The sequence below is a fragment of the Gobius niger genome (genome assembly GCF_951799975.1).
Source record: "Gobius niger genome assembly, chromosome: 9".
NCBI lineage: Eukaryota > Metazoa > Chordata > Actinopteri > Gobiiformes > Gobiidae > Gobius > Gobius niger.
The window spans coordinates 17,924,748-17,995,605 of NC_136860.1; the positions used below are offsets into that span (position 1 = coordinate 17,924,748).

The following is a 70,858-nucleotide window of genomic DNA, read 5'->3' on the forward strand; positions in this document are numbered from 1 at the left end:
ACGTGATCCAAGTATAGTTGCACGAAATTAAAGATGTCCTATGTTGTAAGGCGAATACAACAATAGGAGCACTTCGACGTCTGTGCAGTAATATCTTCACTTTACTTGCGATGTGCTGGAGCACGCAGTGGTCACACTCTCCCATCATCAATACAAGATCTTGGAGAAAATGAATGGTGGTCCAACCAAATATTAGAGACTTTGTGTTTCTACAGTGCATCAGTGCATCACCAACCTTGTATAAGATCACTACTGAAAAATGTGACATTGAGAACAGTACCTCAGCTTTATTGTCATGCTTTTAAAACACAACTTGGCCAACGATTGCAGTACTGGAAACACAATATGAGGGAAAATAATGTGAAGTTTGACACTCGCCTTGTATATTGCAATGATTATATATATAAACGAAAATATGGAAGACCTCAGTGATTTAGTAATATTTCGTGACTTCTTGCATTACAGATATTGCAGCTTGTACTGTAATAAATCTTATTGTGCTGCCTTTATTGCAATGCAGGCATATAGACGCTAATAAAGACACAAAATTATGGAAAATATGACGCGTTTAACAGCTTCGATTGGTCTGTTGGTCTGCAAGGAAGTCACAGTGCCATTGCAAGATCACGGTAATAACAGTCTTCTTAAATATAATGAAAGGCTGTCACAGTCCACATTTTGTCTTCTAAGGGAACAGATGTATTTCTTCCTCTTCTAATTCTCAATGTACACTTTGCACACTGTTTATCTGTATAAATAAATAAGCAGCAGCTTTCCTTCCCCTTGTGCACATTCGCCTTGTTTACACTTCCATCTCAGAACCGGTTTAGGCTCCACGTTTTTGCCACCTAGCCCGCCTCTCCATATCTCCTCAGTCAATTAAGATCGTGAGTAGCTGTCCCTGAAGCGGTGTAGACAGCCTAAATGAAAAGGCAGTGGATGTGAAATATGAATCATTAGAATACAAGGACGCGTTGGAGGGAAGGATGAGGAGGCGAGGGAGGGGTCCGCCAAAGAGATAAGAAAAGAGGCAGAGGAAGAATGAGAGAGCAGATAATAAAAGATTAACGTCACGCCTCTCACTCAAGAGTGGTGGAATTTAAAAAGAAAAACCTTGCAGATCAAATTATTTACCCTTTGTCCACAGCAGCCGTGAGTAGGATGGGGAGATGCGGACAAGTCAAGTGCGTAAGAAACTGGATGAAAAAAATGTGGGGAGATGGCACTTAGACCTTTGTCGGTGTCTGTGATGGTGTTGCTGACACCCAAACAAATGCACTGCCTGCCTGTGTATGTTAGTGGGAAGAAAGTGAAAGAAAGAAAGAAAGAAAGAAAGAAAGAAAGAAAGAAAGAAAGAAAGAAAGAAAGAAAGAAAGAAAGAAAGAAAGAAAGAAAGAAAGAAAGAAAGAAAGAAAGAAAGAAAGAAAGAGAGAAAGAGAGAAAGATGGAGAGAAAGTGCGGGCAGATGTCTGCATTCACTCTGTGGGAGGCTCAAGGCTGTTTGCCGAGGACAGAGAGACAGAGGAGGGATAGAAAGAGGCGCAGACAGACAAGAGAGGCAAGGATTAGATGAAACCTGTTTGCCTTTGATTCGTGGCTAATTTGCAGTGAGATAAAGAGAACAAACCACCTACGCAGCGCCACACACGAGCCGCATATAGCCTCCGCGGTCTCTGAAGACTTCTCTGACACACACAGCCATCTCCAGTTCAAGCTGTTGTGCCCTTCTTCTTCCCTATGACATTGACATTTCTCCACACGCTAACCCCTGCTTGACTTCAAACCCGCGTCTATTTTTAATTCAGGGGGGTTGGGGGGGGGGGACTCTTAACCACAGTGCTATCAGCCTTCTTCTTTTCTTGCGCATCTTGAATTGAGAGCATTATGCCCTCTAACACTCCAGAATACCAGCAGAGCGCGTTGCCTCAGAAACACATTGACTAAACATACACACAGCAGAGGCAGCATGCAGGCGAGGAGAGGCGAGGCGCAAAGTCCTTCCTCATTAGCCCTGATTCCCCCTGAGTGACATCTTTAACAAAAGGATGCAGCCACTGCCGCCATGGCAACAGCCTCCTCCATCTCGATGCGGCGGCGGCGCTGCTTTAGACTGTTTACATGATGGGATCTCTCTGCCTTCTTTGCCTGCACTCAATCTTCCTCTTTCAGCTCCCATCGCTCTCTCCCCTGCCTGTTTATCACCACATTTGTCTCCCCCCGGTCTTCCTCCCATTGCAGTTTTCTCCCCCATTTTTAGGGGTTTAACACGCAAGTTGCATATCATGTTTTATAGGCTATACATTTTACCAAGAAGCATTAAAGAGAGCAACTGAAGAGGGTGGCTTACACAAAAAGGGCAGAAAAGAGGCATAATTATGTGTCCATTGGTTTTCATTACGAGACGCCTTTAAATGAAGCATTAGTAAGGATCATTGACTTATTTCCTTCAAAAAGGAGTGTATAGTCCTGCGCAGTTACAGTGTGCGTGGGTGTCAACACTCAGTGTCTCCACTGACACTGCCCGTCTCTGCATGAGACCAGCACAAAGTCTGGCCACAGAAATGACCCCTTGACCTATATAAAAAAAAACGTAATCCTAATAATTACAAACAACCAAATAAAATGCTGGCAAAGACCCTTAAGGCTACGAAGAATCGCTGATTTAAAATGAATATTGCTTTTTTTTGCTGGTCAGTTCTCAAAGCTGTAACTAGATTATTTTCCAAGCATATGCTAAACTGTTTTATTGTGGTTAAAATCTAGCGTTTCATTACGTAGTGACACAAACAGCAGGCTGGATTGTCACAAAGTGGTGAAATCAACGGTCAGACCTCCACCAAGGCTGTACTGTGATAATCCACAAACTGATGCTTTTGAGACCTCTTAGATCTAGAGTCTAATTACAAAATTGCTATGTTGGTTTTATAACAAAATTGCTTTAAACAATTGTTTAAGAATCCTTCATAACCAGGAACATGAATAATCCTCTACCCATTAATACACTTATATTTTTTTTAGGTAAGTGAAAGTTTCTTGAAAAAAGTGCCAGCTTGTTTTGAGAACATTTTGAGACTTTTACATTGAGAAATGCATGTTTTCCAATCCCAGTCTGTATTCTGTTTCAGTCTTAGTGGAACACAGGTCTAAGCTCCAACCTTTAGCTGAACCTCGATGTTGTGAGCTTTAAGTAAGTGCTTTATGTGTCATTGTACAAGCGAAATCGTACAGTGAAATTGACTGAGCTTATTACTGTTTTACGGAAAATCATCTGAATGCCTTAATAGACATCATCAAAACAAATCCACAAACCAGCCAGTTTCATTCTGTGCCTTTACAATGCGCTTCCAAGTGCTTCTCCCAGTCATACTCTGGAAGTGCCCTTGGGCAAGACATTCTTACGTGCGAAAGCCCTTTTTGATGTGTGGTGAAATGAATGAATATAAACGTGATGAAAATTGGTGTTCTGTGTGACGATTGCCACTGATAAGTTCCTATGCCCGACATCAATGTTAGACTAAAGAGCACTTGACACAGTATGTCACAATGAGGACTATCATTACATATCACCTGCCTGCGCCCCAGAAAGCGATATATATCTGAACAAAGAGGAAAAGAGAAAGGTGCCTACAAGTGGAGTGTGTGTATTTGATTAAACGTGTTGGAGAAAGGGCTTTCAGGAGACTGTGATATCTAGGCCATGGGAGTCCAGAGCAGCCGGTGTGTCTGGTGTCACAGCAAATCAACTGTCAGCTGTACGCCACCTGCCCGCCCACAGCACCCCCGCACCCCACACACACACATATACACTCATAGCCCCGCGCATACACCCAAAGTCTGAGGAGGGCACTAAGAATAGCATAGGCCCACAGTGCTGCCGCTTCTCTCTCCTCTCCACCTGCCACCTTCACAGTCTCGGCCTTGGTGTTTTTGTGGCCACCAACGTGAAGAAGTTTTGATTATTTACCACAAATCTTTGAAAATTGTTTTGTAATAAATAAATGGCTAAAAGGCCTCTGTGTATGTAGCGCATGGGACCTTATAAATATGCAAAATGGAGCAATTTTGCTACACAGCGCAAAATTTGAGGCGGCGAAAATGCTGTGATATTGTTTTGCGGGTGCTGTTGTATTTATCACGGCTGCACAAAGCTGCACAAAATATTTGTACTTTTGAGAAGCAGGTGTAAACTTAGTATCAGTAGAATACAGTTTGGCCAATGCAGCGTCAAAAAATGTTTTCAACTGTTTGCATCTGGCTCATTTACAAAGATAAAATAATACTTGGGTTGTTTTGACGGTGTATAAAGAAAGTACACGTACACAGCTCGTGTTCCACTGTTCACCTGTTCCTTTCATCCCCGGGCGTCTCCAATGTGTGTGAAATGTGTGTTCATGCCGTCCCGTAGCTTTTCCTTTTTTTTTTCTCGTCGATGAAAACCTCATAATCTTCGGCCCCACATTCATCAGCGCTGGTTTGCTGCTTGTTTTGCAGCCTATGGCCTGGGCCTGTGCACTCAGTGAGCACCTGAGAGATGCTCCTAGATCCTGCGGCAATTTACCACTGAATGAGCGTGCCGGGCATGAGTGTTTTGTTTTTCTCCTGTGCCCAAACATGTATTGTCAGCATGGTGTGAACATGGATAACATATTTGAAGGAGACAAACTTCAAATCACAGGCTATGAGCTATTTCTCTGAAGCCAAATGTTCAGACAAGAGGACTGAGTTGCTCTAATACTTGCAATTTAGCACCTGTCTTAGTAAATCAGGCCCATAGTTACCACATTACATACTTTGTTATTTTATTTTATTAGTTTATTTGGTCAGGACAGTGCATGTTGATGTCTCATGCATGTAAACACGCCACACCGGATTGTAGCCTGAAGCTTATTTAATGATAATATGATGTTAACCCGAGTGTGATTGTGTATTGTGATTACTTTTTTGTTGTTTTTTCACTCTTTGAAATTATTTAACGACAGTGGCGCCGTTGGTAGAGCATGATGTCTCATGTTCGGAAGGTCGGGGGTTCGAATCCCAGCTCCAGAAGGTGCACAGTGTCCTTGGGCAAGACATCCCACCCGCCAGTACCTTCCAGTGCCTGCGTACATTGGTGTATGAATAAGAGCGTGAATGGGTGACAGGCTCCTTGCTATTTAAGTTCAGACCATTTTTACCATTTTATTTCTGTAGTGTGTTCAATCTAAAAGTGTTGCAAACATTCCATGGCTTTTATATTGACACTTTGTATAGTTTGGGCTGCGTTCACGTGACACAAATTCTAAAAATCTAAAGAGTCTACAGCTTAAAACTAAGGTGAGGCGGTGGGCAGCTGAGAATTCTATGGTGTTAACTATGATAACAAAAAAATATATAATAAAAACATTTCTTGGTTTTTACGAAATAAGACACAAGAACAAGTTTGTCAATTCACATGTCATTGAAATTGTGTTACTCTCATTCTCTTGGTGCACATCAAAGTTGTGAATAGAGGGGAAAAGGGCAACAATGATCTTCTCAGGTGCTCTCACTATGCGGTGGAGGCTCTGACGGCAGGATGCAGTAATGGCATCGTACCATGTCCCTGTGTAGAATGTGCACATGATGGGGGATTCTGGCTCTTCTCAATTTGCAGAGAAAGCTGAGACGCTGATGTAATTTCTTGACCAGTAATGTACTGTTTGTGAACCAGGATAGGATCTCAGTGATGTGCACGCCTGCAGGAACTAGGTGCTGGTTACCCTCTACTGCTCTGTTGATTGTCAGAGGAGCATGCTGGATGTGCGCTCTTCTAACAATCTCCTTTGTGTTTTCTACATTTAGAGAGAGATTGTTCTGCGTGCACCTTGTGACCAGGCTGCTCACTTCACTCCTGTAGTTTGTCTCATCTCCACTGCCGATGAAGAGGTTTGAGCTGTGCTTTGGTGTGCAGTCATGGGTCAGAGTAAACAGGAGGGAGCACAGCACACAAGCTTGGGGGGAGCCCATGTTCAGTCATGGTTCTGGAGGTGTTGCTGCTGAGTCCGACACATAATACTGCATGTGGTAAGAAAGTCCAGCTGCCAGTTGCACAGTGAGGAGTTTATGGTGAATATCTCTGTAACAGGGCCGATCCACATGAAATAAAAACTGGCAAGAAGTTCAGTGTCTTCTCTGTAAGCACTTTAGCATGAAGTCCAATTAGCTTCTGATGATTTTGGCCAGTTGAAGTTCTTTCAGCCAAAAGATTAACGCCACAGGTTTGCGGATCCAATCCATTAGAGATACTGATCAGGATCAACATTTGTGGATCGGCTGTTTGAATATTTCTTTAAAAAATGGCACTTCTTCCATACAGTTTCATACAGTTATCATAATGTAGAAGAGTAGCTCTAAACCTTTTCACACCAAGTGCACCTCATAAAATATAACCATTAGTACCACTAAGTCAAGATCAAATCTGAACTCAACCTGGTCTAAAAAGGCTCTAAACCAGACCTAAAATTATGTCTATTATTATCTAAACTGGGTGCGGCACGTTAGTGCAGCGGTTCGAGCTTGGGTTTCACAGATGAAGGTCCCGGGTTTGATTCCCAACTGGACAATCAATCAATCAATCAATCAATCAATCAATCAATCAATCAATCAATCAATCAATCAATCAATCAATCAATCAATCAATCAATCAATATCACAACAGGAGTTGCCTCACAGGGCTGCACTAAACATTAAGGAAATGAAACAGAACAGTAAATAAGACAATATAAAGTTCAGGCGAATGAAGTGTCCAGGCAAACCTAAAGTCCAAATAAGTGTCAGCAGCAGGTGGTGACGAGCGGCGTGGGTGTCCCCCGTCCTTAGACTCTCCAGCACAGCGAGGAAAAACTCAGAAACCCAGTGGGGGAAAAGAGAAACCTCAGGGAGAACCACAGAGGGAGAGATCCACTCCCATGGACGGACAGACTATAGAGACCCAGGGCCGATCAGAGTCCCTCAGCAGAGGCCGAGATCGAAGAACGTCCAGTCCTTGTTGGAGCTTCAGTTCTTCTTGTCCAATCCCTGTAGGCGGGGTTCCTCCATTCAGCGGGGTTCCTCTGTTCGATCTGAGACAGGCACTCCCACCATGTGAAGAGTAATGAACAGACTTCCGATTAAAAGAAATATTGTATTATAATAAGACAAAGTCTGCAGTAAGAAGTACTAGAGGATGGTGCCCAGTGTCCTGTACTTCCCACTGCAGTGTTTCTCCTAAGGCTTTACTTCAGGCTGTGGGTCAGAGCTTTACGTAACTGACCTGATCACAAGCTAATTTGAAGAGGTAGGTTTTGAGCCTAGTCTTAAATGTAGAGACTGTGTCTGCTTCTTTAACGTGAGCTTGGAGCTAAAGGCTCTGCCTCCGACAGGGATTTTGAAGACTTGAGGAATCACTAGCCCTGAGTTTTGAGAGCGGAGGGCTCTGGTTGGCCGATATGGAGCATCTTGGAGATAGATTGGAGCCAATCTCTCTATGGCTTTAAAAGTGAGCAGGATTTTAAATTTGATTCTAAACTCAACAGGAAGCCAGTGGAGAGACTTTAGCACATGTGTGTGATGTGATGTGCTCTCTTCTCTTTGTCCACGTTAACAATCTTGCAGCTGCATTTTGAACTAATTGAAAACTTCTCAGGGAACTTTTTGGACACGCTGCTCGCAGGCAGTTACAGTAGTCCTCCAGCCTTTATGAAACAAATGCATGAATAAGTTTCTATGCATCGCTCTTAGGTAAGATGTTTTGTATTTTAGCAATGTTGCTGTTTTTTTTTTTTAATTAAAAGCCCTACAACGGTTTACATCATAAGAATGGAGAAAGGAGAGGGAGAGTGTACATGTTGATCTCAATTCTTTACAGGGATGACTTTATAGCACACTTCACATAATGTAAACACAACTATCTAGTAGTTATGATCAGAAAGGCTTTATGAGTAACTTATTGTCATATTACAGTAACAAAAACCATTATGAAATATGTTGGCTGACAAAATGAACATTTACTGTAGGTCTCCGTGATGCGTCTCGCACATTCTCAAGAGCTGATCTCACCAATTCCTGCCTCCTGCCAATGAGTCACTTGCAGAAGACTGTAGGTATAGGCGTTCTCATGTTGAGCCACTGAGGTTGTTCAGCTTTATTGACAGACTGAATATCAGAAGTAGAATTTAATATGAGGCCAGCTGGGTGTGGACAGTGTAACCGGCCTTGGGTCTAAAAAGATTTCACATGGGTCTAATGTGTGTAAGCTGTTATTGAAAGTTATAATAGTTGGAAACATCAATAGGTTTTAATTTAATTCAAATTAAGGAAAAGGTATCTGATCTTATCTAATTAAATCAAGGCTAAAACACTAAGTGACAAGTAAGAATTTAAAAAAAGACTTCCCACAGTGGCCAAAGTAAAAGGTTGTATCAAGTTTTTGATACATCAATTTTCACTAAGAACTTTTAATGCAATGCACAAAATACATCTTGATTGTGTGAATCTTCATTAATTATATGGGGAGGTCCAACCATTGCTGTAATTTAGTTTTGTATTGAGTGAGTAATCAGTAATATTCCTTGTCATATGATCTACAAATATGAATTCCCAGGTATCGGAAGCCCTCCAACACCATTTAAATGGAACAAGGAAAAGTGTGCACTTTCATATTGAGAGTGCCTCACCCTCAGAGTAATTCATTTCATAGCCATGATACGGCTGGGATATAAATACTAATAAATCATCTGCACAAAGTACAAGTTTGACGTCCTCCATGCCAATTTAGATGCCAGTGATGTGCTTCTCCATCTTCAGGTATATTAATTTTGCTTCAGTGTTAGGTCAGATGAAATTCTTGACACAACCTTCATGCTCATTTGGACGTGGACAAGGATTAGCTCATCTTTTGGGACTGCAGTTGGCATGACAACTCTTCCAGGTGACATGGTGGCACAGCAGTACCTCGGTAGAGGTCTTGTTTCTCTTTGACTGCTAATCTATTGATCGTTTTCCAACCCCCTTCATAAAACTCCACGGAGATTGAGAATAGATGTTTAACCAGTATATCTATATGCGTTTGTGTGGGCATGTGTGCGGAGAGCCATGGGACTGCCTGGTTACACACTGCTGTCTGTGGCCTCCTCTTCCCCATGAATACTAATGTGCTCCAAACCCCAGAGATCAGGCCTGGCTCTTTCCCTCTCTCTCCGTGTGTCCCTCCATCCGTTCCTCCCGCCCTTCTCTCTTACCTTTCAACTTTTGTCTCCTTTTATCTGCGCCGCCCGGTTTTGCCGTCTTACCCGCCCACTTCTCTCAGCCGTCCCCTCCCTCCCGCTTCTTCTTACCTCATCTAGATTTCATCATCACCTCGCTTGGCTAAAAAATAAAAAAAAATCTCCCCCGTTCGTCTCCTTGTTCTGTCCCCTTGCTCCTCAAAGGGGGACATGTAAATGAGGTCACGAGCACATCAAGAACAGCATCACTTAGGTAGAAGGTGCGTAGGTGTGCGGCTAAGACAATACAAGCCACCATTCGAGCCGCATTTCGGTTCTATTAATGAGCCGTCTTCTCATTCTCAGCCCTGCTTCAATTACATAAACACTCTCACCCCAATACATTTTGACATCCTGGAAATTATTCACGGCCTAATTCATTCAAAATTGCATGCCGTTTCTTGGCTGCTTCATTTTTTATTTTTCTAACCACAAGCCATGGAAACAGACGCTGAGCGGGAGTGAAAGGACCAGAGGAGCCTTCTCTTCCTTGTGCAAATGTGGCAGACTGTTGTAGAACACAGCCACTAAATTTAGAGCTTTGGGAAAATAGAATCGGAACAGAACAGCCTATAGTCTTATTTAGTCAAGCTCTGCGTTGTTAGTTGCGTTTTTACTTTAATTGCACTGGTTGTTGTAACAATAAATGTCGGGTCCTAGGGAATAAACCTCTGTGCCCCAAAAGAATCTTGAATGAAGAGTATGAGTAAAGAAAAAAGAAGAATCAACGTTCTACAGATGCAGAGATGCAGAGAGATGACTGTCGACAGCCTCTTCAACCACCATCACCAACAACACATTTACACATGCAATGGGTGGATGAAGTGTCTACCCCAAGGACACGAGAATAGTATAATCTGACAGGACTGGGATTCAAACCTCCAACCTTCCAGTGATGACCCCATTACAACTGTCACTGCCGAACCATGAGAGTGAGGGTTCATGGTTTGGCAGATGAAGGTGGTTACAGTAATGAATATTTTCAGAACTATGACGGGTTTCAATTTTATTTGTGTTTTAGTAGTATCTTCACTTTACTACGCGGACGTCGAAGTGCTCTTAAAGGAATAGGCCTTTTTACATACTGAGATATGTTCTTACCTTAGCTTTGACGAGTTCTTTAGGACCTGTCTGATCTTCCCCCGTGCCTTCAATCACGTAAACACAGCGCAGACGGCGTTAGCATTTAGCCTCTTCCCCTCTCCACTATAGCTCCAAAACAGGTCAAGATAGAAGCTACCAAGCTCTTCCACGTTTTCCCTATTTAAATATGGTTACGTGAAGTGTTCCACTACAAAGTATAATTTCACAAAATTAAACAATGTGGATTTTCTAAGCGGATAAAAGGGGGAACTGTATTGTAAGGCGCAATAATACCAGGAGTAGTTCGATATCCGTGCAGTAATCTTCACTTTACTGCGCAGTAATCTTCACTTTACTGTGTGGATGCCAAACTACTCCTGGTATTATTACGCCTTACAATATAGTTCCCCCTTTTATCCGCTTAGAAAATCCACATTGTTTAATTTTGTGTAATTATACTTTGTAGTGGAACACTTCACATAACCATATTTAAATAGGGAAAACGTGGAAGAGCTTGGTAGCTTCTATCTTGACCTGTTTTGGAGCTATAGTGGAGAGAGGGAGAGGCTAAATGCTAACGCCGTCTGCGCTGTGTTTACGTGACTGAAGGCACGGGGGAAGACCAGACAGGTCCTAAAGAACTCGTCAAAGCTAAGGTAAGAACATATCTCAGTATGTAAAAACGGTGGCCTGTTCCTTTAAGGTGTTATAACGCCTATTATGTTTAATTTTGTGTAACTAGACTTGGATCATGTAAGTACTCACGTAACTGTATTTAAATAGGGAAACCATCTAACTTCTAGCTGCACCCCCATTTGGCCCCATAGAGGAGAGGAGGAGAGGCTAAATGCTAACAACATCATTGGTCTTTGTGCGTGACTGAGCGCACGCACTAAGACCAGATAGCTACGTATCAACTCGTCTAAACTTGGGTAAGAACATCTTAGTATGGAAAAACGGTGGACTGTTCCTTTAACAATCATTTGATTCACTCTCTATCAAACAATAAACAATAGCCTATCTGTTGGCACATTAGAACTGCAGAAGTCACCAAACGTTATGGTGGTCACAAGTTTAATATGACATAATAGCTATCGAAACATATATTCTTTCTGTAGCTGAGTTTTCCTTAATTATATCCATATTATTATTATTGGCCATAATGAGCATTAGTAATATTGTTGTCTGAAGAATGCACATAAATAGTAGACCTATTACCATGCATCAGAGGACAGGCCAGAGATGCATAGCAGTGCACTATCCAAAAGTACTGGGGAGTAGGGAAGAAAGTGGGAGGAGTTGGGCAGTGATTGAGGAGTCTATTTGGAAAGTTGTTCAACTTTTGGAGGAACAGAAGCGAGTGGCTTGTCTCCCTTTTATAAATAACTCTAGAGTTCATTTAACTTGTTTAAGTGTCTGCTCTGATTGTGTATGCAAACAGCCCTGCGCAGATTTGTGTGTGTGTGTGAGAGCGTGCGTTTGTTTGTCCAGGGGCAGCAGCACTTGGGGAATAATGAAATCAGAGAAGAGGAATCCGAATCCTACAAGAATCCATCTCAGTCTGCATTCCTCCTGGTGTGGAGCAACAGGCTACTGAGACTGACCACACCACACTCCAGACAATGCCAACAGCCCCTACTGGAGAGCACAGACAGATCATCAGAACACGTATATACACAGAGACAGATGTTGGGAAGGTGTACGTGTTTGCAAACGGCCTACACTGGACAGATATGAGCATCTGCACATTTCACACCGCAGGACCATTTCAGGTTTCATCATCTTTTCCTTTTTTTTGGGGGGGGGGACTTTCTTTCTCCTGAGAGAGCCAGGGAGGGGGGTAGGGGTGTCTTATTCCCTCTCTTTTGTTGCCGCTGCCAGGGAGCGAGGCTGAGAGTGAGCGCATATCCATACAGACTACACGCCACGGTCCCATTCACACCCACAGCCACATAGATACAGCATCAAAGCGCCGACAACGAAGAAGGATTACTTGAGTCACACACAAGCACGCACACACTGTGCCTAGCTCCTCAACCCGGGGCTCTGTGCTCCTCTGGTGGCTGCGCGCACGCACTCACACCCCTCTCGCTTCTGCGCACTTGGTACGGCCCAAGCATTCCTGCCAAGTAGCTTTCACACATGGAGGGGAAGCTTGTCTCGAGCAATTGCTGACAAGCTACAAACAAGACAGCCACCCCTCTCGTCCCGTCTTCTACTCGCAGCCTGGGCGCAGGGTGTGCAGCGCTCCTTCGCCCCCCCTCCCGCACCCCACACCCCCCATCGGCCCCACACCCCCTGCTCGCCCTCACATCCACACTGTCCGCTCCTTCTCACCCCATACACCACATCCCTTTCTCTCGCCTCCTCTCTCTCCTCTTGCCTCTGAGAATGTGGGGGCCCCTCGGCATAAATTGTCAGCTGTTCCTGGGCGTACTCTCCATGGCTCCCTATACACACATAAGCCCACATAGGCAGTTGCTGGTGGGACAAGGGTAACCCAAGTAAACCCATGAGTCTGAAAAAGTATACCAAGGCTCCCGAATACTGCAGCGGCGTGAAAAGCGCTGAGGGTTGAACTCTATAATAAGCTGCAACAGATACTGGGGCCTAATGGTATTGTGGGGCAACATCAATACTTTCTAATTACTACTTTGGCTATAGCAAGCTCCTTCGCAGAGACGAACGGTATACGTGTGCCTTATTGTCTCACTCACCGTTTTATTAGGATATAGAGAATTTATTCAAAGCAAGTAGCTCGAGGGGTCCGTCCACGACGACCTTGTGATCTCCACAACTGTAATTATCATCCTCCTACCAATGTTCTATTGGCCTAACCATGCCTATGACGCATGTGTCAGGGGATAATTATGAGTAATCGGTGTAATTATAACGAAAAAAGGCAGTTGCTTTGCATCCTCACAATATGGTTATCTTAACCAGACTAATGCGTGTGTGGACAGTCATAGGTATGGTGTGAGGTGACTGGAACCATTTTGCACTCAATTGTTACAGCTGTGGTTATCCACCAGTGAAGGCTGCCATCTAGTGTCAGCTGTTCGCATAGCATCCCCCACCAACTGTGGCTACAGCACCTCTCATCCTGCCTGTTCTGAAAACAATGAAAACAACAACGACAGCAACTTAATAAGTGACGTTAATGGCAACAATTAATACTGAGCTTTATTCTTTACTCACAAATAACAGTGCCCTCAAGAAATATTGTCGTCCCTAATTAAGCAAATGAAAAAATGTGGAGAGAAAAAAAATGTTCAGGAAAAAAAGAGTTTAAATCATATTTAATGTTTCCTAAGAAATATAAGAAATATTACCATATTCATATGAAGAACCACTTTATTTTAAAACATGTGTTATTGAGACAGGCCCAATAATATTGTGTGTGTGTGTGCGTGTCGGTGTGTGTCAGTGTGTGTCTGTGTCTGTGCCTGTGCCTGTGCCTGTGTCTGTGTCTGTGTCTGTGTCTGTGTCTGTGTATACACCTATATATTCTCTTTAATCTTCTACAACATTCTTTTGTCATATTCTCCTGGGGCGCCAAAATTACTTCAGGGCGGGCACTGTATACACTTATAAAGCCACAACTGCCCTGAGGCTTACAGAAAGGTCCCAGTCCTTGTCTAATTTGTGTCGTATGTCTTGCCTAAAGAGACGATGACAATATTAATTGGTCAGCATTGCATTTGAACTGCCAACCTTCTGGGAGACCATCACTCCTAGACCTGAGCCATGTTACCAACTTTGCACTACAACAATAGTTTCCACAGTTACTCCATCCAACTAGGATATGTATCGTCATATTTCTCAAAATCATCTTTGGAGCAAGTATACACATGCTGCAGGGCTGGATTTGACTGACTTTTCCTATCTCTGATATTTTAAAAACATCATCAGGGAATCTTTGTGTTAAAGGTTATAGGGTAGGAATTGGAATATTAATATTAGAATCTGTCATCTGAGCAGCTCTTGCTCCAGGTCTCTTTTAAAACAGTGTGTAAAATGGTGTGAGGTTTTAGATCTATTTCATGAAGTTACAATATTTGTGGTTTTCAGTCTCAGTTACCCAACCAAGTTATAGCCTACAGGTGACTTGATGTACAGTATCACTGATCTCAGCATGAAGCGAGTCAAACTTGAACTGTTTGAACCTACAGTATTTGACAAGTGCAGAGGCAAAAGTTTTTGTTTTTTCATTTTTTGCATCATGGCAATGTGTAAACAAGCAGCAACTTCTCTCCCTCCCCCTGAGGTGTTTTTTGTCTTTTTCTGCGAACTGCATTTGTAACTTTTGTGTTCCACATTGTTTCACTGGATACTTTTGTAAATCTTTTCAGATTTAAAAAAAAAAAAGGAAACAAACAGCTTGCTTATGAGCTAAAGACATTTGACACCTACACATTTCTTATTCTGAAACACTGATGAGTCCCCTCACCGGCAGCACAGTGGAGGCGTCACAAGAGGCACCACAAGGAACAAAAAGGGGTCAGAGGAGGAGAAGATGGTGAAAGACTGTTGCGGAGCAGAGGGAGCTGCGCAGGAGGAAGAGGAAGGAGGAGGAGCTGACCAGTGCAGAACACCATGCTCTGAAACAGGGACAAACCCAGGAGGCGCTGCACCGTTTCAGAGGAGCACTGAAGGCAGTAATCCAGTTTCCCCTACCTCCTAAAACATGCTGGTCAAGTTGGCCCACAATGGCGTCGCGCTCAGTCACAGCAGCTCAGGACTCACCAAACACCTGAATACAATTTAATTGTATGATAACAAATAAGCACTTACTTACTTACTTACTTACTTACTTACTTACTTACTTACTTACTTACTTACTTACTTACTTACTTACTTACTTACTTACTTACTTACTTGTTTTGAAAAGTATATTTTTTAAAGAAGATAAATCCTAAGTCAAAGACAAGTTCAAGTGAAGTTCCTATTCTGGCTATGAAGTGTGTTGCCTCCTATTCCATGCTTTATAAATAAAACAAGCCAAGGCGAAAATATGATTCCTAAAAAGTCAACTTAAAATCTGATCATCAGGTAACCAAAACACCTCAGGTTTAGTGGAATCTACTTACTCAAACAAAAGATTTTGCAAATCAAAATATTGTGGACAATATAAAACAAAATGAAACTCATCCTCCACTACTGAAGTCACACTGGGAACAAAGTCTGTCCTCTTTAGGGAGGCCTTTGAACCGTCCCACCTCCTCTTCCAGAGCTAGGGTCCCAGTTCTCAATTGGGCACAGAGAGATCTTCATTGTCTGGACAAGTTTAAATAATACATATTAAAATCTACATTTAAAAATCAATACATTACAATACATTAAAGGGAATAAAATGGCCCTTTATATTAGTTATCATGTACATGACCAAAATAAAGCCTGTTCTCAAACACTGTGACACTATAGGCGACTGTCTCAGAAATGTATGCAGACTGCTCTAAACCTCAGGTACATTCAAATTCAGCTTCACCATGTTTAGTCCTGACTCTGGGAAACCTGCAGGAGACCACTCCCTGAGTATCTCAGTGCCCGGGATGGTTCATTTGGCTCTAACATGTCGGAAATTTACTTGTACTTGTACCATGGTGAAACTTGAGAAGCAGAGCTCTGTTTTAAAGTATTCTCTGAGAGACAGGAAGCCAGTGTAGAACCCAGAGCACTGGACTAATATGGTAATTATTCCTAGCTCTGGTCAGGACTTGAGCAGCAGCATTTTTCATATGTTGCAACTGCCTTACAGCTTGTTGCTAGAGCCAGTGAGCAGGAAGTTACAGCGGTCTAACCTGCTAGAAATGGAGGCGTGGATTAGTCTCTCCAAGTCTGGTTTAAGTAAGTGCTTTTATTGTCATTGTATAAGCATACAATGAAATAATGTTCAGGTGTTAGGCACAGAATATTTGACCTTGGCTTTGAATCAGAATTGTTTTTATTGCCATGGTCAGTGAACAGGTTCACAAAGTAGGAATTTTCTTTGGAGCAATCGCAATCGAACAGCATGAGTGGCTGGAGCAGGTTGTTAGGTTCATGAGGGGAAAAAACTGAGTGAAAGCTGTCATCGTATAAAGCTCATATTTTCTTACCTGCATTTTTATGTAGATTCCCATATACATTCTGCTGTTGTAAGTATAATGCTGTCACACAGAGTGTATTCATATTTTATATTTATGACCATTTTTTGGAAAGCATCAAGTTTTTCAAATCCAAGTCATAATCCAAGTCACCCCTTACAGGTCACTTCAGTTTCATATCAAATGGTCTATTAAAATTCCAGAGTAACATCAGTGTACTAATAGACTACTTATCAGGTCCTGTTGAAAATATTTCATTTAAGAGTTTAGATCTTAGCCAGAGTAAACACAAAGGAAATAATAATAACAATAACACATTTGTGGGCCCCTTTTGGAATTCTCAAGGTCACTTTACAGACAGCATAAAAAACAGTATTAAAAAAACACTAAAGAATATAACACAAGAACCATTAAACCATTACAAAAAATACAAAAGGACATGTTTAGGAGTGGAATAGAAGGGAGATAGGAATATGATAATTGAAATATAGGGGTCTATGAGGGATGGGCGCGTCTGAACAGATCAGTTTCCTTTTTAAAGATTTGAATGCGGTGATGGAGTCTATTGTACGGATGTCTTGAGAGAGATGATTCCAGAGTCTGAGGGCAGAGCGGCCGAAGGCTCTGAGGCCCATGGTGGACATTTAGGCTGGAGGAATAGAGGAGAGGAGCAGAGCGGAGGGAACAGGAGGGTGTGCAGGTCTGAAGGAGGTCTGACCGGTATAGAGGTGCGAGGTTGTGGAGGGGGGGGGGGGTATTCAATGCGGAAAGAGACCGGGTTTACCAGTGAAGCTGTTTTGAGAATAGGAGCAACGTGATGGGTGAATGAAGATTTGGTGATGACGTGTGAAGCTGCGTTCTGAACCATTTGGAGTTTATGGAGAGACTTGTTTGGTCGGGGAGAGAAGTGAGTGACTGTAGTGTAGGCGGGATGTGACCATGGCATGAACCAGTGATGCTGTACAGTTTGGGGTGAGATATGGACGTAGAGGGTTGATATTGCGGAGGTGGAAGCAGGCGGACCAGGTGATGTTGTGTATGTGTGAAAGAGAGGGTGCTGGCGAGGATGACACCCGGATTCCTAGCCTGAGGGGAAGAGTCTGGGGAAGTTATCAACAGTGATGGAATAATTACAGGATTTTGAGATTGTATTTTTGGAGCCCACTTGTAGGAATTCTGTTTTATTACAGCTGAGTTTGCATAAATTGTGGGAAAATCAGATTTTAATGTCGTCATGGTACTCAGGAAGGACTGAAGGGGGGAGCATGTTGTGGGCTTGGAGGAAAGGCAATTCAAGAACAAGTAGTGAAATAGCAACATCTACAGCGAAAAAACAAGTAGTTCTACAGAACAGACGTACAAAAAATGTGAATAGTGTAGTGCTCTTTCACATGTTTCTCTTCTTTCAAAAAACTGCTTGTTGATTGAAATGATTCAAGAACATTTTGCATTTCCATTCGGGAAAAGTCACTCATATGAATCAGAAGCAAAAAAGCTGTATTTGATGAAAAAAGGAGTTACATAGAGACTCCAAAATCAAAGTTTAATAGAATACAATATGCTTTATTTGTCTCAATAATAAAAACACTATAATATTGCAGAAGATTGATTTGATTCTGATGTTAACAAGCTGAAATCATTCATAAAAACGACATTCCAAAAGTAATGTAAAAGGTAAAATTTTATTATATTTTAACAGATAGCAGGAGCAAGATAAATTTTCTAAAATCATTTTCTCAAAAACATCTCTTCATGTGCACACATTGCATTTATTCAGTAGAAGGGGGAATTGAGGCAGAAGAGCCTCATCTTTGATTAAAGTGAAAAGGGAGAACAATATAATGTCTGTAATGTCAGAAATTCACATTTTAAAAATGAGACACATTTCCCTTTTACAAAAATGGCAGCCTTGGAAAAGACAGTGGACTAAAATGGGTCTACAAATTACACATGCAGTGTTGTTGCCATGCCTCTCACAAATCCACCTCAACTCATGGACGAATGGCTCGAGCAGTTCAATACAATGACGGAACGAGATTGGGAAATTGAATTGGAGCACACCAAACGGACAGCGACCAACACGCCGAGAACAGGCTCAAATCTAACTACTCCTGATTTCAAGTGTACCTACCCACCTTTGCATCACTTCAAGTATACACACCCTGCACTCCTGCCTTCAGTTCATTACCACTTCTTAGGTTTACAACATAAGCTATGACTTAAGTGCACTCAAAGTTCATCTATACATACAAAAATAAGGATAACAATACGTAGCAGTAATAGTTATAACAATCACTTTACATTTAATTCTATACACAACCATGAGGCTGTATCACCGTGGCATCTCAATCCCAACCCCCTGAGTGTATTGTTCAAGTTTAACCTTCTGACGCTACGGAAATGCAAACAACACAGCCTTTGTTTGGTTATTTAAATAACATTAGGAATCATTGACAGCAGCAATGATTAGAATAAAAGTTAAGATTATGCCTTTCCACAGACCATTGTGCTTGTGTGACAGACGCATTATGTACATGCAGCAGGTCCATCTAGTGCCTTCCTCTCCACAATGTCGCCCATAGTCGTCATCCTGGAAAAAAAAACTGACATTTATATTGAGACACATGTGCAAGTTGGAAACAAACAAATGGTCTAAATGTACCTTCAGTAGTGCTCATTTTGTTGAGACATGTCAAGTCAGCCACAGGAACCAGCAGCAATGCAGCTCCGACATTTGTACAACTTGGGGTCATGAGTTCGGATGTGGTTACGGACATTCCTCAATCTAAAGAACGTTTTACTGCAGAGCTGCGCAACACAGAGCAACAAAGGTTAGATTCTCGACAGCGACTTTGCCACAGCACTGTAAAACGGTAAATGTGGCTGATCATCACAGTGAATAATATGTCGTTTTCTATCTTATTTGAAGTAAAGTTTCTTACCGGACATAGCCAATGTTTGCCTTCCACGTGCCGCAGCCGATGCATCATGAGAGAGTCGCAGTCTCTGTAGACGGCAGGGCACTGTGGACAGGTGTGGGCTGACTTGGGGGCTTTGGGGGCTTGGCTGCGTGGCCCTCGTAGTTGCTTTAGCCTGGCTCTATGCACGGAGTCCATCAAGACACAGTTCCTGCTGCTCAGAGCCACCTTACCTTTCTGTCACGCACAAAGAATAGATTGTTTAATAAGACAACTTGAGCTTGGTATTGATTGTGAAAGCACATTTTGTTATAGATAATATGCAATTAATTTAATATGCTCTTTCATGATTTATATTATTCTCATTATTCTAAGGTATGAAATGACGTCACTGTAAAATGTCTTCAAATCTTTAATGAACCCACCTTTGGCATGTTGAGCGTGGCCTTTGACACAGCCGATTTGGGGAGCTTGTGCACTTTCTTTGCATTTGCCCCATCCAGCCGGCTCACCTTTCTCTCCGCTCTCTCTCTTTTGACGGCAGGCAGTGGTGGTGCCCTGGCTCGCAGTGCTCTGTGATGGGACTCGTCTCCTCTAAACCGGAGTCCCGCTTGCGCCACTGAGCGGGTGAGGCAGATGTCCACGCTCTCCTCCTCTTTCTTCAGTCCCATCGGTCCTCCTGGTGTCCGACAGAAGCTGAATAAGAAGCCCGAATCCAGCAGTTTAATGGGGGGCTTGCTTTGGCGTTTGCCTAGATCTGGAGAGGGAGGGTCACAGAACTGTCCCACTGGGATGGGCTCCGCAGGCTCCTCCTTGATGACTTTGTACAGTGCATGACTGTAGATGGAGCTGGGCTTGTGGTCAGACTGAAAATTATTTACATGTGATTGTTCTGTAACTCCAGTTAAGGTTTTCTTCCCATCGTTTATAGTTTTACACTTTGTCTTATCGGGCTTTCTTGTGGATTCCTTCCTAAGCTTTGCCTTTGGAGTGGGTCGACTGCTGTTGTAGCGAGGCGTTTTGATTGTGTCGATCCCCTTACTTTTGGCTTGAGTCCTCTGTGAAGGTGATGTATGAGAGATACCTGAGATGGCGTATTCTGCTGGTTCTGGTTTGATCCGGACCGTGTTTTTGGGTGTTGTTTTGGGAGCGTTGAGTCGCACTGGCCTCTGAGAGCGAAGGTGTGTGCCCTCGCCTTTCCTGACCAGCTCTCTCAGCTCCCGCATCCCACAGGAAAGTCTAGAAGGAGGCTGGAACATGTCAAGTACTGCCCCTTTGCTTCTCATGCTCCGGTCACTTGGGGGAATATGTCGCGGGGAACTTTTTGCCCTTTTAACTAATATTTCATGCACTTTTATTTGATTAGTAGACTTCTTTCCCGTTTTACTGATGAGGTGAGCGTTGACCGGGTTACAAAGAGGAAGTGCCAACGTCACGCCATTATAAGGTAGCACTGGTGTGGAGGCGCGGGGTTTCCGTCTCTTGGTCAATGAATAGTTGTTGGCCTTCAGTTTCCTTAGCCTTTTCTTTTGTCTCCATCCAACCAGATCTTCCGGTCTGGGAAGGAGAGCAGTTCTTTGTAGCCCCAGAACATGCATCAGCCTGTACTTCTCTTGTGCTCGTTCATAGTCCTCTTCATCTTCACCGATGTCTGAAGGCTCCTGCTTTACTCGCACAAGGTTGGACACAGTGCTGGGCTTAATTCTAGGGGAGTTTGAAAGCTGACTTCTTGTATGAGATTTTTTGTATCGAGGAGCGCTTTCAGACTGTGGCAGAAACTTCTGAACTTCTATAGCCGCTCCTGGAGTGGACCGGAGAAGGCGAGTGTGTGATGGAGACACTGGTGAGTAAGTAGGCTTCTTAGATGAAGGTGACTTAAAGTCCATGAGTTTCATTCTGGGAGATGGACTCAAAGGGAGGCCATTATAGCCTTGGCGTTTAGGTGTTTGACGTAAAATACGCCTAGGACTGAATTCTGCAGACTCATCTGATGCATCCAGTGTTAAAGAGAAACCGTCATTCAGACCGTCATGGAAACCAAAGCCTCTTTTTCTCCTGCCCTCTTGAAGCAGGAAGTCCTGCTCCCGGCATGGACTGCCAAAGCTGGAGGTCAGGTTTCTACATGGACGGAGTGGTGTGTGGTGTATCGGAGGTGGCCGTTCCTGCTCTTTCATGAGAGCACAGCAGGCTTCCACTGCAGGCCACATGCCCAAGTGACGAGCCAGAGTGACCACTTCAGGGAGATCATCCCGCCGGACAGACAGAGTTGAGGAGTAGGAGAACTCCAATAATGACACAAGGCTGTCCTCGTTGAAACCTGATCAAAAGAATAATCTTTCATTAGACAGAGACAGGGAATGTGCATTGAAGATAAACTGCCAATGCAGTCCAACTTAAGTTCAGAAGAAATAGGAAAGCCATATGTCAAATAATACAATGCAGTTACTAAGGTTGTTTTCACACAGGCCCTAATTAGGTTGACCTAAACGGGTTCTCTCTTTGCTCCTCATTCCCTTCCTGCTGCGTAGTAAAGCTTTCCTCTCCATGTGCTGATTACGTGCATTGTGTTTAACTACGAGAAAGAGGATGGGGTGTCTCAGAACATTGACATGTTGATGCCTGTTGTCATGGGAAAAGGTTCGGCTGATTGTTGTTACGTGGCTGATGGTGCGGCGTTTGGTGCGAGCGCATGTGAACACGGACTGAACTAACTAAGTAAATACAGTTGATCCGAGGGCGGACTCAGATCGACCCACAAGGTTTTCCAACATGTGTGAAAACGACCCAAGACTGGCTGATATTATGTTGACAATGATAGTGAAAGATAAATGTATTTGGTTACCAGTTAAATCTAAGTCATCTACGCTGGAGTCCATCTCTGTGAAAATTTCCTGGAAGTGGTCGCTGACAGCGGCGAGCACTGCTCTGTGTGCAGAGTACGAGCGACCACTGGTCCGCAGAGTGATGTCACAGAAGAGTCCCGCGTCCCTCTGACTCCTCAGCCTGGATAGCAGCTCAGTGCTGTACGACCCTATTGTCTTGGTGACACATGCTCTGCTCTCCAACTCCTGAGGGGCAATAACAAAAGCACACAGAGAGTCGTTATTACACAGACTCAAGTCTCAGGGCAAACGGCGAAAAAACAACATGTGAATCAGCATTGGTTTTACATAGTGTTTTTCTGGACACTCAAAGACGCTTTACATTGCATTATCCATTCACTCCATACTCGGTGGTGAGTAGCTACTATAATAGCCACAGCTGCCCTGGGGTAGACTGGCGGAAGCGAGGCAACCAGTCTGTGCAATCAGCCCCTTCGACCACCACCACTCACTACATTCATTCAGGCCTATTGTACATGTGTTTAGTGATCACCTGACTTAAAGCTTACCTTTGATTTCTTGTTGCGCAGGCTTAAGCACTCTGGGCAGTTTAGGACAAAGTCTCTGATATGAAAGTACATCCCTGTGAAAAAAGGCAACAGTGAGTTGGGAGAGATTTACAAACGCTAATATTGTAAGTACTAGTATCACAAGCTAGGACTCTGGGATGTATTGATGTAGGGCGGCTGTACAAATATGCAGTGCCCTACAAAGTCAGCTGAAGGCAGGAAGAGGTGGCCCTTACCTTCCCACCAGTAGTTGTCAGCCACACTTTTGTAGGTCTCCTCTAGGGAGAGATGGCGCTGGCCTGGACGTCTCCGGTGAAAAGTAGCAATGGCCTCTTGTCTCCGGTCTTCATCCAGCACTTCCCGATAGTTAATAAAGCCCCTTTCAAGTTTTTTGCGGTACAGCAGTCCATCAATCACCTCAAAGTTCGGCCCACGCCCTTCCGACTTTGACTCCATCCGCCTGTCCGAGTCCAACCAGGGTCTGGACGGACAAAACCTCTCCGTGTGCGCATACTGTGCGTTACTGTGGGTGCAGTCGCCAGCCATTTTACAGAGCTTTTATGATTGATCACAATACACTCAGGAGCCTTTAATGCAAAGCTAGAGGCTCCCGGTGTGCTGTGACTGTGATGTTTGTATCAGTGGGGCCCTTTCGTCTCACTGCAGGAGCCCACGGGCCAAACTTAGTGCACTGTCCTGAACCAGAGTCCATGTGCGTGCGGTGACAGGACGCAACAGATTACAGGCTGCACCTAACAGTAAGTCGTACTACCCATGATTTAACAGTGAAGTGAAGTGTCTGTGGAAAGGCTAGTGAGTTAAGGCTTGCCATGTTGAGAAGTCAGTATCAATGTTTGGTGGTGTGTCCATGGTAAACAATCACATCGCTACATCGCCTCCTCGCACAGAGATACAATGCCAATTTAAGCGTCACTTTGGACCCGCTGAAGGCGTCAATGTTAGAAATACACCCCGAGTTCACGGAAATAACAACCGTTTGTGCCGATCTCACACAGGGTGTCCATATATCAGATGTGAATGTCCATTGTCCTGCCAAGTGAAGATAATAAATTCAGCCAGGGAAATATCGCGCCAAAGAAACAAGAAAGTGGCCAGTTCTGCTGCGTTAAAGGCTGCACCACCTGCCTCTCAAAGGTGGCCCATCTCCCGGCTGTTTCGGGGCTATTTCAGGACTCGGGAGTGGTCTTCTGCGCTGGCTGGCGGCGGACAGATTTACCCCAGGCTTTAACTTGAGATTTCTTTTCCCCCAACTCGAGTCGGAAGCAACATGATGACGCAGCTCTCGGCTCAGCATCGCCGCTTGAAACGACCTAAAAGCGAGGTTGTCTCCGCGATATCCATTTATGTTTCACATCGGCTCAGGGTCACCTCCAAAGCGGGCCATCCTGCGCACGGTAGACACACAGCGCGGATCATGACGTTCACGATGACAAAAATCCAGCCGGTGGGTTAAATGGTCCAAAAATGTAAACTCGTAACCTTCTGTTTGTTGCTAATCACCAGCCTAACCAAAGCGCCTCTTCCCCGCCCTCAGACAAAGGCCATTAGCGGAGGCTTTAAAGAACGGCTGCGTTCTGCCACGTGATTGGACGACGCGGATGTCACTCAAGATAGTTTGCGCCTACTTAAGTCGGGGTAGGTTGACGCCACACTGTGCCGATGTAGGGTTTTCACTTGCTGCACAGCAAAGTTGACGTAATACACGTTCAGATAATCATATTTCAGAGCTACAGCGCTAAACCCTTGTGCACATTTGGAATATTGTAGATTTCAGCCTGTTCATAAAATCAGAGGAGTCAGATTTGTGTCACACAGAGCTGTATAAGGTTCATTTGAACTCTAAACCGGGGTTTTCAGGCCTAGGCCTCAAGAGGAACTGGGAACCTCAACTACTATTTTATTACTTCTGTTGGATAGTTTTGCTCCATCAAAGGCCGTGCACCTTGGGACATTTCAATTGAAAAAAATTATAAAGGTTTAAGGAGGGAAAATTAACATAACTTTTACAATTCAAGAAAACTTTTTCTAAAATGTGAAACTGAAATATAATATGCATCAAATAACATTGATATGTCTGAATTGAGGCAACACAATGAAAATCTGAATTTACTTTGTAGTTTGATGTATGAAGACAAAACATTTCCAAACAACCGTGTCCAGTGAGTCCTTTATTTTTTGCCTTATCTATGGATTACCTCTTACATTTTCATATTCACCAAATTTAAAGCAATATACAAATACAAATCAAGAAACGCAGTGTATAAAATGTCTATTTGAAGACAATACATGTTCAAATGCTTTATACAAAAACAACAAAATTAATCAAGAGCCGACACACTATGGTTTGTTTATATTCAGGTTACAAAGAAAAAAACAAAACAGACAATATACAGTTATTGTGAATCCACATCCAGAGTGTGCTTGTTGTGCTGGAGCTTTCGTTGATAATACTAGCGATGGCTTATCATCAATATATTGATACTGGTGACCGTTCTCAAATAGTGATACAATTCTTAAAAACAACTTTTCCTTTTTTTCTTCCGATTTTTCAGATCAGTGTTGCTTCGAGCAGGTGAAGAGCAAAGACTTTATGTGCCATTGCATTTCTTGCCATTTGAACATATCACATTTATCACATATCAAAACAAAAGTCTCCGGTATTACCCATGTCTAATACAGAAAACACTTCTCTAAAAGTCTCGTCTAACAGCTACTGGTCTTCTCTGCCGAGTCGCTGTCAGTCTTCGGCCGTTTGGACTCTGGAGGCTGGCAGACCGGATCAGACGGAGGAGAGGGGCGTTCTAGAAAAATATGGACACGCCGATTAGATCATTGTGTTGCTTAGACTGTTGAAGAAGCATCTCTTTCATTTTAACCTGTGGGCTTTATTGAACAGGACAGTGGGCAATAGCATAGACAGGAAGTGAGTGAAGAGCAGGTAGAGGACATTTCGTTTTCCAGTTTAGTGTCAGATATCCACAAAGTATCCATGTAACTTTCTGTATGCTATGTATTCTAGCGCAAAATATGAATTGGGCGTCTGGTCTTCACTAATCTACTATGTCTGGTTACCCATCTTATTTACAAACTCACCATGTTTAGCCTTCTCAGCAGAGGAGGGTTTTGTGAAGAGTGAGCCAGTCGCTGGAGAACGGGCTGCGACTGGAGTTAGAGACACCCGCCTAAAATACAGAAAACACTGCAATTAAAACACAAATCCTTTAGTATCATTTTTATATAAAAACGCAGCCTCTAAAGAAAGATAAAAATAGCACAATACAAAGACAAAAGGAAGTCTTTGTGTGCGAGGAGTCATTATTCAATAACTAGCAGGGGGTCCAACGACTCCCTCATACCAAACTGGACATTGTTCTTGTTGAGTGCACTCATTAAAAACAATGAATATTGCTTTGGATGTGAAAACTTAACTGTCACATTTGCACAGACTATTTGTCCATCTGTACAAAATGTTGTAATTAGGTTTAAAAGTCCAATATCACACATTAGGGCAGCTGGAATGAGGAAAAAGCATGGTTTGATAATTGTAAATCACAATTACTCAAGAACTGCCAGATCAGTTATTAGAAGCAAGCTTTTTTTCCAGCTTCGTCTTCACGTTAAAGTAAGGCCTTTCCTCAGCTGCTGCGACCTGGAAAAAGCCATTCATGCGTTCATCAGCTCACGATTGGACTTCTACAATGCTCTGTACACTGGACTCCAAACACAGATTACAACTTGTACAGAATGCTGCTGCTCGGCTCCTCGCCAACTCTCGGAAATATGACCATATCACACCTGTCCTGTACTCCCTGCGCTGGCTCCTGGTCTTTTTTCGGAATTCAGTACAAACCTCTGTTGGGTTTTTTTCTGTATTCATGTGAAACTGACCCCTCACCAGCCATTGCAATAAGTTATAACATTACATCAAAGGACCTGATTTGGTGATGACACGTCTGACCATTAAATGAACTGACCTGGGCACTGGTCCCTTTGGGGTGGTTCTTCCTTTAGGAGTTGTGCTGGTACTGCTGAGCACTTTGGGAGTGGAGGGAGTGCGAGGGGTGACTCTTGGCTGAGCTACAGAGGATGTGGTGGGTGTGAGTGGAGCTGTTTGCGGCTGAGGAGTGGAAGGAGCACTAACACTGCCTGATGCTGGACTCAGAGGTGCGGCTTTAGGGGTAATGGGCTTTCCCCAGCCCTCAAGAGTGTTAAGAGTGATCCTGCGTGGTTGAGGTTTGGATTTGGCACTTGGGGTGACTTTCTTCTCCTCTGGCACAGCTGTGGAACATGGGACAGCAGAGGCATCTTTACTAAGGTTAGTTTTGGTGGACGTTTGGACTGGGACAGTTGGTTGGGAAACAGGAGGCGAGGCTTTGTTCCCAGAACTTTTCTTCCCCTTTTTTTCAGCTCCACTGACTGGAGTAAAGACCTCCAGAGTGGGAGGCTCCTTCAGAGGTGTTCCCAACTCGCCAGGGGAAAAGGACAGAAAAGAGCAGTAACCGTCTGTAGAAGATACAGCCAAGAAGGACCCATCACGTGACCTGAGGGGAAAAAGAAAACCGGATGTACAGGGATGCCAGTACTGACACAGAAATAGACAATTTTAAATGACTGTCCTCCTCACCAGGTTAAGTCACTAAGAGTGTGATAGTGGATGTTAGAAACTAAACCAAAAGGCATAGTCTGCTGTGTGTCATAAAGAAGGATGGAGTCTTCAGATGCCACAGCAAAAACCATGCGATAAGGCAACTGGAGCGTATTCGGAAGAGTCCCCACAGATCCATCTAATGTTGTTCAAGACAGTAAATGGTTTAAACACATTACAATCCTCGATATTACATGGAAAAACTACAACAAATACAATACTAGCCTTCTCCTTTCTTAGTCCTTAATTCAAAGTACACAGGACAGCAGCGCACAGCCAGAGTAGCCTTAGATGGACAGGGCAAGTGAGCAACAGGCCTGTAGGTTAGACACACATTATACAACCGTAAAAACGTGCATTAAATATGCAAATATATTATTATATATATATTAAATATAATTTCTATGGTTTGACAAGGGCAGGCATGTTTATTTATACAGCACATTATATACACAAGGTTGCGGCTACAATAGAAATGAACAATGTACCTCTTGAGGCCTTTTCTAGAAAAGATGTAAGTGGTATTTACAATATTTTCCCCAGATTCAATACAGCCGGCTGAAATGGAAAAAAAGATTGCACCGCTCAAGGAACTATATTCAACAGCACTTAAGCATTTGGGGTTTTTAGCGCAAACCTGGGGCGAGTAGGAAAGACCCGTCTGGGGAAAAGGACAAGCGGCGAAAAAAAGACCTCATGCTGTCATCGTGGAACATTCGGAACGGTTTTGCCTGAAAAATCACAGAAACAAAAGTGAATCGACCGTTAATACAGTTTAATCTGTTAAAGTCTTAAAAAAAACGAATGAAAAAAATCACATTGTAGAGGGATGGACGATATGGCGATTTTCTAGGTGCTCAGTTTTGATTTCATCAGAGTTCAAGTGCATTGAGTTTCAGTATAACAATACCTCGTCTTTTAAGAGTTAACAAGTTTCACTCAGTGCAGGAAGAGACTGGCCAATAGAAGACGAGTGAAACACCACTGAGGCACTGCAATCAAATCCCTATTTTACTTTTATCATATTGACTAGCATCATTATAGAGGAATTATTAGGTGAAGTAAGGTATAGTTGTCAGTACGCATGCGCAGTAGCTCCAGTCAAAGTTCACACCTACCCATGGTGTCAACAAAGCCCATTAAAATCCAGTATAGTAATAAACTATCATAGAACAACTGGCTATTTAGTGACTATTACGTTGCTTAAAGTGGTTTTATGGCGATATACCAGGTTCGCATTCATTCTCCACTGCAGTGCGACTGTCCTCGTGGGCTTAATCAGTCTATGGAAGAGTTTTGCTCTATTCATGAGTGCAATAAAGAAACCTCTCAGCGTTGTACTGTATATGCGAGCCACCGTACATAATCATCACATTTCCTACTGAAAGAAAAGATCCAGAACGTCGTGACGAATGGACTAAATTAGTAAGTTTGATATATAGTGAACTAGTGGTACTATTTGTAGCCGATACGTCTATTTACTTAGTACAACTGTTTAATTTATTTATTGGTTTAGCAAGGGCCACAAGTTCTTTTTCTCTTCCCAGTAACACTGTGTCCCCGTTTCTCACAGAAATCTTTTAAAACATTGATTTTTTTTACGCTCAAAATATTCAGTATCTGTGTCACACTCGGTCATGTTAACAGTTTGGGATACGATCTGGTAGTCCTGATCTTTAACCTGGACCAGCATGCTTTGCACTCGGTGAAATGCCGAATCTGCTTATTGTGACCCACGTTTTTGTGCTTTCAATGAAGTACAATTTACACTGATAGCAGCTGCCACAAATAGTTCAGCACTCTCAATTCTCCACGTGCATCAACTGATATGCACTAGGGCTGTGCAAATAATATTGTTTTACATACAAAGGTGAATGGATCTCTATTATTTTTGTGTAACTAAACAGATTTGACCTTACATCTGGACTCTGCTACATAAAGGCCTCACTATTTGTTTGGGAAGCCTGTTTTTTTCTTTTAATCAGCAGTGTTTTTTAAATCAATGCTATTGATTAAAAAAAAAAAAACATTATAAAACTTCAACATTGGAGCTGAAGGCTTGAAAAAGACTGAAAAGTGGAGCCTATAGGTCTCGTCTTCATTCAAAACATTGTCTGAAAACAAGTGGTGGTGTGCAGGTTCTTGCTCTACAGCGCGAGTATCCACCTCACGTCAGCTGATTTGATCAGCTGTGTGAGGGGTTGGTGATAGCAGACTGGACTTTATTCCTTAAGCAGCAGTCATTTTCAGCTTAGTTTCCACCCCACACACTAAACGGTCTCATTTAACTACAGCGCTAAAAAATAAATATGATTATTCCTATATTGCTTGTTATTTCAATAACATTTACGGTAGCTTGGTTTATAATGTTATTGTGTGTAATAAATGTAATATTATTAATGAAAGTATTATGAATTTAGGCTACTATGTGATAGGCAAACAATGGGCAACTGTACAGGGGGACCCGAGTTGAAGGGGGCCCAGAGGATTAAGCTGCCTTTAAACCAGTAGTTTTTGTCCCAATGTACAAAAATAAAAACATTCAGTTGCAATATTAGCTCATAATATTGTTTTAAAAATGAAACCAGAATACAGGAAAGCCTCTGAATAAAATAACAATACTGTCAGGGGGGAGACGACCACGTGAGCCCCACTGAGGGTCATACTCCGCTGCACAGTGGTCCAAGGAACGGCTCAGGCAGTTTGTGTGTTTGCTCAGACAAATGGGGAATTAGAGAGAACATTGATCAATGGGTCTGTTGTTTAAGCTAATGACATCTCTGAAGCGTTCATCTTATAAACCATATTAGTTACAAATGAAATTGCACATTGTAGATAGACAATAATCAGGGGGCAGACGTATTGTTTGGGTCACATTGTCCAGCCTCAAAATGCAACTTTACAACTTTCAGATGAGTTTATTGTGATGGCAGCAATAACTTTTTTGACACATTACAAAGGCTTTTACTTTAGGAAAAGAAATTGGGTACATGAGCTCTACAATTAACACTCCAGTTCTAGATGCACCTACCTCCCCCTCTGACAATGGCCCAGGGCTCAGCTTACTGATACAGAATGCCTTCTTCTTAGTGTGAGTGCTATACACACGCATGACTCTGCAAGAACACACAAATAATGAGACAAACAATGAACAGACTCTTCGGTAAACATATGGTCGTGAACCAAATAACTCTTGACTGTACTGCACCTGTCACAGCTCATAGTGGCAACATATTGCCCCAGAGGATCCCAGGCCACTCCTTGGACATAGCTCTTGTGGTCATTTAAGATGCAGAGCTTTTGGCCTAAAGTGAGTCACAGGAAAATAATAACATAACCACCACCATCATTCAATTATAGCAGTTCTTTAAATATGTGACAAAAAAATATATAGCTAGGCAAACCTTTGTTGATGTCCCACATGATGGCAGTGTTGTCAACGGACCCCGAGACCATGAAGTTTCCATCTCTGCCCCAGCTCATGTCGTACACATCTTCTATGTGTCCTCTGCAAAAGAAAAGAGAAGGATAGAGCAAATCAAGACACATTTCATGATCTGTACAATCATACCCGTCGCTATGGGCGGGCCACAGGGGGCTGTCCCCGTCCCCCAAGATACTTGTGCCCCCCCCCCAGACACAGATGTGGTGTCGTCTACGTGATACGCAGGTATACGCCGTATAACCACGAGAAGCCACGAAAAATTGGGCAAAGATAGGCTACGTATCACTCATTTGCGCAGTGTTACTTTTGCGCTTTCTGCCCGATTAGAGACCAGCCCAAACTCCACAACAAGTAACTATTTCCTCCCCTGACACGGAGAGAGGGGACCGGCGGCATTTCATCCCTCTCTCTCTTCCTCTGCGGCAAAGGCAGTGACAGGTGCTCGTGTGTATTTTCCTACAAAGCGCTGAAGCCGAAAAGACCCCGCGTTCCAAGTCTGCGTTTTACACTCAGACACTGGAGCTTTAGTGAAGGCTGAGAGAGACTGAAAAGTGGACGCGGCCACAGCACTGACCGAGCCATATTCATGGTCCAATAACGGTGGCGCGAGTGTTGGGGGGAATGTGGGGGTGCAGGCGCTCGTTCTACAGCCCCAGAGTCCGGTCGTTTTCCACACTCAGAAACGTGTTTTCGTTGCATCGGCGCAATATTCTGCACAGATCAGCACTGCTCATTCAGCTGCTTTTGAAAAGGACCTCACTCTCATCAATTGAAGTTTGAGTAGAACGATGTGTTGATGAGGAGGTTCAGCTCGGAGAAACGCCACTTGCAACTGTACTGACGTTTCCGCCACGAGGACTGATGTTGCAGGCTGCAGTTGGTCTGGTCATATTTGCTGTTGATTACGTTTGATGTAATGATCAGTGTGCGCCAGGGCTACGTGAACACCATGTGAAAAATATGTACTTAATAGTAAATGTGCCCCCCCGTGGATTTCATAAGCCCCCCTTAAGACTGACGACTGGCGACGGGACTGTGTACAATAGCTGCAACAATTGATTTGAAGCTAGGACCCAGGTTTATGTTGTAGGACCTGTTGCCTATAATTTCGGAAACTTAAGAGACAGAATCTGCTGTTTTTTGTCTTTCAAACAAGCTCCCTCTGAAGTACCCTCTAAACATGAATGTCCTGAATAAATGAGCACTACACCCCTCATACAGCACTTTCATAAAATATCGGCCTATATATGGCTAGATTTCCCCCCATAACATTCAACTGATCACATTAAAGTCTACCTGAGTGTCTTCACCACAGACCAGCTCTCCTTATTCAGCTGGGCTTCTTCATCGTCCTGGAAAACCGGTGTCTGCTCAGGCTCCTTACTGTCATTCAACTTCCACAGAAAAATGGCAGCATCTGCAAGGTAAAAAGAATAACATAAGCAACTTTCCGCTACGTTTTTCAAATGTGTGTGAAGAAAAAAGCCCCGAGACTTACCGTCGCCTCCCGAAGCAAGAAACTCCCCAGTTGGGCTGAACCGAACCACATTCACAGCTTTTGTGTGCCTGGATAGATTTGACAGGAAGTCCACTAATGCTTTGCCATCCGGACCCACGTCTACTCTCCATAACTTCAACAGTACAAGGAAATAATGTTGATTTACATTTCCCACAAAGAGCACAGGCTGTCTACATGCTACTCACTCTCACGGTAGTGTCCACTCCAGCTGTGGCCAGGCGATGTGTGCGTCCATCAGTGCTGTGCTGAAAGTCCAGACTGTACACTGGCTCTTTGTTGTGCCAGGCGATCTCACAAGTTACCACCTTCATTTTTGACTTCACAGGAAACAATCGTGTGGTGCTACATTTAGTTTATGTGAGAAAGCAAGAACTGTAAACACCGGTTAGCAGAACGGCTAACGCACTAGTTGCTAGTAACTGAAAAGTATTATACAGAATACAACATTCACCACATCGTGCATAGACATTTAGTTATGGGCTCATACAAGCGCGACCTGTACAACTACGTTCATGACTGAAGATATCTTTTAACATTCATACAATGCAGGCAAAGCGCTGAACTTACACTTACCGCTGATGTGTTGACGCAAACTGATGTTTCCCGCGTAGTCTTCAGTCAAAACTTCCGGTTTAGAGGATGTCTGTGATTGGTCAGACGTGCGGAAGAGGCGGGCAGCACGTTCACCTTCATATAATATACATATTATGTATTATATTTTTACATCTGTACAGGGGCGTAGCACCAAATTCTGGGCCCTGGGTACAAACTATCTTGGTCTGAACACAGGCCTGAACACAAAACTCAAGGGCTTCAGCCTGATTTAGTCTCGCCTCACCTCATGTTTAACTGTCATTTTTGACAAGAAAGTTGCCTCTAAGGTCCACTAGAACAGGCTAGTGTTAAATAAAAGCACATTAGAACGAGGCCAGACTAATATCTGTCTTTCCTCATAGCTCTGTGTTTTTACATTACAGAATCCACCTCATCAAGTTTTTAAAGGGGTGTCAGGGCCCTGAGATATCATCCTATCATTATTGTTTGTGCAAAATTCTGTGTAGCAACCATTGTATTTTAGCCCAGTTGTGTTCAGTTATCAATTATGAGGAAACTTAGAAAGTACAATACATAACGCTTTTTGCAGCATTTTTGAGGGCCCCTACCCTGCTCTGGGCCCTGGGTACTCAGTACCCTTTACCCCCCCAGTCCGACGCCCCTGCATCTGTATCAACTGTATCAACACTTTCATGTCGGCGCTTATAAGAAAATGGTTTTATTTCTGTACATAATTACAAAATCTTACAAAAACATACACACTGCTACAACATGTCAACTACATTAAATAAAAGAGACAATAAAACATGTTGAGAGCTTAGAATAAAAGCTACATTATAATGATATAAGGTTGAGCAGGTCATTGATTAATCCAGGGGTTGTAAAATCTATAACATAACTATATTATTGCTTTATGCATCTCTCATGTTTCTCATTAAACACAAACACACAATATATTGCATGTCATGGTATTAAATAGTGGCTTTACATTAAATAATAATAATCAAACAAAGATTTAAGTAACAGTCCCTGTTTAACACTGATAAAACAGTCAATGGACGCTAAAAAGGAGTGCTTTGTGAGCCATCATTCAGAACTTGTTCTAAGATTTCATCAATAACGTTACACTCATAATTCACTTGATCCAGATCGAGAGCAGGAACATGATGAGTAGCAAGAAGACGCCCAACACTGTGTCGCAGTGCGATCAAACTAGGATTCAGAGAGACAAAGGGAACACAGAATGTAAGTAAAAACAGAATACTTTTTCATTTTACAGCTATTTAAGAGTGTACCTCTGAGATGAAGAGGGCCCAGGGGCTGTTTCATTTTCTTGTGAATCTGTTTGTGCTGAAGAATCAACGACTGCCCTTTCGTTCATTTGTTGCATATTTAACCTGAGAGACTCGCACTCAGATGCCAGACGGGCCTTTTCCTCCTCTGCAGCTTCCAACTTTGAAGACAAATACACAGCACTTGTTGATGCCTATCAAAGTTTGAAAGAAATTGGCCTTTAAATACACTGAACCCTGACACTGACCTGTGTGAGCAGTCTCTCCTTCTCCTTGTTGCGTTCATCAAGTTCCCGCATGATGCTATCCACCTGCAGCGCAATCTCATCCATGCCCTTGTCATCGTGTCGATCAGTACTGGGCTTGACCTCAACAGCTGCCAGTAAAGCCTCCTTGTCTTTAATAAGCTCATTGATTTTATTTCTGGCACTCTCAAACATTCTTTTATAGTCCGTAGTGTTCTGCCTTTCTTCAGCTTGTTGGTCTTGAGATTCCCTCTTTACATCGATTGGAGATGCATCGCGTCTCCTCTGTAACTGGGATTGAGGCTGATGTACCTGTTCTTTTACAGTGTCTCTTTCCTGTCCACGCTCCGAAACCTGGTCTGGCTCTGTCCGTCTCTCTGGAATACCCGCAGGCAACAGAGATGGGGACCTACTGCCAGATTCACTATCAGAGGAATTTTCAGTACCTGGATCTTCACTTGCTGTGATTCCATTGAGTACAGGCTGACTGATGTTCTCCTCCTTCACCACAGTGATCTTAAGCATACTTCCTGCCTGGTCATTTACATCTTTAGTTTTGTCTGTACTATCCTCACCAGTCTTTTCTTCCTTAACATACATTTTAGGCACTTCTGTTTGTGTGGTGATGTTGGCCACTGCAGGAGCAGCAGCAGAGGCACTATTGCCTTGAGCTGAAGGGCCACTTTGAGCTGTCTCTGATGGATGGTCTACAGCGGCATCATCACTGCACTCTAGCAGCATGTCGACATCGCACTCTGTCTCTGTTTGCTCTGTCTTTACTTGGACCGAAGCAGGGTTACTTGTAGGTTTTGGCGTACTTGCACCTTCAACTATGACCAGATCATCATCTGTGTCATCACTGTCGTCATCGATGGGAATTGAAGGCGAGCTTTGTGGACTCACATCTAAAGAAAAAACTGGATCGGAAGCTTTACTTTGTGCTCGGCTGAGTCTTGGTCTTTTTGGTGTAGTGCATGGGGGGTTGGACTGCAGTCTTTTCTCCCTTGCGCTTACGTTTTAAATACAAACACAAAATTAACTTCATGTTTACATTCCAATGCACATAAATACTATGATTTGTTAACATCTTTCGCTAAACTGTTATGAAAGAAAGAGCAATATTTATACCTTAACATTGGAGCCAGAGAGCATACATTTGAAATAACTGGAAGGCCTTTGCTGGTGGATGGACTGCAGGCTGTAAAAATGGAGGTTTATGAGAAGTGGGAGTTAATAATAATGAATAAGATGGCAGAGAACCTAATAAAAAATAAATAAATAATCAAATCATAATAATCTCACCATCTTGTGAGATGGAAGAAGGGGTTAGGGGAGAGCCGCCCTGGATTGAATCTCTGTTTTTCCTGCTTTTTGGTGTGAGTGGAATGGAAGACGAATGTTCTCCCTGACAAAAGAGCACACAGGTAGATCCAGCATTACAGTGGGTGAATAAAATACAAGCACATTTTCTTAAAGCTATCTTAAGCTCTTCTCTAGGATTTCTTTGTTGCCAGTAGGAGTCAGTAGTGAACCCAGCTCTAGTCTGCACCCCTCCTCCCCTCCCCTGGCTTCCCCCTATCACCGACGCCTATAGATAGAAGATAGAAGAGATGACCGGTGTTCCATTCAGCCCCATTCATAGTAATGATTCCAAGTTGTTGTGAAATTAACATGGCTGCAATCTCCTCCTACGAATCCTGGGCAAAAGGCAAAAAGGCGGGAAAGCAGGACCAGCTACCAGCCTCCGCAGTGCCCCAGAGCGAGTCAAATCATAGGTTTAGGCTTCCACTTTATTATTTCTAGTATACAAGAACCAGCGTGGTTAAAATATGGTACGTAGCCCAGCGCCATTACATGGAACATAGCAATTTTTAGAAAAAGAAAAACTCTTTGGAGCCAGGCTTTTAAGCAGTGCTAGGGAGGTGTAATGCCACCATTGGAATCCTTTTTACCAAGTGTCTTTTGGAGTCGCCCCTGGCCACCAGGGGGTGGTATTACAGCAATGTCAGCTCCCCGCCATGAGGACTTGTCTATGCTTCTACCTACCAGACACTTCACCAACCTTGCTCTGATTCTGTCCATGGTCAAAGTCTCCCTGCAGAGGTTTGCATGTTCTTACAAATATATTTTTAAAATGTTTTTTGGCTTGTACTAAACGTACAAGCCAAGCTAGACAAAACAGAGCGGAAGGGAAGAGTGCAAAAAGCAGGAGAAGACATTCAGCAAATCATTGGAACCGAGACTCAAACTCATGACGCTGTGAACAGAACAGTTCGTCTGTGGTTGTGCAGCAGCCCCAACCACTAAACATAAAGTTTTTGGACTGCTGTTGTCACCAGAGAATGCAAAAGGAAGAATTGTGCCCTCTGCAGATATGTTGAATATCTGCATTACAGAAATTTTCTAGACACATAAATTATACTATAAAGGTCGACTGAATGATGACATACAATGCCATATGCCCTTTTAAAACTCTATCCAAATGAACATACCTTTTCACGCAGCTGCTGCAGAAGGATCTCATGTTGCATTTGAGCCACTCGTTGGTGTTCTCTCAGTTCTTTCTCCGCCTGTGTGATGCGAGAATGGTTTTCAATAGTTTTTTTTTCAATATACCTTTATTCTTATTCGGGAGATGATTCTGGTCAAGACATTCTCACCTGCATTCTCCTTTCTTGCAGCCTTCTGTCCTCCCTTTCCCTTTAAAAGGAAGAACATTTAAGTTGAATACAGAATAACAAACAAAAAAAGCACATTATGACATGCCATTATCCCCATTGTACTTCTTTTGTTTGTTTAAGTCCCCTTTATACTAGGTCGTATATAACTCACTGTTGTTTGTATGTCTTCAAATATGAAGGCTGTTCATCGTCAGAGTCCTCAGGTTCCTCCTCCACCTGACAGCTCCTGTAAGTGAGAAAAGATCAATGACATTGCAAAGTGTTTGACTCCATCTACTGTACATACTTGACTCTTCTCTTACCTGAACTGGGGATCTGGATTCAAATAGCAGTACCATTTGTCTGGGAGCTTTGAGCAGTCAATCCCATCAGGAAGTTTTCGCCATTGAGAGCAGTCGTCACATTGTGCCCAGTTTTGGTCAGGCCGTTTTCTGAGATTGAACATTCAGAAATACAGAAGAGTATTACTATTGCCTTCAAATATACAGTATTCAGATATATCAGTTTGAATGGTAAACAATAGTGGGCAGTAAGCAAATAGTTAGTAACTAGTGGTAACACGGACCAACTTAAGAACCTGCTCAAAAGTGTGGGATTTATTTACAGCAGTGCTGTGTAAATATACGCAGAACAAATTGTGTATATTTACAGAGAACACTCAAGAACCTTCATTCACCTTTGAGAGTAGGTCAAGAATAATTTGTACTACAAAGTAGTATTTCGTTATGAACAAATAAGGATAAGTATGTAACGTATTACAAAAGTAACGAGTTACAAAAATATATAGCTTTTTTTAGTAACAAAGGAATATAACATATTAAAATACCGGATTATATTAGTCATTACAATTCAAGTCAAAACAAAACACGAGACAATGGGGAGAGCGAAGGAAAAGGAAATCTTTAACTGCAGTTTTGCTCGGAGGCATTATTACTATTTCAGTTTATATTTGACCAAAAGTAACTCAAAATTAATTTAAAGTAGTGTAAAAGCTACATTTTTGAAACAGTAATATGTAATACAAACATATTACATTTTTATAGCTGTAACTACTTTGCCTGGCACGAGCTAGACTGATTCTCCATGTTAAGAGATACATGGGGCTACAGTCTGGAATTGTGCTATTTGAATCTCGCTGGCTCCGGCAAAACCAGGCAGAGCCAATCATAGCACGGGAGGCGGGAGTTAATGGTGCGTCATCTTCCGCACCAGGATTTCCCATCTACCAGTGCTCCTCGGGGCCGTAATCAAAACAGTGAAGATGGCGGCCGTGACACAACGATCTTTTACCAGTGCCCTTTAGTCTGTTTTAAATGAGCTGGACTTGTCCTTAAAGCCACAGCAAGAAGCTGCTCTGACGGCTTTCGCCGGAACATTTACTCGACTGCACGTGTGGACTACAAACAATCATGGCGGAGGACGTGAACACAAAGCGTAAGTCGCTTTGTGTTTGATTGGTTCGTTCTCGTTCAAACTACGATCGTTAGCCCCGCCTCAAGTCTTGATTTGGAAATTGCGTCCTATTACCACACTTCCAGACTGTCTTTTATATGTATTTATAAATACATGAATAAAGTCAGTCTGGCTTTTGTCAGACTAGTAACTACTAATACAGAATATATTACAGTTTTGAAGTAACTGTACAGGGCTGTATTTCACACAACACCTACATTGTATCTTCTACTGGCACGCCTGAGGGATCTTCTTTGGATCTCCTGAATCGGATTTCTTTCCAGTATTCTTCCAGCTTGGTCCCCAAATTGATAATAGTTTTCCTGAAATCACATGAATGTTACTTACATAAAGGTGAAACAAAGCAATTAAAAAAACTAAAAACATGAATTCTACAGTACCTGTACTTATCATTCTCTTCAAAGCTTTGTTTATTGTGTGTAGGATCCAGAAAGTTGCATTCGATAACGCCGATGACACCAACACCTCTTTTGTCTGCCTGCAGTTTGTAAATGTTGGGTGGTTACGATCACTGTAAACCCAAAACGTTCTGCACAAATGCAAATGATCTTACCTTGAGCTGGCACCCCACACGTTCATAGGCTTTAATAAGTCGATTTTTATGGTACATCATAATGCCATATTGATCTTTACTCTTCGTGTTATACCCAAAAATAATAGGAATGCGTTTGGTCTTGATAAAAGTTAAGGCAATAAGGCTTTCATGTAAAAAGTGTAGATTGGTTATACAAAAGAATGTGATGGACCGGAAGACGACGGGTAAAAGGATACGACACACATTGGCTTGTAGTGGTCTTTTCGACTGTGGGCCAGACTCTTTGCAATGAGCTGAGACTTCACCTTTTTACCGCGTATCATGATTTGCAATCGAGGCTTCAGGTAGAGAATACTGCAGTATGCCTGAAACACGATCAGAGACAGAAGTGCTGCTTTAGCAAGGCAGGTACAAAACAACATTCAAAAGACGCCTTATTGTAAAATTCACAACCCAACCAAACGATTAAAACACCAAATATGTGTAAGCCTTTTACCCGAAGAGAGAACAAACTTTCAGGGATGTGGGAAATGTCATTCATTTCCTGATAGACATCGGATGGCATTCGAATGTCGTAACGGTCCAGATTAAAATCAATCTCCAGCTGGTTTTGTGACGTTCTGTTGAGGCACAGGACAAGATTAAGCTTCACATCTTTCCTATTAAGCAACTATATCTTTCGAGGGAATTATTGGAATGTGTTCTTACAACGAACACATTGGGTAAGTATTCGGGAAGAGCTCAAACCTGCGGAGATTCCAGATTATGATCCGCGTCCCTGTTTGACTTCTAGACCATGACGCCCTAATTGTGTTGATTTCGTTGAGCAAGTCTTTTTCCGCTTTGAAGGGTGAATAGCGTAGAATATCCTGAAGACTGGCTTTGTGCTCATCTTTTACACTGAGTATAACAAAGTCAAGGACAATGTAGGCTAGAAACAGACACTATTTATCTTATTATTCTGGCCCAGTCTTTTCACATGTAAATAAACACCATGAAAGGATATTTGTGTTTCCTCTCTCCTCAAAGCATACTATAGGCACAATGATTTGTTCTGCACCAATCTTTTGAAGGTATGTCTGTGAGAGCATCCCAATGCACATGGCAGTCTTAGACTTGGAGAACACAACGGCATCTTTTCCCAAACGCATGGAGCCAGATTTGAACCCGTTTCCATAGATACCAATCGGCAGAACTCCCTTGAGAGCCACTTTGTCGCTGTAACCAAAGCTACAAAAGAAAAAGTGAGTTTTAAAATTGTTCAGTGGGATAGAAATGTTAGTATGGCTTAGTAAAAATGACTGTAAAATGTGCATTACTAATAAGCAATGCCTCTACCTCAGCATCTTGTGCATTGTCTGATAGTCCAGGCCGTTGCCATCATCCATGAAGGTGAGACATTCCTCTTTGCTGACCATTGTTTTATCAATCCAAAAGTGCTGGGCGTTGACATCTGGATCGTAGGCATTATCTGAAATGACACAAAAGAATAAATCGAGTAGGCTCAAAAAGTGTTTGAACCCCTTTAATTTTTCCTGTTAAAGTCCGACACTAAAAGAGGCACCACCTACTTTCATACTTCGTTAGGGCTGGGCAGCTAATCGAAATTGAATTGAAATCGCAATCTCTACTTTGCTCAATCTCAATAATCATCATGGGACTTTATATATTTTATTACAGCCATTTACTTGGCACAAACAGCACCAAGTTTGGACGAGACAATGGAAGTGCGTTGAATGAGACTGGAGGAAAGCATTTTTTTGTTTGAGCTGAGGTTTGAATGAAAGATGTATCTAATTATATGAATCAACAAGACGTATTGAATTTATTATGAAGAAATAAAATCGAATTGAAAATCAAGATCGATCAATATGAGGAAAATAATCGTGATTATTTTTTTTCCTAAATGACCCAGCCCTACTTCTAGTAGAGTGAAATCTATTTGCTGTGTATTGTACTGTATTTACTTATAAGCAACGGTAAACAAAGTAGCACCAATGCTAGAAACAATTAGCCTGGAGGAGGCAGCCTGACAGCCATAAAATGTGCTCACAAACACAATAGATTAAGCTAGGAACATTATGAATACGTTTGGACATTTCAAATTAATTAACAAGCGGTGTATAAAAAAAAGGAGTTTGGGAAATTTAGGTGCATGGCCATTCTATAAACCAGAATTTAGTAAGTCAGTAAGTAAGTAAGTAAGTAAGTAATCTTTCTTTAATATAGCGCTTCTCACAGACAGAGGTCACAAAGTGCTTTACAGTGGACAACAACAAAATACAAACAATAAAAAAAACAGGTTTAAACAGGTGAGATGAATTTACCACAAACAAACAAACAAAACACAACCATGATTGAGAGCAATGGATTGTGTCTGGTGTTGCTGTACAGAGTCTAAGTCACTTAAGATGCTTTAAATGTTACAGGCAAAGTGGATAGTAAGGCCTTCAATAGAATGCTTGGAACAAAGCAAAGTAGGAAGTAATAGTTTTCTCTACTTTGACTGGGCATTCTGCAGAATTTACAAAGGCTTACAGGGAAAGTAAAGAATATGTGAGCTAGGACTAATTTAGGACTAAACCAAGATTATAACAGCACTAAATGGGAGTAGCTAGGAGTGGGAGTAGATAGTAGTAGGAGTAACTCGAAGCCACTCCTAATGCTAAATATTTGTACAGGCTCGAACAAAACAGCTTTGGTCACCAGAACAAGTCACAAAGTAATGCCATTAAAACCATGTGTCAATGACTCACCAATGAGCTCTGCAATGGCGCTGAAGGGCCAGGTGTGGCTGGTGGAGTTGGTGTGCAGATATTTGGGACAAAGCTAAAACATAATGAAAACAATGAGTTTATGACACGAGTTAAGCAAAAAAAAAAAAAGTATTGTGTTTTTACTTCTATGCCACGGACTCAATCTTTATCTCTATTTCCAACCTTGTATTCAAGGCTTACAGGCCTGGCCAAACCTGCTGAAAACGCATGTATACAATCTAAAAAATAAAAAAAAGATTTGGGGATAGCAGGGTGGGTTGGGTCACATAAGACATTTCTTCGCTTTACTGCCAAAGCTTTCAACATTTTGCCCAACTCTATTTCTATGCTCTCAAAACAACCCAACTCTCCCCATGACCAGGGAATGTTGGGTCACTATTCTGAAGGGTAGACACATTTATCTATGACAGGATCTTGTAGAATTTTTCATTGTTTAGTTGGTGAAAGTTAGAATACTTGAAAATGTAGTGGTCATCAATACTGAAATAAGATCTACTGGAAACATAATAGATGGAGCAGGCCTGTCAGCACCTCCTACAGATAAGGGGGGACCTAGCATGAGAACAACAGTCTCAGGACTAATAAGTTCTAATAAGGTCTTCCTTGTCTGGGTTTGCAAACAAAATAGAAGATCTACAAAGAGACCATCCAGCACTGCTTCCTGCTTCATTCTTCAGAGTTGGAAACTTCACCCAAACATGTTAACAAGGTGTCAAGGATGTAACGATTGGGACATCATGTCTTCTGTGTGACCCAACGCTCCCCACAAATGTTATCCATAGCTCCCCAGTCATTTTAGACTTTTTTCACCTTCAACCACTAACACATTTATTTGGTCAATGATTAAGATGCCGACTAGTACTTGGTCTTTAGAGTATGTCTATTCATCCTGGAAATTATGATAAATTAAAGCCAACTTCTTCAGTGTGAAAGCTGACTCAAAGTTGACAACCAAAACAAAAGATAGCATGTTTTATTTTACATTTCTGCATTACTTGCATCCATAAACAGTAAGTAACGTCACATGACTCTGTGACCATGACCTCTCACTTAAGCCTGGTCTCTCTGGTTAGACACTGTAAGCACTCATGCTCTAGAATTTATGAAAATAAAGGGGCCCAAGTACACAAATATTGAACCTGATCATGTTTGGTCATATTAATCTTAATGGTTTAATGTTCTTTCAAGCATCTATAATTGCACCTGTGGGATTGTGTACAAAACACACCACTGCTCAAAGCTACAGTGAAAAAATAATTTCACCTTTCAGTTTTGGGAGAAAAAGATGTTCAAAATTGCCCCAAGTTATGTTTATGTTTATACATTCACCTAACAGGAACATGGCACAATAAATGTCATTTATTGCAGCTGCCTGCACATCTTTAAAGACACTCACACTGATGTTCTATGTCAAATTGTTGTTGTCTTTATAATATTTTTTATTTATTTATGCATTCCCTTGTGGCCATATAGTTTTAAAGTTTTTATAGCTTATATTTATTTGTTTTATGTTCCATGTTGCACGATTGAACCGAGAAACAAAAATGTTTGTTGTCAAACAATGGGAAAAAAAACTATTCTGATTCAAAACAAAGTGACGTCACTGAAGAAAAAAAAAAACTATGAATATAATAGGTATGTAATAACCACAGCATAGTCAGACCGTAGATTTACTATAGAGGGCATTGTGGATTATATTGACTGATAATTAAATGAAATGTTAAGTGAAGAGAAGAGACATAAAATGTTTAAGAGAAAACTTTTGAACGTACAAGTACACAGTCACTGTAAGGAAATTACTAGAACGAATCAGCCCCACTACGCTTCTTCGGAGAGCGCCAAAGAAACGAAAGAGAAACTACTAAGATCGATGCATTGTACAAATAATAATAGATGTGTAATTTCCTACATTTGGATATTTAGCTCGTAGGAAAGACAAAAATACCTTTGCATAAAAATGTCAAGAGGAATTTTACCAATGACGTTTAGACAATATACATGTACTTTGCCCTGTGACAAGTCATTATGGCAAAACAATCATCATAGACTACAATATAAAGAAGATCCATTATGTAATCCTAAAACTGAAGAGTAAAAGACCAACAAATGTTCTTACGGTGCTTAACGGGACCCCGCGGTCTGTTTGTGCAGCCATGTTTGTGTTTTTCTCCTTCTGGGGTGGGAGACCTGAGAACACCGCATTCTCCGCCACAGAGCCCCCTCCGGACATTTAGAGTACTACAACTGCCCGGTCACGATGGATATACAATATACAGTTTATGCTCAAATGTTTTTATACCCCAGAATTATTAATACGTCAGAATTATGATTATTTATTTATCTTTATTTATTTTTTTGCTTTTTTCAGAGAGTAGGAAAGATAAAACAAAAAGTTTTGTTTTTGTTAGTTAGGTTATGCAAAGCCATTTTTATGGTCAAACAACTGAGTTTGCTCTTTTTAAATCATAATGACATCTGAAATTGCCACACTGACCTCGATCAAAGGTTTCTGGTACATGTTCTGGTGATCTTGGCTGGATAATATGCACACAAGTGGACACAAACGGATTTGAATGGCTACTAGGTAAGCATCCTCACCTGCTGTGATCAGTATTTGGAATTATTCTGTGTTTAGGAAAGGTTTAGGAAATTTTTTGGGCTCCTGACAGACCCTTGCATCTTTCATCCAGTGTTGCACTGGCGTTTCTGCTTTCTGAGTCATGCGGAAAGCAAATGAATTGTCAGAGGATCTGTAAGAAAAGTAGTAAAAGATAACCAAGGTACTGAGAGTATCAATCAGCAATTGTTGAAATCAAACTATGGCCAGGTGGCATTGACAGGTAGGCCACACCAACAGAAATTTCAGCAACAACTGCCAGGAAAATTGTGGATGTAAAGAAAAACCAGAGATAACTTTATCTGAAATAGGCCTACAGGACTGTATATAAAGTGGTAGCTCAAGATGCACAATTGTCTGCATGACCAAGTTACCAGAAGAATGACATTACTTTGCAATTGCCACTAAGTATCCGCTTACAATGCAAAACAGCACAGAGACAAGCCTCAAAATTTCCATTTGGAATGATGAAACCAAAATGGAACTTCATGGCCACATCGATGAACGTTACATTTGGAGGAGCCAACATGAACGATGCACATTCCTACAGTGAAACACAGAGGTGGATCACTGATGTTTTGGGGACGTGTGGGCTTCAGGGAACTTGGTCAAACTTTATTTCAGGATAAATGCAGCATGTTATTAAAGAATACGGAAGGAAAAGGAGCACTCATCAGCCTGGAAGCTGCACATGGGACACACTTAGACGTTCCAACATGACAACGATCCTAAGCACAAGGCCATGTCGAAATCTCATTGGCTACAGCAGAATAAATTGAAGGTTCTGGAGCGGCCATCTCAGTCTGCAGGCCTCAATATCACTGAGCCACTCTGGGGGGATCTCAAACGTGCAGTTCATGCAAGACAGCCCGGGAATTTAAAGGAGCTGGAGGCTTTTTGCCAAAAATAATGGCCATCTGAGGAAATAAAGAGACCCATCCACAACTACAACAAAGGACACAGTATTAAGGACTGGGGTAGGCCAATGCAAACTTTTGATCCGGGGATTTCTCCAAAACCATTGATTTGTCCCTATTTTAACACAAGCTCAGGTTTTTCACCAGTACCATGCCTAAAACAGTGCATGTACTTGAAACGTAATGCCTTCTGGCCCCAATGTTTCGATATTGACTGAACCAATTAAACAGCTAAAGGTCTATCACCTAAAAGTTGATTGGTCTATTTAATTAACGTTTGACTTTTGTAAACAGGAAATTTAACCATTCAAAAGCTACAATTTGGTTGCCCCTCAAAAAAACATTGTATCCCAGATTTTAAGGTGGGAAATCTGGTCACCCTATGCATGGGGTGTCCTTTATGCTGAAGATAACCCATTATGTGCCAAAGTGGATAGTAATTTGGAATATTGTATCAGAAAAATAAATGAATTTATCAACTAATAACAGTGAAAAGAAAATTTCCTGTATTGTCTTAAAAATTAACGTATTAATTTGATTATCATGTCTTTATATGTACTTACGATCACTTGCAGCTGACTCAGTAAAACGCCAAGTTTTATTAAGTGAATTAATTTATTTTCTGCAAAATAAACAGACCTTAAAGCATCCAAAATAAATTACAATTTAGCATTAAACAGGTTTTCGCAGTAAAAAGCTTATTTCCCTTAAAATCTCTAAATAGCATGCAAATGTGTACAGTGTGCAGTGTAAGAAGGTGACATTTAGAAGGTGTCATTACGACAGTGTTTTACATTCAGTAACTTGACAATCGAACTCATGAGGGACAGATTCCCAAAAATGAACAATAACAGTAAACTGAGACAAACAAAGACTGTACATTCACTTAGTCTCAAACCTTTGACTCTATAGAAGATCGTGAGGGGTATTGATCAAGTCTGCTGAGTTTTCTTGAGTTGGTAAAAGCAATAATGCTCTGGCCTTGAGATAAAAGTTAGGATTGTAAAAGCTTCAACAATGGATAGGGTAATTGGTAAGAGAGCAATTAGACATAAATACAAATAAAAAAATTCACATTATTTCCCCAACACGTTAGTTTCTTAATAGGACTTTCAATGCATCAGTGATAACTCTGTTCTAGTTCTTCTCCATACAGTCCAGGAACTCTGCCTCTATGGTGTTTTCCAACCTCCTAAGAACAGTTTCTGAGCTGGATGCTGGGTACTCTGCCACAGGAATGTGGGGCGTCGGCTCATTGTAAGGCGAAGGCCCCTGGAAAGAACTGCAGAGGGTGCAAAAGAAAGGCACCAGCTGCGTAATAGACACCAGGGAGCGCTGAGTGAGGAGTGGAAACTCCAAGCAGTCCGTTGATGACTCCTCACACAGCCCATTTAGAATCTGAAACATCATTACATATACAATTAGTGATTGCTTAAAGATGAAGTAGCAGAAAGGTTGAATCCTAATCTACTGCAAACGTACCCCGTAGCGCTGCTGAATTCCCTTTAGTATCTTAACAACATGGGGCGTACTCTCCTGCTCGCCCTCAATCAGAGCATTCTCTGGTCCGCTGTAACACTTAACATCCACCTCAGGCACAAAGGCCCAACGATACCTGCAGATAAAAGGAAAACGTCACTAAATTTACACGAAAAACAGTGTATGACTCCTGTATTTTTGTAAAGTGTCTTACATCTGAAACAATGGAATCTTTTCACAAGGGAAAGCTAAAGAAGTGTCCAGAAACTTGCAGGCTGACAAATACATGTCCAACTCTGCCTGGGAGAGATTTAGTGGTCCACTTTTGTCTCCACGGACAGTTTTTGGTTGCCTATTACAAGAGAAAAAAGGGAAGCAGGAGTCTTCTTAACACATCATTGTCATGTAAAAGCAGTATCAACATGTGGTGAACTTGCTTAGACTTTAACTAGACTTACTTGGGGCTCTCTTTCTCTATGTGCAGGCTTTTCTCCAGTCGAACAAATATTCTTATCTAAACCACAAAATATTTTTACAACATTTGACAATAAAAACTTGTTACAGTATATCTCTTAAACAATATTTCAATGATTCGGTGCAATCGTACCAGTTCTGTGACCATTATAGGCCAAAGAGAAGTGAGGTGCTGAGATGAGATTCGCAACAGTAAGACACGAAACATCAGAAACATCTGAGCTGACACCGCAGGGCTGAGATTCATACGCAAAGCTTCTGTGAGACGCTCTGCAGAATAAATTAGGTCAAGTCAGACCAAGAGTTCAAGAAAATCAAATCACAAATAATGTTTGATAATACACCTTGTATAAGAGGCAGATACAGATGATACTGATCAATCTCTCCACTGAACATGGCAAATGCCTGGCGCTTCAGTAGCATAGGCTTCTGGTCTGCACTGGCAAATAGTTTCATAGAGCTACTCTGCAAACCTGCAACATGAAAGAACACGCAACAGTCAATGACTAGTGAGTGTTAAATGAAGTTGTGTGCGAAGTTATGTCAAATCAAACGTACTCATAAGGTCTTTGAACATCGTCTTCTCATGAGTCAGCAGGTGGTCAATAATTGATTTCCAACTAAAAACAGCAGAAAACCTTCAATCAGAATTCAAGCTAACTTTGTTTGTACACCTTGTAACAACACAAATATAAAGCTGTTATCACCTGGCTGCACATGAAGCCTCCATGGTGAAAAAGAGAGGGTCCATGTAGAGCTCAAAGACCTCCTTCTTCCAGGCCCTTTTGGTGTAAGCATAGCCGCTCAGACTGCTCACGAGCTGAGCGCCTGCCTCAAAACTAGGAATATTGTAGGCACTGCAGACAGGGATACAGTTGGATTAACCAAAACGAGAGGGATTAGGAAGATGTGCTATTTGCTGTAAAGGACGGGTTACCTGTGGTTTTTCAAATAAGGAAAAACATAGTACAGGAGGCGGGAGATGAGGGGAACAGCCTTTTCCTTCTCATCGCTGCGATACACCATGTCCAGCAGTGGGGCTAAAATCTGAAATAACATGCAGTTATGGAATACTGCACTTACCAAGTAAATAATGTAATGGGAAAAAGCACAACAGCCTACCTCTGCCAGCAGGACAAGAGCCTGGACGCTGTACACGGAGGGAGCCGATGAGGACACCATTGTGCTAGCTTGTGCCACAGATTCTGTTTTTAATGAATGAATGAATGAATGAAGAGAGAGTACATTTTTGTCATCGTAAAATGGCAAATATGGAAAAAACAAAAACAAATGAATACCATCAAGTCCCTCTGCATCTGCATCATCATGTTCCTCTGTTTCCTGGCGCACCTGCGGTTGAACTTTGACCCCAAGGCTTCGAGTAAGCCAACTAGTTTGCTCTAAAGATGAGCCTGCTATTGCCCCGACTGCCTCAAGAATCCTCTGAGTCACTTCCTGCGGAAGATTTGATATCTTTTTTTTTTTTTTTACCAAAACGGCAGACAATATTGCAATAAGATGTTTTAGCGAAGTTCAACAAGGTAACAGCTCAATGAGACGTGCATCTTACTTGCAAATCTCTGGCATCCCTCTTGTTGTCCAGGTTAGGAAGTCGGTTAACAACGTCATTAAGAATCCTAGAAGAGAAAACGTAAGAAGAATTATTTCACAGTTTTATCGATCAACTCTTTTCTCTTTCTTTAGAAATGCGTGAGTACAAACCCCAGCAGTAAGAAATGTCCTGGTGGAGTCAGATTCAACTGCACAGACTCACGCAACAGAGTGAGGAGAGGGACAACGTTGTCCTGCAGAACCTGAGGTGAAACACTAAAGAAATACCAGTTGTTAAGACTTTTTAAATCTATCATTATTTTTGAGAGTTTAACTAGAGGCTCCATATACCTCTGAATGAAAGCAAAGCTGAACTGTAGCATCGGAATGTCAACTAAAGCCGATTTCTGAAAAGGAAAATAAAGTGAACTCATGAAAACCTTTGACAACATTGATCATGGCAAACTAGACATTAACATACTTGGTCTCCTTTTATCTGATGGGGTTTTTTGACCACCTCTTTAGCCAGATTTAAGATGATGTCTGTGTTCAGGGTGTTCAGAGATTTCACCAGATCCACAATAATCAGACGGGGCTCACTGGCCACAGGTAACACCTATAAATAAAGTAAATGTTTACAATACATGCAATAAAGATGAACATTTCATGCACTTACTTTGTTTTTGGGCCTCCTTTTATTCTTTCTGCTGCTCCACACTGCCGCCACAGAGGCCATGAGCTGAGTGCCATACTGTCCCGTCAAAGGGAGCAGAAACTCCAGTATCCGCTGCCGTAAAATCTATAGATGACACAAATGGAACGGTAATTATACCTCTTCTAAATCAAACAAAACCAGTTGAAGCAAATTCACACCTTTGAGCTCCTGAAGTACACAGAGGCAGAACTGTGTCTGCTGGGAGTATCCAATAAGCGCCTGTGGCTCTCCTCCTTCATCACCACACCCCACAGAAGGGCCGCGCTGCTCAGCATGTTTGGAAGTGTCTCAATCACCGCATTACGAGCGTTACGGATATCCATAGCGTCGTATGTCATTTGAGGCTACAAGAAAATTAAGATCTTTTAATGCGAGTTGTTGGTTTTGGACTTGAAGTACACTTTGCTGTACTCACCCTTTTTGCATCAAGCAGGCAGAAGTGTGTGATTGTGGTCAGGCCTTCGAGAAGAGTCAATGCATAGTCAGGAGCGATGTTCTCCTTTCTGCAACCCAAGCTGAAGAAACAGGAAAAAGATATCATCAATCTCAACAAAAAGTATAAAATTATTCTTTTCTACAGAATAACCCACCTTTGATTGGATTTTCCTCCGTCATGCTCATACAACTTGACCAGCTCATCCAAATTCCGACAGATTTGATTAAGGAAAGGGGTCACAATAATGCCCAATGAGCGTCCCAGATAGGGCAGCGAAGCGCACAGCAGCGCCACCCAGTGAGGATGCATGGCATAACCATACTGTGGCTGCAAAGCACGAGCTGCCGCGGAGACAAACATCCCCTGAGCAGTGATTGGTTGGCTTTGCACATACTGGGCAGCTTTGATGGACTGTTGGAAGAGAACAGCAGTTTGCCACTCTCGTGCCAGAGGTGTGCTGGGAGTCGGAGACTCCCGAGGGTCCCCAGGCTGGCTAGCTGCTGCTCCACTTGGCCAAACGTGATATTCAAGTACAATAAGAGACTGGAGTAGTTTTAGCAACTCCATTTGTAAGGGGTACTGATCCTGTGCCCCCCCCAAACCAAGATTAACTAAACTTTCTTCGGCCAGCCCTCCATCCTCTCCCAACAACTCCACAGTCCTGTTGACGCCCTTTTCACAGCCTCTCTGGCTGACATACATAGATGCAGACAGAGTAAGCAGGGCGTACTGCTGCACTTTACATTCTGAGAGGACTTTTCGAATTTGCTCCAAGGTGGGTCCATTATTTGTACGAGCCATGTAGTCAAGATAGTTCAGGATCTCAGTCAGGACCTCCACGCTTCTCACTTGGACCTCCCTGTTTCCCTGCAAGTCGTGAGGTCCCAGGCTGAGATATGACGGGTAATGGGAGCGCAGGAATCCCAAACACAATGACACTATCAGTTCAATGAGGTGGGCAGGAGGGGTGGAAAGGGAGGAGCAGGAGGACAAGAGAGAGCCATAGAATGATTTACCATCCTGGGACTGCGTGTGACGTTGTAAGAGGTTAGAAATGAGGTTCAAATGTGCAGCTGAGCTGGTGTCCAGAGAGGTGGATGAAAGCGCTTCCACCAGAGAAGAGTGTGCATTGCTCCTCAGTAAACTGTGTAGCAAAGTTAGGCCCTGGAGGAGGTAGGGCCAGCCACCGGCCACTGGATACAGCAGCACATGGCGGAACAGAGAGTCAATGGCCTCCCTCTTATCACGCTCCTGCTTCAGAAGACGAGACCGGGCCATAGCCTCCAGTTCCTGGTCTTCGTCTTCACTCGACAGAGAATCTGAAGCTTGTGTGCGTTCAGATTCCACCCTGTGCAGCCCATTGACCAGACCTCCCTCCTCACTACTGCGATAGTTGGCAGAGCCAGAGCTGGAGTTTTCAGTGGACACTTGTGCCCCACTGGTATCGGCGGACTCTGTGTGTTCACTGACTTCTTCCTCCTCAGGTCCATCTCCATCCTCCTCAGTTACTTCACTCTCACTCCGTGACAGTGTTAAAGTGTCCAATTCTTTGGGCAACTCTGGACCACTGTCTAATTCTGTCCATAAGGATTCACGGTCAACTATGTCATTTAGGTTAAAAGTAGTAACTTCAGTTGCCACGGTGTCCGACGACGTTTTAGTTGAGCTTCGGCTTCTGCTATTGAGAATCTTTAAGTTACCTTTGAGGAAGAATAAACTATTAATATTATTTTCTTATTGAACTGCACTTTACTATTTTTCTTACCAGCAGTGAGATTTTGTTTAACATTCTGAATGCAGCATCTCTGAGTGGATGGGTGAAGAAGCAACAACATGATTGGCTCCAAGATCCTAATCACATCACTGAGAGACAGAGCTCTGACCAGCCAACAGTGAGCTGCAGCAGCTATAGAGCCATCTGTGCAGTTCAGCGAGTCCACGACTACACAAAGAGATCTAAAAGGCAAAGATGTAGGAAATATCAACTGCTGAATGACAAAAGCCTAAACAATAGTTTGATTATTATTATTATATATAGACTGCATTCACAAACCTATCAAACGAGCGATTGTGGGACATAGATCTGTTGTTCTGAGTCTCTCTGGTAAGGTGCCACAGGACTGTGAAGCGGTGTAACGCCTCTAGTCTAACAGTCTGGAGAAAACACACCGACCACATTGTATCTTGTTACATGACATACAAAGGCTTTTTTAAGTTGTGTTTTGTTTAACTTTGTTTACATTACATTTTCAGAAAAGAAACTAATGATTTTTTAAAAATCTTGACATTAAAGTATTGACCTTGTCTCGATGTAATAAAGCCTCACAAATGATGTCTTCACATATTGATGGAGATGGAGCCAAACAGTGAAGTCTGAAGAAGAGCTCCACACAGGAAATGTGCTGCTCTTTGCGCTCTGTGTCTAGCTGGGTCCACAACACTAAGGACATCCGCTAAATGGCAGGGGAATTAAATGTTAGTCTATGTAAGACGTTTGCATTCATTTTGTGATATTGGGACTTTCTGACCTGATAGAAATCAGTTTCTATCTCGATGGCTCTGAGGACAGCAGGGTAGATGGGAGGCTCTGTGACCATCTGCAGCCTCCCACTCAGTGGGTTGGAGTCAGAGGTTTGGTATCGCCGATGTTTGTCCTGGATCACCAGTGCTAAAGACTGAGAGTGGTTTATGAGTTCCAACAATGTAGCCACAGCAGTGTGTTGGATGTAATAGTCCCTCGATAGACAGCAGAGAGTCATTAAGGATCTCAGCCATACTGGTAAATCATCCACATTGCATCCTATAAAGGAGAATAAAAATGTACAAAGTTAATGTGCTTCTGTCTATGTAAGTGTTGAATAACATTTGTTTGATCAGTACATGCACATAATTGCTGACCTGAGTGACCAAACATTTCAGTGTAGAGAGCTTGTGTTTCCTCTTCACTTAGATAGATTGGGAAAGTAATGCATTCCAGTAAAAGATGGCATGATGCTGTAAAAGCCTGTCGGCAGTCTTCAGAGATTTCTGCTTTTCCTCGGGGCATATAACCCTCTCCCCATTGCAGACATCCAGGAAGTGAAGAACGCTCCTTTTTCTTTTTCTGTCGCTCATCACAACATACAGTCTGCTGTTCTACAGAGACTGCATCATCAGATGGGGAGCGTGGCTTCAGTATGTTTGGGACAAACAGCTCTGTAAGCTTGTCTTTTATTTCCTTCCCAGCTATGCCTGCTAGCCGGTTCTTCTGGTCTGCAGGTGAAGGAGACGGAACAGACTGTGGTATTTCCTCTGGCACATGAACATCTTCCACCTGTACCAGCAGGTATCTGAAATGTTGTTATAAAAGAGAAGAGAAATTAAGCGCACATTGAAATTCATGCATCATAGTGTTGCGGAGAAAAGAATCACTAGTTTACCTTGTGTTTAAGAAAGCAAGAATGTCTTGGAGACAGTGGACCATGCTGTGAACACTTCCCCCTTTACGCCACACTCTTTCTCCATCTTTGGTCTCTTCCTTTTCCTCAGTGTTTGCTCCCATTATTGATGGGAGCTGTTGCTCTGAAGGAGATGCACTGATGCCTAGTCCGCTGTCTTCAGACCGGATAGGAGCATAAACTCCAGGCTCTGCCTCATCTCCACTGGTCTTATTGGACTCGGCATCTCTAAGGCCGTTGACATGACCATTGGCTGCCTTTTCCCCATTTTCAGGAATATCCTGTTAAAACAGTGACAAGGGAATAAGGACTGCAGGATTTTCTTTAATGTTGTGTGAACATTCGTGTTTCAAACCTTGTTACTTTTGTCGTCCTCCTCTTGCTTCTGTGAGAACTCCTCCTGTGTGCTGGCTCCTGCCTCCGGATCCATATACGCCACTGGCATTTGGATTTTACTCAGGACCTTGAAGCAGGTCCGAAGACTTTGAGTGACATCGTCCAGGCTAACAGAGGAGATATTGCTCTGCAAAGCTATCAACATTGTGCCCAGCATTTCCGGAAGACACTGGGACTGGATGTCGGCATGCAGCTCCTGTTGGATAAGAACAAATGTCATGTTAAGGGGTGAATTTAGGGAGGGTAAATGGATTTTTGAACTTTGAGTAACTATTTATTTAGAGATTAGAGAAACTCTGTTGCTCAAGTGAGAGCTTTTGTTATTTACCAATGGTATAATGTCAAGCAGAAAAATGATGAGTTGAGACATCTCAGTGACAGAAGTGGCTGGTTGACTGCAGTCTGAGTGAGGAGGTTTGGGTGGGTCATGTTTGGAACTGAAGAAATTAAATAAAAGTCAAACATAACCATTAATTATGTTTTTTGTAAATCTTCTTTTGACATTTTTGGTCATCTTTAGCTTTTTTTTGTATCACACAGCAATCCTTAATATAAAGGAGTATCACATTTTCAAAACAGGTATTTTTGATTTTGCCACCAGCCATACCTCAGAGCTGAACAGAAGCGCCAAGTCATGTATTCCCACAAGAATTCACTGTTCATTGAACTCATGAGCATGTTCATTGTCTTAATAATCTCAGAGGCATTCTTGTTTTCTTTTATTTTGCTGCAAAAAATATTGAACAAAATGTATTTTACATACAAGTACTATCACTTTATGGAAGATTTTATCTCCAACCTGGCTAACTGGTTGCTTGAAAGTCCAGAGCTGTTGGTGGTTTCCTCTCCAAGCATTTCTCGACAGTAGCTGTAGAAGGCTCGAACCAGTTCAAGCAAAACATTGCTCAACACCATTGAACCTAAGCAAAGAATTTTAAATTACTGTCATCAACATACAATAAATGTACTTCATTACAGTAAACAGTGAACAATTTCTTCACATGAAATAATTTACAAAGCACAAACCTATTTCTGGTTTGTCGAGCAGACTCATGAGAATGCGAAATGGCCTGAGATACCCAACAACCTTCTCAGGATCAGACTCCATGTCTTTTTGCTTGATTATATTAATCAAAGCCTGAATGAGATAACTTTTAGCGTAAGTGTTAAAGTAGAAGGTTGTGTGCTCCTCAATTGTTGTAGAGAAAACAGGGTGAAGGGCAACCATGCCACCTTTAATGTCTGTGCCTAAAGAAAAAATACACAATCACAAAATCTGACAGCCTGTGGAATTCATATCAATGTACAAGCTCTGATGAAGAATACCTAAAAGCCAGGCGTAAAGGCGTCTGTTGAGGGACATGTCTCTGCGGAGAAGTGTGAGTAGTGCGGCAGAGACCAGTGATATTAAGTCTTCCACACTCATTGCAATACTGGCTTCCTCTGGATTCTGGGCAACATGTGACATGTTAACAGTGTTATACCTTCGACAAAATAACACTAAATAATGTTATGTGGCCATTTGAGAAAAGGAAATAATTGTAGTGTAGTATTTTAGTATTTTGAAAGTCTTCATTCTCACCAAACATGTGGCAAAGGGGAAAAAGTAGAGCAGAACTTCCAACATGTTTCGCTGAACAAGGACATTTGAATCTTGCAGAGAAAGACCCAATGACTTCACCTACAGAAGATACAAATAAGTGTCACTTACATTAGAAAATAATACACAGTGGGTAATAAATGTAATTTACACATCGCATTGGTTAAAGTTCATGTTCACCTACCACAAGATGGTGATCATAACCCAGCATGTATGTCTGCTCACTCAGGCACACCATACGGTCAAAGTGTGTAACGATGAAGACTGAAGCTGGAAGTCGCACCATCGGACTAACCAAGATAGAGCCCCACAGTGCACCATAGAAAACCTGCTGTCCCACCAGCAGAGACAACTTCAAAAGCAATGCATCAGTTCTGCACAAATGAGTATGATTAGAACAATGTCCTTCAAATCAAAATCAAAATGTTTATAATAAGAAACTCTTTGCACCTGTCATAAACCTCCAGACCCTCTTCAAGGCCAGGCAGTAGACCAGTAATGAAAGCTTGAAGGCTGGGAAGCAAAGCCCTTTGCAGTGGTAAATAGTAACGTTCATAAAGAGCCAGGAGGACAGGCTTCACTGCCATGGCGGCATGGCTCAAAAGTGGAAACAAACCTGAGCTAAAAACCCAAAGACAGGACATTACTAGTGGTCCTCTCATTAGATCGAGCTGACGGACAAATAAACCTACCTGTAAATGAACAAATCTTTTGCTAGCCATTTGGTTCCTATTATTTTAAAGATGACCTCATAGGTTTCAAGGGCTTTTAGATGGACCCCACTGGGTAAAGCTGGATGCAGACACTGGGCGAGACGTTTACCTATGATTAGCCTACGAGGAAGGAGGGAGTACCGTAGATTACTTTGTAAGGCCTGTGAAAGAGAAACAAGAGCATAAATAATAGAATACACCATGAAACTGTAAAACTGTATTTTATAATATGTCAATTTGAGTTGGCCCTGTGACCCTGCAGTCACACTGCCGACACTCCAAAGTAAACATCCTTCTGCTACAATGCTACATATTGGCTAAAGGCAGTCATGGGCCAAAAGATGTGACAAAAACGTATGAGGGAAGTGAAACATGAATGCAGCTGCAAAAATGTAACTTCAGAAATAACCCAGAAACTCTGAAATGAATATGCCATTAACCACTATGGGTACAATACATCCAGGAAACCGGTTTCTAAAACACGTAAAACATACCTTATTAAGTTTGCCCAAAGAGGAGATGAGATCGGCCCATTCTGTAGAAGACTCAAAGTTGCGCAGCGCCTTTTCAATAACCGATGCATAACTCCTGTAGCGGTAGTCATTCATGAGCTCTACCTCCTCAGGATCCATAATGAATTAGTGCGACGTCACAAAGTCAAAACATCTGCAAAAAGAGAGGACATGACGAGGTAAACATCCAGAAACAAATGCATGTGTTTGTAGACCAATAGTATCTGTATTCAAGTTGCTCTGAGCCTTGTTATGAGGTTCAATAGTAAATAACATTAGCCAATTAGCTCTGTCGACTGAGAAGCACAAGCCAGCTGACACACAAATGTTGTCATTCATGAGTGATCAGTATTTGTCCAGTTGCTTCAGTCTTCCTACAAGGGCCATGTGTATATACTTTGAGACTTCAGAACACAGAATCTTGTTAAAACCTTTGGGATTTGGCAAGGTTTAAGATGCAACTAGCAAAATGAGTAATGTCAGTAAAACATTCATGCAGTATAAAGATGACAAAATCCAAACGATTGAGTGCAGAAGGAGGACCATATGGCAACTTCTTTTCTTTTTTTTCTTTTTTTTTACAATGTTACACAACGTGACCGTCATAACTCCAGATAATAAATGATGGTAACTTATTACACAGAACGACGTGTGATGGAAAATTCAGCAATTGTGCTTTTAGGACCAACTGTGATACACAACGAGCTCCTGCAGAGACTTGTCACCTGACTGACGCCACACGAGCTGCGTATACAGTGTCCACAAAACTGTCAGCGCTCACAGGGCCATACGAAACAACAGAGCAGCAGCACTGACCGTGAACGCATCAATACAAAACACTGCTGTTATGTAACTGGGAGAACACATGCAATATTATACATCGATACCCAAAGGAACAGGCACAGCAAACATGTTTTAATCAACGTCGTTTTTAAGGCTGTGTAGCTTGCAAATATAATATATATACACAACCCCCATAATAAGAAATGGACAAAAAGATATTCCAATGCATTTAAATCAGCCATCCATGAAAATATAACCAATATAATCAACAAACAGCAATTGCAGGTTATCCTTAAACAAGGCCAGACTGGAATTATGAAGAATATTGTTTCCGATAAAAGGAAAGCATGGAAGAAATACATGATAACAACAATGGCAAGCCGTCAGGTGCATCAATGACTCACCAACATGGCACAGGAGGCGGATCTACTCATCAAAACGGTAAGCCGGAGCCAAAACAGGTGTTCCGCTTACATTTTACGGCGTTGTCTCAGACAGCCTGGACAAATGTTCCTTAAAATGCGTGTATTCGTCACATCAACAGAGTACAGGTTCATGACGGGGCGGGAGAGGCTCAGCTGATTCCGTGCTAAGAGGAAGGACGGCCCACTTCCTGATGGCGAAGAGGAGGGGCGCGCGTGAGCAAAACTGGATATCTCACTTATTTGCCTCTAAACCGCCTTCCAGAAAGTCAACACACTGGGTACATTTACACAGAGTCACGCCTGGGGCAGGAGAGCCGTTTATTGCTCTATCGTTGTTGTATTAGAGTAATAAAAAAGGAGCCCAAAGAGGATTTGCTCCCCCGTGGACATGGTATGGTCCAGGATGTGCAGCGTTTACAAAGCTCTCACCTCCCTGTCAGATGTTTGTGCCCTGTCAAAGAGGAAGAACCTGCAGGCCTGTCGAGCACACAGACGGATCCAGCCAAAACGATCCATGTTGTGTAATAAAATAATATTTCCATCTATCTATTCAAAGTAGTGGCAGTTTTTTTTCAGCTGCCTTGTGTCACATTGTCATATAGTTTAACCCAGTCAGTGGATAGAAGGCTATGATTAAAAGCCTACAACTATATGTAATTACTGATACAGTCATCCAAATAAATAAATGAATAAAAACTGGCACAAGGATTAAGGTTTTCTTCTCAAAAAGGTATTGTCATTGCTATTATGACACACATTTGACATTTGAAAGAACTAAATCAGTAAGGATGGCAACTTTATGCACAGAGGGGGCAACTGTTCCGCATTTGGGCAGCATGGTAGCGTTTCCCTTTATGAGCCGCTGGTCAAGTGCCTGCAAACAACTGACTGTGAACCAGTAAATTATGACAAAATTAACAGAAACCCCAAACAAAAATTGAGCTCCAATGTTTTTAGGTTTCAATAGGATGTGCTCATATCACATTCTAAAAGCCCACATGTTATAGTGCTCTGGTTTTACAGCAAGAAGGTCCCAGGTTCAATCCCAAGCCGGAAGGGGGCCTCTCTGTGTGGAGTTTTCATGTTCTCCTTTTGCATGTCTGCTCTGGTTTCCTCGACCACTAAAAAACACACCAATTAGGCCTCCAGCCAGGTGATGCTGACCATTAGCATGTCTCAATATCTGGAGATGGGTTCCTGTGCACCGCACCCTGCTGCCCACTGGCTACTTCTAACAGGTTGCCCCAGCAGAATGGGTCAGATGCAGACAACAAACAATAAAGTACACTCTGTACAGGGTCAGATTGAGTCCTATTTTGTGCACCCACTACTAAATGGAGTGGGTGCACAAAATGTTTTCCTTGGTTGCACCATAGAGCTTAAAGCAGTACTAAGTAACGTGTTTACCTTAATAAATCCGTTTCGTAGTCCCTGTGGGGGTAATACAAGTGTTAATGGGATGATTGGAGGGTCTTTCATCTCCCCCTGGTGTCTCTGGCCAGAAAACCATGTTTGCAACTTGACTGCCACCGGTGCGGAGAAAGCAATACACACTAATGTAATCACGAAGAAGAAGCTAACATGCTAACGGGCAAAGCTAACTGCGGGCTAACGTCACTTTAAACAGTATTTACAGCCAAGTTTGAGTGAAAAAAAATATTTCCATTGTATAATTGGATGCACAGTAACCCTCTCTCCCTTCGCCTTTCCTGTTGCGCTTATGGCCTCTAGGGGGAAGAGTTACTTAGTACTGCTTTAAGTGTAGTTGATTTTTTTATTTTATTTTTTATTATTATTATTATCATTATCATTATTATTATCTCTGCATCTGTGGTAGAGTAATGGTGTAAAATTATGCAATATCCTTTTTCAATGTCATTGTCATATTATTTTGTAAAATTTTTAGTCAAATGTATTCTTATTTCAGAAACATAGCTCTCGTATTCTGTCCTGCTCACACACTCCCCACCTGTTTGTATGTTTAACACTTTTTCACATTTGTCTTGTACATAGACCAATACACATCACATTTATGTTATAAACGGCAATAACTCATACAAGACAATAAATCTAAATATGGCCTTTAGAGAGTCCCAGCACTTATAGGGACAGGTCACGGTACCGCCTATAGGTGGTGCTGGCGAAGCACAAACACTCGTTGCGCAAGGATTTGTGGGTAATGCAGTTGATAACCTGAATGGAAATTTCCAACATTTAATTCTCAAACCGTGAATGGAAATTTACTGTTTCTCTACCGAGCTGTGTCTTGCAGTATGTTTTGTTGTCGACCAAGCGTTCTGTTTACCACATTCACACCATATTAAGTCTAAGTTTATGCCAAATTGCAAGTTAATAGTGTACAAAAACAAGGAAATGTTTAAATATTCCAGTTCATTTTCAAAACTGCATCATCTTCCTTCAAGGGTTGAGGGGGGAGCTTTTTTTGTTTTTCAAATAACTATTCCAGTAAACAAGATCGTATTAGGCTAATCACTTCTCGCAGTTTCTCTAAGCCAAGTCAGCCAAGTCTTATTCGTAATTGACCAGATGCTACAGAAGGAGCAGCCTAATAATGTTATAGTTACAGTGAGTTGATGATAAAATAAATAATACATTTCGGATATAATAAATATTGATATATCCATTAACCTACATAGGCAAAGTATTTCTAGGGACAGCGTAAAAACATCAGGGGGACGCGACACGTGCGTGGGGCGTGGATCTGCTGAGCCCTCGAAGTGACTATATGAAGGAGAGGCAAACGGTCATCTGAACAGTCGTCACACCTCCTCTCGACCTCAGGACGAGGAAGATATTTCACAGGGGTGTAATTGCCATATTATGGTGACTGCGAGCGCGAGCCCCGAGAAGTGATCTGCGGTTCGAGGTCCTGGATATACCGGAACAGTGACAGAGGGAGTCCGTTTCCTTATCTTCATTTGGGGATGTGTTTTAGCATCATTGGCGCATCTGCTAGCACAAGCTAACATGGTATATTTTTACTCAAAGGCACTTTTAATAATGTTATACATGTTGTAGCCTGTCATCGAGCATTTGTAGGACACTACTAGACTGGCTATGTGATGGTGAGTGTTTGACAGAGGTTGTAGCAATTGGCACTGGTACTTTTCATTTCATTCATTGCACACTGTCATGTTTTAACTTTTTACAAATGTGAGCTGCTCTTTCTTGATGTGAAATTTGCTTTGTAAAGCTCCAATTATTACTCATCAGGCAAGGACTGATGCTGATGTCCACTTTAGGTGCGCAGCTCGAGCTCCGTGATGGATGAATGACTTCTCGAACTTTCCTGCAGGGCGCGTGTACAGATGCGCGTCTCAGAATATTTCAGGGAATGTAAAGAAACTAATATATATATATATATATATATATATATATATATATATATATATATATAATATATATATTATTATTATTATTATTATATATTATTACTATGTCTATACTACCATACTATACTATACTATGTATCATTTACTATGACAATACTATGCTGTTCTGCTCATATACAGAATCAAATTATTATGTTTCCAAGTTCTTAATGTGATATAATTACAATAAAATTATTTTTGACATTTTATGTAAACAGATTAGGATGTTGACTTTTTGATAACTGCACATTGCATTTGTTAAAACTCAGAAGTAAATCCGGGCATGGTGATAATCTGTACTGCACTGTACACTTTTGTTATTTACTGTGTGGAGGTAATCTCTGTATTGCTGCTTGAGTTGTTGCTTAATGTTGCTTTTGATTTGTTCATTTGTCTCATTTAGATTATGTCCTAAGGAGATGTGCCTGTGTGACATAGCTAATAGTGTCTTTTCTATGTTTTTGCTGTCTTGCAGGAATTTAAACTCTAGGTTTTTGTAAACCAGAGACCTGCAGCATCCTCTAGATCTAGAACGACCTCAGTCCCAGTGGACAGTCACTTCTGAAGCACGCAGTAGATTTGTCCAGACCGAGAATCTACATCTTCCGTCCACTAAGTAAACCAAAGCACTGGCGGCTTTTGCTTCAGTTTTTTAGTCCTCTTGATTTGACATTGAACAATGAGTCCAGGAATGGAAGCTGCGGACATAGTGGTGGTGGCACTGTACTTTGTTCTGGTGCTACTCATCGGGTGCTTTGCAATGTGGAAAGCCAACCGGAGTACTGTCAGTGGCTACTTCCTTGCTGGACGGTCTATGTCGTGGATAGTGATAGGTGCATCACTGTTTGTCAGTAACATTGGCAGTGAGCACTTCATAGGCCTGGCTGGAGCAGGAGCAGCCAGCGGCTTTGCTGTGGGAGCATGGGAATTTAATGCACTTCTACTACTGCAGCTCCTTGGCTGGGTGTTCATCCCGGTGTATATCCACGCAGGAGTGTATACAATGCCGGAATACCTTTCCAAACGTTATGGAGGCAGCAGGCTCAAAGTTTACTTTGCTTTTTTATCAGTTTTACTCTACATTTTCACCAAGTTGTCTGTAGACTTGTATGCTGGAGCCCTTTTCATTCAGGAGTCGCTGGGATGGAACTTGTATTTGTCCATAGTTCTACTTATTAGTATGACTGCACTTCTTACAGTCACTGGTGGACTAGTGGCAGTACTATACACAGACGTCCTACAAGCAGTGCTAATGATTGGCGGAGCTCTCACATTAACTATCATGAGCTTAGACAAGGTCGGTGGGCTAGAGGGTGTCCGAACAAAATACATGCAGGCAGTGCCCAATGTTGCTGGTATTACAGCTGCAGGAAACTATACATACTCACCTTCTTGCCGTATTCACCCAAAGCCTGACTCTTTAAGTATTCTTCGTGGTCCACTGGATGAAGACATTCCTTGGCCAGGTTTCATTCTTGGACAAACCCCTGCTTCCATTTGGTACTGGTGTGCAGACCAAGTTATTGTTCAAAGAGTTCTCGCTGCCAAAAACATTGTGCATGCCAAGGGTGCCACACTCATGGCTGGTTTCCTCAAGATTCTGCCCATGTTTGTTATAGTAATTCCAGGTATGATCTCGCGCATAATGTTTGCTGACGAGATCGCCTGCATTGGACCAGAGCATTGTATGGCTGTTTGTGGCTCTCAGGCTGGCTGCTCCAACATTGCTTATCCACGTCTGGTCATGGCAGTCATGCCTGTGGGACTCCGTGGGCTGATGATGGCCGTCATGATAGCAGCCTTAATGAGCGATCTAGACTCAATATTCAACAGTGCAAGCACCATCTTCACTTTGGACATCTATAAAACTCTCCGGAGGGAGGCATCACAGCGTGAGCTTTTGGTTGTAGGGCGCATGTTTGTTGTGTTCATGGTGGCAATTAGTATAGCATGGGTGCCAGTCATCATTGAAATGCAAGGAGGGCAGACATATCTTTATATTCAGGAGGTAGCAGGTTACCTTACTCCACCAATAGCAGCCCTCTTCCTGTTGGGTGTGTTCTGGAAACGTTGTAATGAGAAGGGAGCATTTTGGGGTGGCATGACAGGGTTCGTCCTGGGCACCGTTCGGTTAGTCCTTGCATTTATCTACCGCGCAGGTCGTTGTGACCAGCCTGACACTCGGCCTCTCTTTATTACTCGCATACACTACATGTATGTGGCAGCTACACTCTTCTGGGTTTCAGGTTTTGTAGCTGTAGTAGTCAGTCTGTGTACCTCTCCACCAGATGAAGAACAGGTTAGAACTACCACAATCTGGGGTCTACGCAACCTTGAAAAACATCCAGTTAAAGACCGAGATGAGATATACAGGCTGACGGAAACGAGCCAGTGCAAAGGCAGCAATGGCCCTTGTAAAGAAGTGCCTTTAGATGTTCGCCTGGATGGGGCGGATGTTAAACTCCTCGTACCATCCACAGATCATGACCCCGTCACTCCTAGTACAGAAGAGTCTCCTATAAACCCTGCAGATCACAGATCAGAAGAAGCCTGGTACAAGGAGAGGAAGACTAGTATGTGTGTGAGAATTCTGGGTTGGATTTGTGGTTGTAAAGATGCAACAGAGGGAAAGCAAAGTACTCAGCAAAAAGTAGTGCAGGATGAGACCAGAATAGTACAAGAATTATTGTATGAACCTCCTCGAGTTAAATTTCTTCTCAACACGGTCCTGGTGTGTGTTTGCTCTGTGGGTATCTTCTTGTTTGTTTATTTCTCACTTTAGTTAAAAGTTGCATTGATAATACACCAATTGAAAGTTGTGCTTTTCTCTTGCAAGTCAAATTATACAGATTAAGGGCACTGTTCAGTGTGTTCAAACAGTTGAACTTTTCAAAGATCTGAGTTGCACTGTCTGTAATATTTACAGATCTTTGTAGGCCTAGAAGTACGATCAAAGCTATGTATTTCTAATTAGTATTGTAAATATATAGTATTTTCTAAATATCTACTTTTAAATAGCTGTATTCTTAATATTTGTCTTATTCCAAATATGCATTTGAGTTGTCATTTGTATTGTGGAAAAATTCTGATTTTAAACACTCACTGAAGCGAGTTATACCTGAAGTCCAGAACAATATTTTAGATTTGATTCCTCACATGGTTTGATTGATTTCAAATGTATCTTTGTGACCTGTACTATGTAGAGCAACACTGCTTTTTTTTCTCCCTTTCAACACACACACACACACACACACACACACACACACCAAAAACAGTTTATCCTTTACATGTTATATGATAGTTTTCTGTTGTGACAGTCATTCTTTCTGTTGTCATATTTTTACGTCTATTTAGTATTAAAACATTACTGTAATCAGATCGACTTTTTACTTATTTGAAAGAAGTTTATATTACCATGACTTATTTTCTTGTTAAACTTGTTGACTGAGAATTATGCTAACAAATTCAGGGCTCTATGTATGTCCAGGCAGCCTCTTTGTGCACCGTGTCCTGTACGTTTAATGCACTTCTGTCAGTGTGAGTGGATTTGAGTAATCTCTGACCAAATGTGTGAAAACAAAACAAAAACATTGAAAGTATTGTACCTGTAAGTGTGGTTTCTACATTTAATTTCATTACCACTTCATCAGAGAATGACAATACTGGGTAAAAGTTACATTTGCCAATTAAAATTATTCATGGATTCATTTTAATTGATTAAATGTAGCTGGTTATGGGATTTTACAAACTATACAACTGTGAAATATTACATAAAATATCATTGTTTTTTTTTATTGTGTCTTCCCAAAATGACTGCATCATTATTTTGAACATAAACTATGTTGAATATACAGGATGTGAATGGTAATGCTGGTTTTCGAAGAGCTTTAAACTAAAAATTGTTTTTTTAAATGTATTTTGTTTTTTGTTAAATAAAGATTTTAAGAAATGTTGCGTATCCATGTAATTCTTTAGAATGCTAAATAACATAATATAAAGTTATTTAGACGCTCTTAATCCCATGGTGAACAAATCTAAACCTCAAACCAGATTACAGGAGACTTTCTAGTCACATGGTGATTATAGTCATAACCACATAAACTAATTGCAACAAGTCACAGGAAGTGCCTGAGTTTTCAACTTTTTTGTGGCTTTTATCTTATTCTGACCAGGATTATTCTACATAAAGATCAGAGAGGTTTTAATCTGCTCAGAGGCAGAAGTCCTGAGAAAGGCCAAGCCCAAATCCCAGACACATTTTTTCTGTGGCCATTTTTCCTTCTTTTCCAAAAGCATTCAAGTACGGTTAAACTGGTGACTCTGTACAAGCCGCAATCTGTATTAAACTGTGACTCAACGTGAGTCACCATAGCAACAGGTGTAGAATCTGTCATGTGCCATTAGAGGCGCACCCATACACCCATACAATAACGGGAACACTGCCTTTGAGGACCGCAGGCATTCCATATCCAGTGAGTTCAGGAAGTTATGACCGAGAGCAATGGAATGGGTTCTGAATAGGTCTTCTTGCATCACAACAAAAACATCTTTTTTCTTCAAAGCCTAAAAGGTGAAACTCGGAAAATTAGATGATCGTGAAAAAGTTAATTTATATATTTATTTTGGATTAATTAGATGATGAAAGGATGACACTTTGAGCTACAGTATAGTCCCTTTTTACAATACATGATGGTTATAGCCATAAACATCATGTAAAGTGACATATATCAAGCCTTTATTTGTTATAATCATAATAATTATGGTTCACAGCTTGTAAAACCCCCAAATAAAATATCTCAGAAAATAAGAATATTTTGAAAATGGTCTGTAAGCCATAATCATCAAAATTATAACAAACTTTATCACGACGAGTTTCACCTGTATTAATTCAGAAATTTTCAAACCGATTTAGATATCAGACTGCTACAGAGGAAAATGCTAGTGAATGAAAGAGGGCTGACTTGAGTATTACAGATCTGCGATGAAATACTTCATTCTGTGGTCTGGGCTGCAACTAACAATTATTTGGTAATCGATTAATCAACCGATTATTTTCATGATTAATTGATTGGCTTGGATTGGTGTAGGAATTTATTTTGTTTTTTTAACACATAACGCTAAAGTGGCATCGATTGAGGACATGTTGATGGAATAAACTTAAAGTGAATGTTTGTTGGAGGCTCTTGGTGCTAATTCTGCTTCTGATTGGATGAGACACAGACTGATATTTTCAAATTTTCAATGTACAAAACACTACAGACCCTAATTTTAAAAACTAAGGAGGTTTTCATCAAAACTACACAATTTTCATGTCATTTTTGCTCTATTTGAGTCTGTGATTACCAGAAAACGATCGATTTACTAAAATAGTTGTTGACTATTTCAATAATCGATTAGTTGTCGATTAATCGATTAGTTGTTTCAGCCCTACACATATACAGTAAAAATAGCTTTTCATGCTGCTGACAGGTGACCTTACATTACCTGAGCAAACTCAGAAAAACCTTGCATCTGTGTGCAAGACATCCCGCACCAAGCATGTGATCGTTTCCATAATACCGAATCAAAGACGTTGCATTTGTAAATAGTGCACTCCTCCAACCTCTGACATCCACACTCTCCGGGAGGAAGCCAATGATAGTGTCTGTGTGGAAAACTACAGGCATCTGCACTGTGCTTTGTTCATTGTCTATTTTGGACCGGGAGAATGTGAACAATAGCCCCAAACAAAGGTCTTCACGTTGAGAGGATCATGATATAATTAGATGCAGGCTGTGCAATGTTGTTGTCACTGCGAGTTTATGAGTGATGACCTTGATCCTGCTTTTCCTTTTATTGCTGTTGTTGTTATATACAGTGGGTTGCATAATTATCCGTACCCCTTTAACTTTCTGACATTTGCCACTCTATGGTCCACAAACTTAAATATATACAATTTAAATTTTATGTGAAAGACACACACTAAGTGACACACAATCGTGAAGTGACATTCATTTTTTTAATGAACAAAATCTGAAAAGTGGGGATACATTTATCGAGAAGCATAAAGCTGGATTATGTTAAAAAGATTGCAAAAAGCTTTGAACATCTCTCAAAGTACACTCAAATACACCATCCAGAAATGGAAAGAGTATGGCATCACTGCAAACCTACCAAGACCCGGCCGTCCTCAACTTACTGACCGAACAAGGACAGCACTGACCAGAGCTGTTACCAAGAAGACTATGATGACCCTGGATGAACTGCAGAGAGCTACAGCTCAGGACGATTAGTTAATAGTTGTACACTGCACAAATCTGGCCAATATGGAAGAGTGGCTAGAAGAAGCCATTTTTAAAAGAAAACCATAAGACGTTCCGTTTGCTGTTTTCCATGTGGCTAAAGGCAGTTCATCCAGGGTCATCATAGGCTTCTTGGTGACAGCTCTGGTCAGTGCTCTCCTTGTTTGGTCAGTAAGTTTAGGGGGACGGCCGGGTCTTGGTAGGTTTGCAGTGATGCCATACTCTTTCTATTCCTGGATGGTGTATTTGACTGTACTTTAAGAGATGTTCTAACTTTGTCCCAGACCTGTCGGGCGTGTTCTTGGATGAGGCTGTCTGCCTCTTAACCTCGGAGACCATCACAGAGCAGCTGTATTTGAACTGAGATTAGATTACACACAGGTAGACTCTATTTAGTCATTAGGTCAACATGTGATCATTCAGAAATCATCAGGCAACTTCTGAAGGCAACTTGTGTCTTATTACATTATGTACCCCAAAATACTAATACATTACTCCGTTGTGTTTGTCCTGCATAGGTAAAGTTACTACAGATTGTTACAAAGCAGATTGCAATGTACTAAATCTAGTTTGGTACAATGTATCAAGGTAGTGTAAAATAAAGAGGGATTTTTACTGATAAAAGCATTATCTGTTTGTGACAATAACATGTATCTAATAGCTGTGGAAGAAACAGTTCAGTGTTGCTGATTGGACTCAATGGTACATGAGATGATACAATGTGGTCTGTGTACAGACAATTGTCTAAGTTTAAGTCCACCTAAAGACCACATTGCTTGATGTATTAGGCGACTACATTCATGATTCATGTCGATTCAGCAAAGCAGATTATAGTTAAGGTGAAGTAAAGAGAAGTTGGACTGAATCAATCAAAACCACATAAACCTTAAAAAACATGACTTTACATTAATTTATGTTTTATTAAAGAAGTGCATTGAAGGTGTTTTGTTCCGCACGAGGCCAAACTAAGGTGTGACCTTGATGTACAGCAACCAGCCAGTTGGTGCATTCCTGACGCTCCCACTGGTTAAACGAAGGCAGCGTGCCTGGGATTCTGGCATTAATCCACAGAATATGGCTTCAATAACAAAAGGAAATATTTACCTCTCTGTTCACAATAACAAGCCTAGAGCAGCCTCGTGCTGAATGGGATCTAATGAGGCATACACCTGTTTGGCCAACGCTCCCATTCAGGAAGACCCCAAACAACATTCTTACTGCGGGTGACACAATTTGACACAGTTCAAGGCCTGGTCACAGGAATGTTGATAAAAGAAGTGTTATTCTCCATCAAACTAAAAGGTTTAATGCAATATTTAACATTTATTGTGTGATGATTAAGCAGATAATCAACTGCTTTGTGAGCTTCCTGATCCAGATCTAATTGATAGAATATTTAGAGTTTTGCATTTTGAAAACCTACCGATGACATTTTGCTCCAATGCTTGTACCTTTCCATCACTGATTCTTACACTAGCGAGCAGTTACTTGCCTTGGTGCAACACATATTTGCTTCCATCAAATGAGAAAAGATGATCCATGTCTCAACTTATCACTTAATGTGGGTATTAGGAAAAAAAACGTACATGTCTGGACAAGACTTAAGTGAGAACAAAAGTCCTACGCAGCACCAAAGCAACTTTAAATAGAACAAAAACTTTTGCATGTGGGATCTTCAAACACAACATGACGTGTACTGTAGTAAGCTTCAACTCAAAACAAACAAACGTATAGCTGGAGAAGACAATGCAGGCCTCCACATAATCCACATCATACTTTCCAATACTGTGTTAAGAGTAAAATGTAAAACCACAGTGTTGGCAGGTTTTACACTTAACTACACCCCATGAAGACAAGATCATTTGTCATAGCCAGGGGAAATTATACAAACTTAATAACTGCGGCTTTTGCAATTTGCAAATCTTAACTACACTAATTACTGCACACCAGGAAGTAAAAACTGCTGCAGAGACTCCAAAAGGGATCATTGGTAAAGATTAAATAAAACCTCAATCCATTTCTACGTGTCCCTGAGTTGACGTTTACTGGTCTGGTCTTATATTTCCCGAGACTGAAACAGGATATCTTGTTTGTTTTGACTTTGCATGGCCACATTCTATTTGGTCTGTCCAATGTGATCATCCCTGGGGCTGCAACTGACTTATACAAGAGCCATAAAACGTGGCCAATGTGAAATAAGCACATTAATATCTGCAGGGCTTTGGCCAGTTCTTGTGAATGTGTGAGTGGGAGCAGGTGAACAACTCTGCCTGGCAACAATTTTACATAATCGCAAAATACTGGCTTGCTTGACTTGCTAAATGAACACGTTTAGCGAATAACCTTCATCACTCAGCAGTGTGTTAAAAGTTGAAACATTTTATATGATAAGATTTGGATCAGGCTATATTTTCTTGTGTGTTTTTATGCAACACATTTTCCTACATTACCTTAGGTTTACGGTTCAGCTGCCCAGTCCTTCGCATATGTCACTCTTGCCTTGGAGGGTTGCACACAGAGGTTGTTTTCATCTGCTATTTTCAATGGTCATTGCAATTGTCCTGAATGCTGTGTAAAATATGAATGAAATGCTATTCAGGATTCAAACAAATGATCAAATGAGCTCTAGTTTAGCAAGAGCTGAGAAACACCATGAAAATGAATGGTCATTTCAGAAAGATGCCGGAGAAAATAAATGAGTAGCTACTGGCATCTGGATCGAGAACATTTTTGACCAACCCCTTATACAAAGTTTTGACACATATTCGTACATTTCTGTAATATCATTTTGATGCCGATATCCAACCCTTTAGCTCCCACCAGTAAAATAATAAAAATGGTACAATAATGACCGTTATTATGACATTGAGGCATTGAGAAACTTTGTATTCACTCTGGCGTCACGTTACACAATCAAGAATCTTGGAGAACTTTCTTGAGAGATTAAAACTTTAAACACATTCCACTTTACAGCAGAGGGAAAGGTTTCAAATGTTCTCGTTGAGGGCGGTATTGTACGTTATAAAGACAGGTAACAACTTGTAGGAGGAAAGTCATACATCTTTTTCATTTGCAAAAAAAGATTGAGACATATGTGGTGTGTACATGTAGTATTATGGGAATGGATGCATTTTACATATCTCGTCTTGCGTTGCAACTTGAAGCAAAACATCAATCCAAACACGAGCTGGAGTAAGTAAAAAT

At 41.7% G+C, this 70,858-nt stretch overlaps 5 protein-coding genes across 5 annotated transcripts; 1 reads left to right on the forward strand and 4 right to left on the reverse strand.

Annotated features, from left to right (window-relative positions):
- Positions 1 to 18,135: 18,135 nt before the first annotated feature.
- Positions 18,136 to 24,293, reverse strand: LOC306968234 (uncharacterized protein). Its single transcript, XM_079563571.1, has 7 exons — positions 22,975 to 24,293; positions 22,739 to 22,812; positions 22,190 to 22,415; positions 19,773 to 21,664; positions 19,372 to 19,584; positions 19,092 to 19,237; positions 18,136 to 19,019 (listed from the first exon to the last, which is right to left on the reverse strand). The coding sequence occupies exons 1-6, from the start codon at positions 23,282 to 23,284 to the stop codon at positions 19,127 to 19,129; spliced, it is 2,826 nt and encodes a 941-aa protein (XP_079419697.1). The 5' UTR covers positions 23,285 to 24,293; the 3' UTR covers positions 18,136 to 19,019; positions 19,092 to 19,126.
- A 1,143-nt stretch (positions 24,294 to 25,436) lies between these two features.
- chaf1b (chromatin assembly factor 1, subunit B) lies at positions 25,437 to 32,679 on the reverse strand (the record flags this gene model as incomplete). Its single annotated transcript, XM_079562619.1, has 13 exons — positions 25,437 to 25,560; positions 25,853 to 25,941; positions 26,734 to 27,300; positions 27,384 to 27,543; positions 27,630 to 27,721; positions 27,893 to 27,962; positions 28,042 to 28,135; positions 30,436 to 30,520; positions 30,613 to 30,709; positions 30,809 to 30,912; positions 32,146 to 32,266; positions 32,348 to 32,480; positions 32,554 to 32,679. The coding sequence occupies 13 exons, from the start codon at positions 32,677 to 32,679 to the stop codon at positions 25,463 to 25,465; spliced, it is 1,836 nt and encodes a 611-aa protein (XP_079418745.1). The 3' UTR covers positions 25,437 to 25,462.
- Positions 32,680 to 33,850: 1,171 nt separating this feature from the next.
- Positions 33,851 to 44,088, reverse strand: morc3a (MORC family CW-type zinc finger 3a). Its single transcript, XM_079562611.1, has 19 exons — positions 44,043 to 44,088; positions 41,906 to 41,978; positions 40,488 to 40,620; positions 40,156 to 40,379; positions 39,897 to 40,053; positions 39,646 to 39,769; positions 39,386 to 39,514; positions 39,168 to 39,287; positions 38,995 to 39,092; positions 38,812 to 38,916; positions 37,444 to 37,572; positions 37,293 to 37,367; positions 37,121 to 37,160; positions 36,953 to 37,030; positions 35,763 to 35,865; positions 35,589 to 35,658; positions 34,464 to 35,469; positions 34,219 to 34,376; positions 33,851 to 34,135 (listed from the first exon to the last, which is right to left on the reverse strand). Exons 1-19 carry the CDS (start codon positions 44,079 to 44,081, stop codon positions 33,985 to 33,987), a joined length of 3,012 nt encoding a protein of 1,003 aa, XP_079418737.1. The 5' UTR covers positions 44,082 to 44,088; the 3' UTR covers positions 33,851 to 33,984.
- A 2,437-nt stretch (positions 44,089 to 46,525) lies between these two features.
- On the reverse strand, positions 46,526 to 58,145 carry dop1b (DOP1 leucine zipper like protein B). Its single transcript, XM_079563802.1, has 37 exons — positions 57,961 to 58,145; positions 56,756 to 56,927; positions 56,241 to 56,422; positions 55,999 to 56,169; positions 55,733 to 55,922; positions 55,531 to 55,629; positions 55,275 to 55,398; positions 54,975 to 55,196; positions 54,748 to 54,868; positions 54,556 to 54,675; positions 54,277 to 54,385; positions 53,908 to 54,144; positions 53,535 to 53,833; positions 53,014 to 53,444; positions 52,644 to 52,915; positions 52,416 to 52,568; positions 52,169 to 52,269; positions 51,881 to 52,071; positions 50,270 to 51,815; positions 50,095 to 50,194; positions 49,838 to 50,023; positions 49,641 to 49,763; positions 49,446 to 49,580; positions 49,316 to 49,371; positions 49,136 to 49,240; positions 48,984 to 49,050; positions 48,712 to 48,868; positions 48,536 to 48,618; positions 48,351 to 48,460; positions 48,121 to 48,270; positions 47,972 to 48,033; positions 47,758 to 47,886; positions 47,547 to 47,683; positions 47,398 to 47,453; positions 47,154 to 47,291; positions 46,943 to 47,075; positions 46,526 to 46,858 (listed from the first exon to the last, which is right to left on the reverse strand). The coding sequence occupies exons 2-37, from the start codon at positions 56,891 to 56,893 to the stop codon at positions 46,598 to 46,600; spliced, it is 6,894 nt and encodes a 2,297-aa protein (XP_079419928.1). The 5' UTR covers positions 56,894 to 56,927; positions 57,961 to 58,145; the 3' UTR covers positions 46,526 to 46,597.
- Positions 58,146 to 60,735: 2,590 nt separating this feature from the next.
- On the forward strand, positions 60,736 to 64,187 carry slc5a3b (solute carrier family 5 member 3b). Its single transcript, XM_079563572.1, has 2 exons — positions 60,736 to 60,972; positions 61,849 to 64,187. The coding sequence occupies exon 2, from the start codon at positions 62,053 to 62,055 to the stop codon at positions 64,153 to 64,155; it is 2,103 nt and encodes a 700-aa protein (XP_079419698.1). The 5' UTR covers positions 60,736 to 60,972; positions 61,849 to 62,052; the 3' UTR covers positions 64,156 to 64,187.
- Positions 64,188 to 70,858: the final 6,671 nt, after the last annotated feature.

Coding starts and splice junctions, on each gene's coding strand:
- LOC306968234 (XM_079563571.1), bottom strand. CDS start 23,284: ATGGCTGGCGACTGCACCCACAGTAACGCACAGTATGCGCACACGGAG. Junction 19,585..19,772: donor CCACGCTCAACATGCCAAAG/GTGGGTTCATTA, acceptor TGTGCGTGACAG/AAAGGTAAGGTGGCTCTGAG. Junction 19,238..19,371: donor GCAAACATTGGCTATGTCCG/GTAAGAAACTTT, acceptor TGTGTTGCGCAG/CTCTGCAGTAAAACGTTCTT.
- morc3a (XM_079562611.1), bottom strand. CDS start 44,081: ATGGCTGCACAAACAGACCGCGGGGTCCCGTTAAGCACC. Junction 39,770..39,896: donor ATAATCTGGAATCTCCGCAG/GTTTGAGCTCTT, acceptor GTGCCTCAACAG/AACGTCACAAAACCAGCTGG. Junction 35,659..35,762: donor TTCTTCCATCTCACAAGATG/GTGAGATTATTA, acceptor CCATTTTTACAG/CCTGCAGTCCATCCACCAGC.
- dop1b (XM_079563802.1), bottom strand. CDS start 56,893: ATGGATCCTGAGGAGGTAGAGCTCATGAATGACTACCGCTACAGGAGT. Junction 52,569..52,643: donor TAGAAACTGATTTCTATCAG/GTCAGAAAGTCC, acceptor CCTGCCATTTAG/CGGATGTCCTTAGTGTTGTG. Junction 49,372..49,445: donor ATCAGATAAAAGGAGACCAA/GTATGTTAATGT, acceptor TTTCCTTTTCAG/AAATCGGCTTTAGTTGACAT.
- slc5a3b (XM_079563572.1), top strand. CDS start 62,053: ATGAGTCCAGGAATGGAAGCTGCGGACATAGTGGTGGTGGCACTGTAC.